The 72,089-nt window shown below is 40.6% G+C and overlaps 1 protein-coding gene across 1 annotated transcript; it reads left to right on the top strand.

Moving 5' to 3' along the window:
• Positions 1 to 32,312: 32,312 nt before the first annotated feature.
• On the top strand, positions 32,313 to 64,607 carry LOC126069901 (testis-specific Y-encoded protein 3-like). Its single transcript, XM_049873546.1, has 6 exons — positions 32,313 to 32,906; positions 33,985 to 34,062; positions 34,198 to 34,309; positions 34,407 to 34,552; positions 34,653 to 34,763; positions 64,419 to 64,607. Exons 1-6 carry the CDS (start codon positions 32,313 to 32,315, stop codon positions 64,605 to 64,607), a joined length of 1,230 nt encoding a protein of 409 aa, XP_049729503.1.
• Positions 64,608 to 72,089: the final 7,482 nt, after the last annotated feature.

The following is a 72,089-nucleotide window of genomic DNA, read 5'->3' as shown; positions in this document are numbered from 1 at the left end:
ATTGCAAATACCTTTTTTCACCAACATAAACGGCGACTATACACATGGACCTCGCCAGATGGAAGGAACAGAAATCAAATTGTCTACATCTGTGGAAAGAGATGGTGGAAAAGCTTGATATCATCTGTCAGAACAAGGCCATGGGCCAACTGTGGAACAGACCAGCAATTGCTCATATGCAAGTTCAAGCTGAAGCAGAAGAAAATCAGAAAAATCCATGAGAGCCAATATATGAACTTGAGTGTTGTTCCACCTGAATTTAGAGACAATCTGAAGAATAGATTTGATTCATTGAACTCTAGTTACCGAAGACCAGATGAGTTGTGGAATGACATCAAGGACATCATCCATGAAGAAAGCAAGAGGTCACTGAAAAGAGACAGGAAGAAAGAAAAGACCAAGACGGATGTCAGAGGAGAGTCTGAAACTTACTCTTGAGTGTCGAGCAGCTAAATCAGAAGGAAGAATTGATGAAGTAAAAGAACTGAACAGAAGATTTTCAAGGGTGTCTCAAGGAGACAAAGTAAAGTATTATAATGACATATGCAAAGAGCTGGAGATGGAAAACCAAAAGGGAAGAACACGATTGGTGTTTCTCAAGCTGAAAGAGCAGAAGAAAAAATTCAAACCTTGAGTTGCAATAGTCAAGGATTCCATGGCGAAAATGTTAAAAGACGCAGGAAGCATCAAAAGAAGATGGAAGGAATACACAGGGTCATTATACCAAAAAGAATTAGTCAATGTCCAGCCATTTCGAGAGGTGGCACATGATCAGGAACTGATGGTGCTGAAGGAAGAAGTCCAACTGCTCTGATGACACTGGTGAAGAATAAGGCTCCAGGAATTGATGGAATATCAATTGAGATGTTTCAACAAACAGATGCATCACTGGAGGTGCTCACTCATCCATCTATGCTAAGAAATGTGGAAGACAGCTTCCTGGCCAACTGACTTGAAGAGATCCACATTTATGCCTATTCCGAAGAAAGGCTATCAAACTGAACGTAGAAATTATAGAACAATATCATTAATATCACATGCAAGCAAAATTTTGCTGAAGATCATCAACAGGGAACTGCCAGAAATTCAGGCCGGTTTCAGGAGAACACTTGGAACCAGGGATATCATTGCTGATCTCAGGTGGATCCTGGCTGAAAGGAGAAAATACCAGAAGGATGATTACCTGTGTTTCATTGACTATGCAAAGGCATTCGACTGTGTGGATCATAACAAACTAGGGACAACATTGCAAAGAATGGGAATTCCAGAACACTTGTGCTCAGGAAGAGCTTTTACATACACCAAGAAGCGATTGTTCAGACAGAACAAGGGGATCCTGATTGGTTTAATATCAGGAAAGATGTGCGTGAGGGTTGTATGCTTTCACCATGCCTATTTAATCTGTACGCTGAGCAGATATTACGAGAAGCTGTACCATATGAAGAAGAAGGGGACATCAGGATTGGAGGAAGACTCATTAACAACCTGCGTCATGCAGATGACACAACCTTGCTTGCTGAAAGTGAAGAGGACTTGAAGCACTTACAAATGAAAATCAAAGACCACAGGCTTCACTGTGGATTGCACCTCAATATAAAGAAAACAAAAATCGTCACAACTGGACCATTGAGCAACATCATGATAAATGGAGAAAAGACTGAAGTTGTCAAGGATTTCATTTTACTTGGATCCATGATCCACAGCCATGGAAGCAGCAGTCAAGAAATCAAAAGATGCATTGCATTGGGTAAATCTGCTGCAAAGGACCTCTTCAAAGTGTTGAAGAGCAAAGTCATCACCCTGAAGACTAAGGTGAGCCTGAGCCACGCCATGCTATTTTCAATTGCATCATATGCATGTGAGAGCTGGACAATTTTCCTAGATTCGTTCATTGTACACTGATTATTCATGTACATTGTTATTATTAATGGATGTTTTCGGGGTTTCTTCCCATTTTGAATTGCATCACATGAGTAAATGAAGGCCCCCAAAGCTTTTCTTCATCTTGTCAGTAAGGTTGACTCTACTTTGAGGAGGAAGCTCTTCCCCAGTCCTAGTCTGAGTGCCTTCCAACCTGATGGGCTCATTTTCTGACACTATATCAGACAATGTCCCTTTGCCCTTAATATAGTTTTCACTGGCTAATCTTTTGAGAAGTAGACCACTAGGTCCTTTATCCTAGTTTGTCTTAGTCAGGAAGCTCAGGTGAAACCTGTTCACCATGGGTGACCCTGCTGGTATTTGAAATACCAGTGGCAGAGCTTCTAGTATTACAGCAACATGGATGACAATATAATATGAGAAAATAACACACGTGTGGGAATCATTGCCAATGTTGTTATTAGGTGCCCTCGAGTTGCTTCTGACTCAGAGGGACCCTATGCACAACAGCAAGAAACACTACCCAGTCTTACACCATCCTCACAATCATTGTTATATGTTAGCCCATTCCTGCAGACACTGAGTCAGTCCATCCTGCTGAGGGTCTTCCTATTTTTCACTGGTCCTCTGTTTTACCAAGCACGATGCCCTTGTCAAGGGACTGATCCCTCCTGATAACATATCCAACATACGTGAGACGTAGTCTCACCATCCTCCCTTCTAAGGAGCATTCTGTTTGTACTTCTTCCAAGACAGGTTTGCTCTTTTGGCAGTCCATGGTATTTTCCATATTATTCATCAGCTCCACAATTCAAAATTGTCAATTCTTCTTTGGTCTTCCTTATTCATCATCCAGCTTCCTTATGCATATGAGGTGAATGAAAACACCATGGCTTAGGTCAGGTGCACCTTGGTCTTCGTGGTAACATCTTTGCTTTTCAACACATTAAACTGGTGTTTTGCAGTAAATTTGCTCACTGCATGCACCATTTGATGTTTGACTGCTGCTTCCATGGGTGTTGATTGTGGATCCAAGTAAAATGAAATCCTTGATAAGTTCAATCTTTTCTCCATTTATCAGTTTGTTGTTTATTGGTCCAGTTGGAAGGATTTTTTCTTCATGTTGAGGTATAACCCATACTGAAGTCTATGATCTTTGACCTTCACCAATAAGTGTTTCGAGTTGTCTTCACTTTCAGCAAAATTGTGTCATCTGCATATCACAAGTTATTAATGAATCTGCATTGAATGCATATAGTGGAAAAATACAATCCTGACACACACTTTTCCTGACTTTATACCACACAGTATTCCCTTGTTCTTTTGAATGACTGTGTCTTGATCTGTGTACAGGTTCTTCATGAGCACGATAAAGTGCTCTGAAGTTCGTAATGTTACCCATAATTTTTTTTATGATCTACACAGTTGGATGTTTTTGCCTAGTTACTACAACACAGGCAAATATCTTTCTGGTATTCTCTGCTTTCAGCCAGAATCCATCTGACATCAGCAATGATATCCTGGTTCCACATCCACTTTTGGTCCTGGCTTGAATTTCTGGAAGTTCTGTGTCAAAATCCTACCGCAGCCTGTTTTGAACTATCTTTAGCAAAGATCTTAATGATGTTGTTCTATAATTTCAGAATTCAGTTGGATCTTATTTCTTGGGAATAGGCATAAATATGGATTACTTCCAGTCAGTCGACCACGTAGCTGTCTTCCAAATTTCTTGGCATTGAGGGGTGAACACTTCCAGTGCTGCATCCATTTGTTGAAACATACCAATTGGTATTCTGTCAATTCCTGGAAGCTTCTTTTTTGCCAATGCCTTCAGTGCAGCTTGGACACCCTTCTTCAGAACCATCAGATGCTAATCGTATGATACTTCCTGAAATGGTTGAATATCAACCAATTCTATTTGGTATAGTGACTCTGTGTATTCCTACCATCTTCTATTAATGCTTCCTTCATAGCTCAGTATTGTCTCCACAGAATGCTTCACTATTGCATCTCGAGGCCGAAAAGTTTTCTGCAGTTCATTCAGCTTGAGAAATGTCAGGTGTGTTTCTCTCTTTTGGTGTTTTACCTCCAGGCCTTTGAACATGTCATTATATACTTTACTTTGTCTTCTCCAGGCGCCCTTTGAAATCTCCCTTTCAGTTATTTTACTTCATCATTTCTTCCTGTTGATTTAGCTACTCCGTGTTCAACAGCAAGTTTCAGAGTTTCTTCTGACATCCATTTTGGTCTTTTATTTCTTTTCTGTCTTTTTAATGACTTATTGTTTCTTCATGTACAATATCGTTGATGTCATTCCACAGTTCCTCTGTCTTCATTCAGTATCATTCAACGTGTCAAATCTACTCTTGAGATTGTCTCTAAATTTATTTGAAATATGCTGAAGGTCCGACTTTATCTCAGGTGGACTTGTTCTAATTTTCTTCAGTGTTAATTTGTTCACGAGCACTTGATGGTCTGTTCCACAGTTGGCCCCTGGAGTTCTTCTGACTCATGATACTGAGCGTTTCCACCATCTCTTTCGACAGATAGAGTCAATTTAATTACTGTGTATTCCACCTGGTGAGGTCTCCATTTATGAAGTCGAGAAAAGGTATTTGAGATGAAGCACTATTGGTCTTAGCAAATTCTGTCATGCGATCTCCATCATTGTTTCTATCACCAACGCCATATTTGCCAACTACCTATCCTTTTCTTTGTCTCCAACTTTCACGTTCCAATCACCAGTAATTATCAAATATCCTGATTGAATGTCTGATCAATTTCAGACTGCAGAAGCTGGTAGAAATGTTCAGTTTCTTCATTGTTGGCCCTACTGGTTTGTGCATAAATTGGAATAACAGTCATATGAACTGATTTGCCTTGTAGGTGTATGGACATTTTCCTATTACTGACACCATTGTCCTTCAGGATAGATCTTGAAATGTCCTTTTTGACGATGAACGCAACACCATTCCCTTGCAATTTGTTGTTCCCAACATAGTCGACCATATGATTTTCCAATTCGAAATCACTAATACCAGCCCATTTCAGCTCACTAATGCTAGAAAAGCAATGTTTACACTTTTCATTTCATTTTTTACAATTTCCAATTTTCCTAGAATCATTCCTCATACACTCCACATTCCAATCATTAATGGAGTTTTGGAGCTGTTTCTTCTCATTTTCAGTTGTGACACATCAGCAAATGAAGGCCTTGAAAGCTTGACTTCATCCACATAAATGAGGTTGACTCAACTTTGAGTAGACAACTTTCTCCCTGTTGTATTTTGAGTGCCTTCAAACCTGAGAATCTCACTTTCCAGCACTATATCAGACAATAGTAATCTGCTATTCAGAAGTTTTTATGCGTGTGTGCATTAAAAGAAAGTTTACAAATCATGTCAATCTCTCATACAAAAATTTATGTACACATTGCTATGTAATCCTAGCTGCTCTCCCCCAATGAGACAGCACACTCTTCCAGCCTGTATGCCCTGTGTCCATTCAGCCAGCTTCTGTCCCCCATTGCCTTCTCATATCCCCTCCTGACAAGAACTGCCCACATAGTCTTATGTGTCAACTTGAGCCAAAAAACTCACTCTTCACTGATATCATTTTTCTTTCTTATAGTCTAAAGAATCGGCTTTGGGATGAGTTCCTTCCTTGCGCTAACAGAAGGTCTGGGGAACATGACCTCTGGGGTCCCTCTAGTTCCAGTCAGACCATTAAGTCTGGTCTTTTTACAATAATCTGAGGTCTGCATCACACTGTTCGCTTGCTCCATCAGGGATTCTCTGTTGTGTTCCCTGTGAGAGCCATCATCGGTGGTATTGGGGCACCATCTAGATCTTCTAGTCTCATGCTGATGGAGTCTCTGATTTACGTGGCTCTTCCTGTCTCTTGGGCTCTAATTACCCAGTGCCTTTGATGTTCTTCATTTTCTTTTCCTCCAGGTGGGTTGAGAACAATCGATGATGCATCTTAGGTGGTGGCTTGCTCGTGTTGAAGACCGCAGACCCCACTCACCAAAGTCGGATGCAGAATGTTTTCTTAATACAGTTTGCTATGCCAGTTGACCAAATGAAACCATGGTCCCCAGACCCTCACCCCTACTACTCTGGCCTTTGAAGCATTTGGTATATTCAGAAAACTTGTTTCCTTTTGGAAAAGTCCAGTTGTGGTGACCTCTCCTGTATTGTGTGTTCTGTTTCCCTTCACCAAAATACTGCTAGTCTACTATCTAATTAGTAAATTCCACCCCCCACCCTGTAACCATCAAGGAATATTTTCCTCTCCATTTAAATTACATCCTGAGTTCTTAAAATAGTGGTATCATGCAAAATTTGTCCTTTTACAACTGACTAATTTCACTCAGCACAATGCCTTCCATATTTCTCCACATTATGAAATTTTTCATAAATTCATCATTGTTTTTTATGATTGTGTAATACTCCACTGCGTGAATATACCGTAATTTAATTATTCATTCATCTATTGATAGGTACCTTGGAGTTTCCATCTTTTTGCTATTGTAAACAGTGCTGCAATGAACACGCGTGTGCATATACCTGTTTGTGTGAAGGCTCTTATTTCTTTAGGATAAATTCTGAGAAGTGGAATCGTTGGATCATACGCTAGATCTATTTCTAGCTTTTTAAGGAAGTGCCAAAATAATTTCCAAAGTATTTGTACTATTCTACATTCCCACCAGCAGTGTATAAGTGTTCTAGGCTCTCCATAACCTCTCCAACGTTTATTATCCTGTTGTTTCTTTTTGGCCAGCATTTTTGGAATGAGATGGTATCTCATTATAGTTTTGATTTGTTTTTCTCTAGTGGCTAATGATGGAGAGCATTTCCTCATGTATCTCTTAGCTGCCTGATTGTCCTCTTTGGTGAAGGGCCTGTCCATATCACTTGCCCATTTTTTAACTGGATTATTTGTCAGCAATCCTTTTAAATTGTACATGCAGAAACTATTGAATTGCTGTATATTTGCTGTGCATATTCTCAACAGCAGCATAATGACGTAAAAAGAAAAACAAGGTTTGGAGAAGTTACAGAATGAAAGAATAAAGCAACTCTCAGCACCAAGTAGGTCAAATGCTTACGAAGGCAAAGACTCTGTTTCCCAGAGCCAACACTAAAAGTACTCAAACTCAGCAATGTCAAAGGAACGTATAAGAACAACAACAGAAAAATGCTAATTCACAGTGGCAAAATTGATAGAAACTCTGAGTAATTACAGATATTGAACTTACTAGAAAAATAAAAGAACTCTTAAATATGCTCAAATATGGACAAAGAACTAAAGAAATACAGAAAAAAATCTATGTATGTACAAAAACAGAATAGTAGTAAAGTGATTGAAAATATAAAAGGGAGCTTTTGGTAGCTAAAAAGTAAAATTACTAAAGTGTAAACTTTAATAGGGAGTCTGAACAGACAATTTGAGCAGGAAGATAAAGCAATCGATACACTTTTAATGACAGAAAAATTAAAATTTCCCACTCATAGAAAAGAAAGTTAAAGCAAGTAGGAAGAATGCAATGCAGTGGCTCTGGGTTTGGCCAAAGAGTGGACGGTCTGTAGACTGAACCCACCGTCTGCTCTGCAAGAGTAGGACTGCAGTCTGCTTCCATAAAGACTTACATCTTTGGAAATCCTATGGGGCTGTTATACTCTGTCCTATATGTTCAGAATGAGTAGGAATTAACTTCATAGCGACTATTTTTTGTTTGTTTGTTTAAATGTCCTATGGATCAACATCAAGTGTACCAAAATATGACTTATAGGAGATAGGCCATTAAAGGAACAAAAGAAAATTCGAAGAAATAATGACCAAAAACATCACATTTAAAGGAAGAAAAGAATACACATATTTAAGAAACTCAACACACTTTAAGAAACCTCAAAAGGCAACCGTACTGAAACTCATTATATTCAAATTGTGAAAACTCAGAGGGGGAGTTTTGAGTGCAGCATGGGAGAAGCAACTTGTCATGCAGAAGAGAGTCTCAATAAGATTAAAAACTGAATTTATCCCAGGGCCCACGGAGGTAAACAGTACAAGTGCATTTTGAGATGGTATATGTTTTGTCAAGTGTATTTTTACCACAGACAAAACAAACAAAATTTAAAAACTTGGAAATGAACAGTCAGCAAGATGACAAAAGAAAATCAACACCAACAAATATGAGGAAAGGACAATATATAAAGAAAATCTACTCAGCACATAACATCAAGTGGGAAAAAGAAACTGTCAACAACACACGAAAAAAGACATGAAAATGATAGCACTAAATTCATACCTATCCATAATTACCCTGAATGTAAACGGACTAAATGCACCAATAAAGAGACAGAGAGTGGCAGAATGGATTAAAAAACAAGATCTGTCCATATGCTGCCTACAAGAGACACACATTAGACTTAGAGACACAACCAAACAAAAACTCAAAGGATGAAAAAAAATATATCAAGCAAACAACAATCAAAAAAGAGCAGGAGTGGCAATAGTAATTTCTGACAAAATGACTTTAAACTTAAATCCATCATAAAGGATAAGGAAGGACTCTATACAATGGTTAAAGGGACAATACACCAAGAACGTATAACCATATTAAATATTTATGCACCCAATGACAGGGCTGCAAGATACATAAACTCTATCAGTATTGAAAAGTAAGATAGACAGCTCCACAATAATAGTAGACTTCAACACACCACCTTCAGTGAAGGCCAGAACATCCAGAAAGAAGCTCAATAAAGACGTCAAAGATCTAAATGCCACAGTCAACCACCTTGACCTCGTAGACATATACAGAACACTCCACCCAATAGCAACCAAGTATACTTTCTTTTCTAGTTCACATGGAACATTCTCTAGAATAGACCACATATTAGGTCATAAAGCAAGCCGTAGCAGAATCCAAACACTGAAATATTACAAAGCATCTCCTCTGACCGTAAGGCCATAAAAGTGGAAATCAATAACAGGAAAAGCAGGAAAAAGGAATCAAACACTTGGAAACTGAACAATACCCTGCTCAAAAAAGACTGGATCATGGAAGACATTAAGGACGGAATAAAGAAATTCGGAGAATCCAATAAGAATGAAAACACGTCCTATCAGAACCTTTGAGATACAGAAAAAGCGGTCCTCAGAGGTCACTTTATGTCAATAAATGCACATATCCAAAAAGAAGAAGAGGCCAAAATCAAAGAATTATTCCTACAACTTGAGAAAATAGAAAGAGAACAACAAAAGAAACCCACAGGCACCAGAAGAAGACAAATGAAAATTAGAACAGAATAAATGAAATAGAAAACAGAAAAACAACTGACAGAATTAACAAGGCCAAAACTTGGTTCTTTGAAAAAAATCAACAAAATTGATAAACCACTGGCCAAACTGAAAAAACAAAAACAAAACAGGAGAGGAAGCAAATAACTCAAATAAGAAATGAGATGGGTGATATTACAACTGACCCAAATGAAATTTAAAGAATCATATCAGATTGGTATGAAAAACTATACTCAAACAAATTTGAAAACCTAGAAAAAATGAATTCCTAGAAACACACTACCTACCTAAACTAACACAAACAGAGGTAGAACAACTAAATTGACCCATAACAAAAGAAGAGATTGAAAAGGTAATCAAAAAATTCCCAACAAAAAAAAGCCCTGGTCCAGTTGGCTTTACTGCAGAGTTCTACCAATCTTTCAGAGAAGAGTTAACACCACTACTACTAAAGGAATTTCAGAGCATAGAAAAGGACAGAAAACTACCCAACTCATTCTGTGAAGCCACCATATCCCTGATACCAAAACCAGGTAAAGGCACCACAAGAAAAGAAAATTATAGACCTACGTCCCTCATAAATATACATGCAAAAATCCTCAACAAGGAGGCGGGGCCAAGATGGCTGACTAGGTAGCCATGTTGACTTTGGATCCCTCTTGCAACAAAGACTCGGAAAAACAAGTCAATCGATCACATACACGACAACCTATGAACCGTGACCATCAAACACAGGTTTAAAGAGTTGACCTGAGTGACAGAGACTGAGAACGAACAACCACGGGGAAGCAACGACTGCTTTCAGAGCCTGGAGCCAGTGTCCCAGTCAGAAAACCTTGGCGCTGGACTTTGGACTGGGCACAGGGAAGCTGAGCACTGCATCCTGAGACGGCGCAAACACGGGTCACAGCCCTAGCCCCCAGAAGTGACCATGGGGGAACCCCAGCCAGTGCACACAGGCAGCGCAGCAAAGTGGCTGACAGGAGAAGAAGTCACCGGGAGGCAGCGACTGATTGTGGAGCCTGGAGTGCGGCGTCCCAGCCATGGAACCTTGGTGCTGGGCTTTGGATGGGGAGCGGAGGAACTGACCAAGGCTTCTGAGACAGCACAAGCGCAGGACACGGGCCTGACCCTCAGGGACAATCTCGATGCAGCCAACGCACACAGGCTACACACGCCTCGGGAATCTCAGATAAAACAGTCATCACCAAACAAGATAAGTAACTTTGTCTATATTCTGGTGTGCTACTCTCACCTATTTATCTGATCCCTCCCCTCCCTTCCCAGGTGGCTTCATTAACATTGGAATTTCCTGAGGCAGAGAGTGAAGTGCTCTGCAGTTTTTCTTTTCTTTTCTTTTTTTTTTTCGTCTTTTCCTAAACCATTTTCCTGGCCTGAGAGAAGCAGCTACAAAAAACCCGGGGACCAAAAATCCTTCCCTAATTGGACTGAAAATACTGAATCAGCTCCAGTCAAGCATATGAGATCCACTGTCTTTGGCTTTCATCTCTACAGGGAACAAGGTGACTATTATAATGCAAAGGCAATTCTGACAGGGATATGACTGTAATTGTCTTAGCTGATTACTGGAAAGACAAGTTTCACAGGTCTGATATCTCTGTGTATTGAACAGAGCCCTTACAGAACCACAACGGGAAACTGAGGGCTGAAGCTCCCCCAGACCACCTAGCCTCCTGCCATAGGGGTCTAAGGAGGGTGACACCTACCAATCTGTAGAGGTACTTGCATTGGGGGCCTAAGGTACAGCTGCTGAGCCCACCCACCAAAGTGCTTTAGGAGAAGAGACACACCTACCTCACTGGCATTTAGGGGAAGCCTGTCAGCATCCTGCCCCCCCTGGAGTGTGACCGACTGCTGCTACTACAATCTGGTGCATACAAGTATCACCACTACTGCTCTAGGTAGATAGGTGACAGTCTGCACCACACACATGGTGACCCAAAATCAGATTCTACTCAAGAATAGTGAATGGACTCAGGCTTATATATCTGGTAACAACCCAAACCAGCTGGTAATAGGACATAAGTGATTCAAGGGCTGCAACAATCAAGACAGCACAAGCTAGTAGCCCATCTACATATGTTGAAAGAAAACAAAACAAGAGAAGACTCAGTGAGCAAATACAAAATAAATCACTACAATACCTTATAGATGGCTCGGAGACCGCAGTCGATATCAAACCACATAAAGAAGCAGACCATGATTGCTTCTACAACTCCCCAAACCCAAAATCAAAATCTTTCCCAAATGAAGATACAATCCTGGAATTGCCAGATGCAAAACATAAAAAACTAATTTACAGAATGCTTCAAGACATCAGGGATGACCTCATGAATGAAATAAGGCAAACTACAGAAAAAGCCAAGGAACACACTGATAAAGCAGTTGAAGAACCTAAACAGATTATTCAAGAACATAGTGGAAAAATTAATAAGCTGCAAGAATCCATAGAGAGGCTGCATTCAGAAATCCAAAAGATTAACAGTGAAATTACAGAATTAGACAACTCAATAGAAGGCAGAGGAGCAGAATCGAGCAATTGGAATGCAGAGTGGGGGAGATGGAGGATAAGGCAATTGACACCAAAAGAGTTGAAGAAAAATCAGATAAAAGAATTTTAAAAAATGAAGAAACCCTAAGAATCATGTGGCACTCTATCAAGAATGACTTTCATGTGATTGGAGTCCCAGAATGGGGAGGGATAGAAGAAAATACAGAGAGAATAGTCGAAGATCTGATGGCAGAAATCTTCCCTGACATCATGAAAGATGAAAGGATATCTATCCAAGATGCTCATCGAACCCCATTTAAGATTGATCCAAAAAGAAAAACACCGAGACATATTATCATCAAACTTGCCAAAACCAAAGATAAAGAGAAAATTTTAAAAGCAGCCAGGGATAAAAGAAAGGTCTCCTACAAAGGAGAATCAATCAGTTCAGATTACTCAGCAGAAACCATGCAGTCAAGAAGGCAATGAGATGACATATATAGAGCATTGAAGGAGAAAAACTGCCAGCAAAGGACCATATATCCAGCAAAACTCTCTCTCAAATATGAAGGTGAAATTAAAACATTTACAGATAAACACAAGCTTAGAGAATTTGCAAAAAACAAACCAAAGCTACAAGAAATACTAAAGGAAATTGGTTAGGAAATCAATAATATCAGATACCAACCCAACACAAGGTCACAGAACAGAATATCCTGATATCAACTCAAATAGGGAAATCACAAAAACAAATTAAGATTAATTTTAAAAAGAAAAAAATGCTCAAAACAGGGAATCATTGAAGTCAGTATGTAAAAGATCACAATAATCAAAAAGAGGGACTAAATACAGGAGGCCTAGAACTGCCATATGGAGAGGGAAACAAGGCGACATAGGACAATACAAGTTAGGTTTTTACTTAGAAAAATAGGGGTGAATATTAAGGTAACCACAAAGAGATATAATAATTCCATAACTCGAAATAAAAACCAAGAAAAACATAATGACTCAGCAAACATAAATTCAACTACTATGAAAATGAGGAACACACAATTTACAAAGAAAATATCTCAGCACAAAAAAGTGGAAAAATGAAATTGTCAACAACACACAGAAGGCATCAAATGACAGCATTTATAGATAAGTAATTATAGATAAGTAATGACATACTTAGATAGAGTGTGTCATTACTTATCTATAATTACGCTGAATGTAAATGGACTAAATGCACCAAAAAAGAGACAGAAAGTCTCACACTGGGTAAAGAAACACAATCTGTCTATATGCTGCCTACAAGAGACACACCTTAGACTTAGAGACACAAACTAAAACTCAAAGGTTGGAAAAAAAATATGTCAAGCAAACAACAATCAAAAAAGAGCAGGAATAGCAACATTAATGTCTGACAAAATAGACTTTAAAGTTAAATCCACCACAAAGGATAAAGAAGGACACTACATAATGATTAAAGGGACAATTGACCTGGAAGATATAACCATATTAAATACTTACGCATCCAACGACAGGGCTGCAAGATACATAAAACAAACGTGAACAGAATGGAAAAGTGAGATAGACACATCCACAATTATGGTAGGAGACTTCAACACACCACTTTTGGAGAAGGACAGGACTTCCAGTAAGAAGCTCAACAGAGATACGGAAGACCTAATTGCTAAAATCAACCAACCTGTCCTCATAGACTTGTACACAACACTCCACCCAATAGCTGCAAAGTATACTTTTTTTTCTAGCACACATGGAACATTCTCTAGAATAGGCCACATATTAAGTCATAAAACAAACCTTTGCAGAATCCAAAACATCGAAATATTACAAAGCATCTTCTCAGACCACAAGGCCATAAAAGTGGAAATCAATAACAGAAAAATTAGGGAAAAGAAATCAAATACTTGGAAACTGAACAATACCCTCCTGAAAAAAGACTGGGTTATAGAAGACATTAAGGAGGGAATAAAGAAATTCATAGAATGCAATGAGAACGAAAACACTTCCTATCAAAACCTCTGCGACACAGCAAAAGCAGTGCTCGGAGGTCAATTTATATCAATAAATGCACACGTATATAAAGAAGAAAGAGCCAGAATCAGAGAACTGTCCCTACAATGTGAACAAATACAAAGCGAGCAACAAAAGAATCTTTCTGTCACCAGAAGAAAAAAATAATAAAAATTAGAGCTGAACTAAATGAATTAGAGAACAGAAAAACAATTGAAAGAATTAACAAAGCCAAAAGCTGATTCTTTGAAAAAATTAACAAAATTAATAAACCATCGGCCAGACTGACTAAAGAAATACAGGAAAGGAAACAAATAACCCTAATAAGAAACGAGAAGGACCACATCACAACAGAGCCAAATGAAATTAAAAGAATCATTTCAGATTACTACGAAAAATTGTACTCTAACAAATTTGAAAACCTAGAAGAAACGGATAAATTCTTGGAAAAATACTACCTACCTAAACTAACACATTCAGAAGTAGAACAACTAAATAGACCCATAACAAAAAAAAGAGATTAAAACGGTAATCAAAAAACTTCCAACAAAAAAAAGTCCGGGCCCAGACGGCTTCACTGCAGAGTTCTACCAAACCTTCAGAGAAGAATTAACACCATTACTACTGAAGGTATTTCAAAGCATAGAAAAAGACGGAAGGAATACTACCCAACTCATTCTATGAAGCTACCATCTCCCTGATACCAAAACCAGGTAAAGACATTACAAAAAAGGAAAATTATAGACCTATATCCCTCATGAACCATAGATGCAAAAATCCTCAACAAAATTCTAGCCAATAGAATCCAACAACACATCGAAAAAATAATTCACCCTGATCAAGTGGGATTTATACCAGGTATGCAAGGCTAGTTTAATATCAGAAAAACCATTAATGTAATCCATCACATAAATAAAACAAAAGATAAAAACCACATGATCTTATCAATAGATGCAGAAAAGGCATTTGACAAAGTTCAACACCCATTTATGATAAAAACTCTCACCAAAATAGGAATTGAAGGAAAATTCCTCAACATAATAAAGGGCATCTATACAAAGCCAACAGCCAACATCACTCTAAATGGAGACAGCCTGAAAGCATTTCCCTTGAGAATGGGAACCAGACAAGGATGCCCTTTATCACCGCTCTTATTCAACATTGTGCTAGACGTCGTAGCCAGAGCAATTCCGCTAGACAAAGAAATAAAGGGCATCCGGATTGGCAAGGAGGAAGTAAAATTATCTCTATTTGCAGATGACATGATCTTATACACAGAAAACCCTAAGAATTCCTCCAGAAAACTACTGAAACTAATAGAAGAGTTTGGCAGAGTCTCAGGTTATAAAATAAACATACAAAAATCACTTGGATTCCTCTACATCAACAAAAAGAACACCGAAGCGGAAATAACCAAATCAATACCATTCACAGTAGCCCCCAAGAAGATAAAATACTTAGGAATATATCTTACCAAGGATGTAAAAGACCTATACAAAGAAAACTATAAAACTCTGCTACAAGAAATTCAAAAGGACATACTTAAGTGGAAAAACATACCCTGCTCATGGATAGGAAGACTTAACATAGTAAAAATGTCTATTCTACCAAAAGCCATCTATACATATAATGCACTTCCAATCCAAATACCAATGTCATATTTTAAGGGGATAGAGAAACAAATCACTAATTTCATATGGAAGGGAAAGAAGCCTCGGATAAGCAAAGCATTACTGAAAAAGAAGAAAGTGGGAGGCCTCACTCTACCTGATTTCAGAACCTATTATACAGCTACAGTAGTCAAAATAGACTGGTACTGGTACAACAACAGGCACATAGACCAATGGAACAGAATTGAGAACCCAGATATAAATCCATCCGTGTATGAGCAGCTGATATTTGACAAAGGACCAGTGTCAGTCAATTGGGGAAATGATAGTCTTTTTAACAAATGATGCTGGCATAACTGGATATCCATTTGCAAAAAAATGAAACAGGACCCATACCTCACACCATACACAAAAACTAACTCCAAGTGGATCAAAGACCTAAACATAAAGACTAAAACGATAAAGATCATGGAAGAAAAAATAGGGACAACCTTAGGAGCCCTAATACAAGGCATAAACAGAATACAAAACATTACCAAAAATGATGAAGAGAAACCCGATAACTGGCAGCTCCTAAAAATCAAACACCTATGCTCATCTAAAGACTTCACCAAAAGAGTAAAAAGACCACCTACAGACTGGGAAAGAATATTCAGCTATGACATCTCAGACCAGCGCCTGATCTCTAAAATCTACATGATTCTGTCAAAACTCAACCACAAAAAGACAAACAACCCAATCAAGAAGTGGGCAAAGGATATGAACACACATTTCACTAAAGAAGATATTCAGGCAGCCAACAGACACATGAGAAAATGCTCCCGATCATTAGCCATTAGAGAAATGCAAATTAAAACTATGATGAGATTCCATCTCACACCAGCAAGGCTGGCATTAATCCAAAAAACACAAACTAATAAATGTTGGAGAGGCTGCGGAGAGATTGGAACTCTTATACACTGCTGGTGGGAATGTAAAATGGTACAACCACTTTGGAAATCTATCTGGCGTTATCTTAAACAGCTAGAAATAGAACTACCATACAACCCAGAAATCCCACTCCTGGGAATATATCCTAGAGATACAAGAGCCTTCACACAAACAGATATATGCACACCCATGTTTATTGCAGCTCTGTTTACAATAGCAAAAAGCTGGAAGCAACCAAGGTGTCCGTCAACGGATGAATAGGTAAATTGTGGTATATTCACACGATAGAATACTACGCATCGATAAAGAACAGTGATGAATCTCTGAAACATTTCATAACATGGAGGAATCTGGAAGGCATTATGCTGAGCGAAATGAGTCAGAGGCAAAAGGACAAATATTGTATAAGACCACTATTGTAAGATCTTGAGAAATAGAAAAAACGGAGAAGAACACATACTTTTGTGGTTACAAAGGGGGGAGGGAGGGAGGGAGGGAGAGGGTTTTTTATTGATCAATTAGTAGATAAGAACTGCTTTGGGTGAAGGGAAAGACAACACTCAATACAAGGAAGGTCAGTCTAATTGGACTGGACTAAAAGCAAAGAGGTTTCTGGGATAAAATGAAAGCTTCAAAGGTCAGCGGAGCAGGGGCTGGGGTCTGGGGAACTTGGTTTGAGGAGACTTCTAAGTCGATGGGCAAAACAATTCTATTATGAAAACATTCTGCATCCCACTTTGAAATGTGGCGTCTGGGGTCCTAAATGCCAACAAGCAGCCATCTAAGATACATCAGTTGGTTTCAACCCACCTGGAGCAAAGGCAAAGGAAGAACACCAAGGTCACACGACAACTAAGAACCCAAGAGACAGAAAGGGCCACATGAACCAGAGACCTACATTATCCTGAGACCAGAAGAACTAGTTGGTGCCCAGCCACAATCGATGTCTGCCCTGTCAGGGAGCACAACAGACAACTCCTGAGGGAGCAGGAGACCAATGGGATACAGATCCCAAATTCTCATAAAAAGACCATACTTAATGGTGTGACTGCGACTAGAGGAATCCCGGAGGCAATGCTCCCCAGACCTTCTGATGGCACAGGACAGGAACCATCCCCGAAACAACTCGTCAGGCATGAAAAGGACTGGTCAGCGGGTGGGAGAGAGATGCTGATGAAGAGTGAGCTAATTAAATCAGGTGGACAATGGAGAGTGTGTTGGCAACTCTTGACTGGAGGGGGGATGGGAAGATAGAGAGAGAGGGAAGACGGCAAAATTGGCACGAAACCAGAGACTGAAAGGGCTGACTCAATAGGGGGAGAGCAAGTGGGAGAAGGGAGTAAGATGTATGTAAACTTACATGTGACAGACTGATTGGAATGGTAAATGTTCACCTGAAGCTTAATAAAAATTAATTTAAAAAATAAATAAATAATAAAAAAAGAAAAAAGAAAAACAACCCATGAATTACTAAAAAAAAAAAAAAAAATACTAATGATCATCTAAAGACTGCGCCAAAAAAGTAAAAAGATTACTTACAGACTGGGAAAACAGTTTCGGCTATGACAATACTGATCAGAGTTTGAGCTCTAAATCCTGTTATACTGCAAAAACTAAACAACAAACAGATAAGTCAGTTAAAAAATGGACAAGTGGTGTGAACAGGCCCTTTGCCAAAGAAGACAATCAGGCAGCTAATAGAAACACGAGGAAATGATCATGATCATTAGCTATTAGAGAAATACAAATAAAAACTACAATGAGATACCATCTCACTGCAAAAATGCTGGCATTGTTCCAAAAAGAAACAACAAGATAATAAATGTTGGAGAGGTTGAGGGGAGACTGGAACACTTATATAGTGCTAGTGGGAATGTAAAAAGGTACAGCCACCTTGGAAATTGATTTGGCACTTCCTTGAAAAGCTAGAAATAGATCTACCATATGATCCAGCTATTCCACTTCTCAGAATATATCCTAGAAAAATAAAAAGCCTTCACACAAAGAGATATATGCACACTGTGTTCACTGCAGCACTGTATACAACAGCAAAAAGATGGAAGCACCCAAGGCACCTATCAACAGATGAATGGAGAATTAAATTATGGTATATTCATGCAGTGGAATCTTACACAATTGATAAAAACAATGACGAATCCATGAAACATTTCATACCATGGAGAAATCTGGAAGGCATTATGCTAAGTGAAATTAGTCACTTGCAAAAGGACAAATATTGCAGGATATCACTATTGTAACAACTCAGGGTGTAATTGAAACTCAGAGGAAAATATTCTTCAATGGTTAGAGCATGGAGCGGGGGGGGAGAGGCATTCACTGATTAGATAGTAGACAAGGAGTATTTTAGGTGAAGGGAAAGACAACATACAACATAGGAGAGGTCAGCAAAACTGGACTTATCTAAAAGCAAACAGGTTTCCTGAATACAACCAAATGCTTCAAAGGCCAGAGTGACAGGGGTAGGGGTCTGGGAACCACAGTTTCAGGGGACATCTAGGTCAATTGGCATAGCAAAATGTATTAAGAAAACATTCTGCATCCCACGGTCTGGGTCTTAAACACTAACAAGTCGTCACCTAAGATGCATCATCAATTGGTCTCAACCCACCTGGAGCAAAGGAGAATGAAGAACACCAAAGACACAGGGTAATTAAGAGCCCAAGAGAAAGGAAGAGGCACGTAAATTGAAGATTCCATCAGCCTGAGACAGGAAGAACTGGATGGTACCCTGCTACCACCGATGATGGCCCTGACAGGCAAGACAACAGAGAATTCCTGATGGAGCAGGAGAACAGTGGGATGCAGACCTCAAATTCTTGTAAAAATACCAGACTTAAAGGCCTGACTGAAACTAGAAGGACACTGGAGGTCATGGTCCTCAGACCTTCTATTAGCCCAAGATAGGACCATTCCCAAAGCCAAGTCTTCAGACTATAAGACAGAAAAATGATACCAGTGAAGAATGAGCTTTTTGGCTCAAGTAGACACGTAAGACTATGTGGGCAGTTCTTGTAGGGAAAGGATGTGAGAAGGCAATGGAGGACAGGAGCTGGCTGAATGGACACGGGCAGTACAGGCAGGAGGAATGTGCTGTCTCATTAGGGAAAGAGCAACTAGGAGTACATAGCAAGGTGTACATAAATTTTTGTATGAGAGATTGACTTGATTTGTAAACTTTCTTTTAATCCACACACACACGTTAAGCTTATGAATACCAGATTAATATCGTCTGATATAGTGCTGGAAGGTGAGATCCTCAGGTTGGAAGGCACTCAAAATATATCTGGGAGAGAGTTGACTCCTTAAAGTTGAGTGAACCCTACTGATGTGGACGGAGTCAAGCTTTCAAGGCCTTCATTTGCTGATATGCCAAGACTGAAAATGAGAAGAAACAGCTGCAAAAATTCATTAATGATTGGAGTGTGGAATGTATGAAGTATGATTCTAGGAAAACTGAACATTACCAAAAATGAAATGGGAAGCGTAAGCATTGCTATCGAAGCATTAGTGACCCGAAATGGACTGGTACTGGCAATTCTGAATTGGAAAATTATATGGTCGACTATGCTGGCAACAACAAATTGAAGAGGAATGGTGTTGCATTCATCGTCGAAAAGGACATTTCAAGATCTATCCTGAAGGGCAATGCTGTCAGTTATAGGACAATTTCCATACACCTACAAGGCAAGTCAGTTCATATGGCTGTTATTCCAATTTATGCACAAACCAGTAAGGCCAAAGATGAAGAAACTGAAGAATTCTACCAGCTTCTGCAGTCTGAAATTGATCAGACGTGCAATCAAGATGATTTGATAATTACTGGTGATTGGAATGTGAAAGTTGGCAACAAAGAAATGGATAGGTAGTTGGAAAATATGGTGTTGGTGATAGAAACGATGCCGGAGATTGCATGACAGGATTTGGTAAGACCAGTGAGTTCTTCATCCCAAATACCTTTTCTCAACAACATAAATGGCGACCTCACCAGGTGGAACACACAGTAATCAAATTGACTGCCTCTGCGGAAAGAGACACTGGAAAAGCTCGGTATCAGCAGTCAGAACAAGTCCAGAGGCCAACTGTGTAACAGACCTTCAATTGCTCATACACATGTTCAAGTTAACACTGAAGAAAATTAGAACAAGGCCACCTGAGCTAAAGTATGACTTTCATCATATTCCACCTAATTTTAGAGACACTCTCAAGAATAGATTTGACACGTTAAATTATAATGACTGAAGACAGAGAAACTGTGGAATGACATCAAGGATATCATACATGAAGAAACAAGAGGTCGTTAAAAAGACAGGAAAGAAAGAAAAGGCCAAAATGGATGTCAGAAGAGACTCTGAAACTTGCTGTTGAACACGGAGTAGCTAAATCAACAGGAAGAGATGATGAACTAAAATAACTGAACAGAAGATTTCAAAGGGTGGCTCTAGAAGACAAAGTAAAACATAATGACACGTTCAGAGGCCTGGAGGTAGAAAATCAAAAGGGAAAATACACCTGACATTTCTCAAGCTAAACGAACTGGAGAAAAAAAATTAGGCCTCGAGATGCAATAGTGAAGCATTCTGTGGAGACAATACTGAGCTATGAAGGAAGCATTAAAAGAAGATGGTAGGAATACACAGAGTCACTATACCAAATAGAATTAGTTGATATTCAACCATTCCAGGAAGTATTATTTGATTAGGATCTGATGGTTCTGAAGAAAGGTGTCCAAGCTGCACTGAAAGCATTGGCATAAAAAAGCTTCCAGTAATTGACATAATACCAGTTGATACGTTTCAACAAATGGATGCAGCACTGGAAGTGTTCACCCTCTATGCCAAGAAATTTAGAAGACAGCTACCTAGTTGACTGACTGGAAGTAATCCATATTTATGCCTATTCCCAAGAAATAAGACGCAACTGAGTTCTGAAATTATCAAATAACATCATTAGTTTCAGATGCAAGTAAAGTTTTGCTAAAGACCATTCAAAACAGGCTGCAGCAGGATTTCAACAGGGAACTGCCAGAAATTCAAGCCAGGATCAGAAGTGGATGTGGAACCAGGATATCGTTGCTGATGTCAGATGGATTCTGGCTGAAAGCAGAGAATACCAGAAAGATATTTACCTGTGTTTTATTAACTATGCAAAGACATTCAACTCTGTAGATCATAAACAATATGGATAACATTGCAAACTTCAGAACACTTTATTGTGCTCATGAGGAACTGTACACAAGGAGATACTGTGTGGCATAAAGTCAAGAAAACTGTGTGTCAGGATTGTATTTTTTCACCATATTCATTCAATGCATATGCTGAACAAAGAAGCCAAGAAGCTGGATGACATGAAAAAGAACAGTTCATCAAGATTGGAGGAAGATTCGTTAATAACCTGTGATATGCAGATGACACAATTTTGCTGAAAGTGAAGAGGATTCGAAACACTTATTGGTGAAGGTCAAAGACCATAGACTTCAGTATGGGTTATACCTCAACATAAAGAAAAAATACTTCCAGCTGGACCAACAAACAATATGATAAATGGAGAAAAGATTGAACTTATCAAGGATTTCATTTTACTTGGATTCATAATCAACAATCATGAAAGCAGCAATCAAATGGTGGATGCATTGAGCAAATCTACTGCAAAATTTCAATTTCATGTGTTGAAAAGCAAAGATATTACCACGAAGACCCAGGTGCACCTGACCTAAGCCATGGTGTTTTCATTCACCTCATATGCATGTGAAAGGTGGATGATGAATAAGGAAGACCAAAGAAGAATTGACAATTTTGAACTGTGGTGCTGATGAATAATATTGAAAATACCGTGGACTGCCAAAAGAACAAACCTGTCTTGGAAGTAGTACAACCACAATGCTCCTTAGAAGCGAGGATGGTGAGACTACATCTCACATACATTGGTTATGTTATCAGGAGGGATCAGTCCCTTGACAAGGCCATTGTGCTTGGTAAAACAGAGGGCCGGTGAAATATAGGAAGACCCTCAACAGGATGGACTGACTCAGTGGCTGCAGCAATGGGCTCAAGTATAACAATGATTGTGAGGCTGGTGTAAGACTGGGTAGTGTTCAGTGCCACTGTGCATAGGGTCCCTCTGAGTCAGAAGTAACTCGAGAGCACCTAATAACAACATTGGAAATGATTCCCACAAGTGTGTTATTTTCTCATACTGTATTGTCATCCATGTTGCTGTAATGCTAGAAGCTCTGCCACCGGTATTTCAAATACCAGCAGGGTCACCTATGGTGAACAGGTTTCACCTGAGCTTCCTGACTAAGACAAACTAGGATAAAGGACCTGGTGCTCTACTTCTCAAAAGATTAGCCAGTGAAAGCTGTATTAAGGGCAAAGGAACATTGTCTGATATAGTGCCAGAAAATGAGCCCCTCAGGTTGGAAGACACTCAGCATAGGACCGGGGAAGAGCTTCCTCCTCAAAGTAGAGTTAACCGTACTGACATGGATGAAGACAAGCTTTGGGGGCCTTCATTTACTCCTGTGACACAAGTCAAAATGAGAAGAAACCCCTGCAAACATCCATTCATAATAAGAAAGTACATTAATAATCAGTGTACAATGAATGACTCTAGGAAAATTGGAAGTTATCAAAAATGAAATGGAACACATTAACATCTATATCCTAGGCATTAGAGAGCTGAAATGGACTGGTAAAGGCCATTTTGAATTGACTATCGTATGATCTACTCTGCTGAGGATGACAAATTGAAGAGGAATGGCAATGCATTCATCATCAAAAAGAACATTTCAAGCTCTATTCTCAGGCACAACGCTGTCAATAATAGGAAAACATCCATAAACCTACAAGGAAGACAAGTTAATATGACTGTTTTTCAAATTGACACACCAACCACTAAGACAAAAGATAAATTGATCATTTGTACCAACTTCTGCAGTCTGAAATTGATCAAACATGCAATCAAGATGCATAAATAATTACTGGTGATTGGAATGCAGAGGTTGGAAACAAAGAAGTAGACACAGTAGTTGGAAAATATGGCCTTGGTGATATAAGAAATGCCAGGGACCACATGGCATGACAGAGCTTTGCATGACCAACGACTTCCTCATTACGAGTACATTTTTTCAACAACATTAACAGCATCTATACATGGAAACCTCACCAGATGAAATACACAGGAATCAAAATGACTAAGTTTGTGGAAAGAGACTATGAAAAACCTCAATTCAGTCATAAGAAACACAGGGATGACTCTGGGAAACACCATCGACTGCTCAAGAGCAAGTTTCAGAGTCTCCTCTGACATCCATCTTGGTCTTTTCTTTCTTCCTGTCTTTTCAGTGACCTCTTGCTTCCTTCATGGATGATGTCCTTGATGTCATTCCACAACTAGTCTGGTCTTCAGTCACTAGTGTTCAATGAGTCAAACCTATTCTTCAGATGGTCTCTAAATTCAGGTGGGATATACTGAAGGTCATATTTTGGCTCTCGTGGACTTGCTCTGATTTTCTTCAGTTTCAGCTGGAACTTGCATAGAGCAATTGATGGTCTGTTCCATAGTTGGCCTCTGGCATTCTTCTGACTGATGATATTGAGCTTTTCCATCCTCTCTTTCCACAGATGTAGTCAATTTGATTTCTGTGTGTTCCATCTGGTGAGGTCCATGTGTATTGTCACCGTTTATGTTGGTGAAAGATGGTATTTGCAATGAAGAAATTGTTGGTCTTGGAAAATTCTATCATTCAATCTCCAGCATTGTTTCTGTCACCAAGGCCATATTTTTCAACTACTGATCCTTCTTCTTTGTTTCCAAAGTTCACATTCTAATCGCCAGTAATTACCAATGCATCTTGATAGCATGTTCAGTCAATTTCAGACTGTAGCAGCTGATAAAAACCTCTATTTCTTCATGTTTGGCCTGAGTGGTTGGTGCGTAAATTCGAGTAAAAGTCATATTAACTGGTCTTCCTTGTAGGCGTATAATTATCCTATCACTGACATCGTTGTACTTCAGGATAGATCTTGAATCGTTCTTTTTGACGATGAATGCAACATCGTTCCTCTTCGAGATATCATTCTCAGCATAGTAGACTATATGATTGTCTGATTCAAAATGGCCAATACCAGTCCATTTCAGCTCACTAATACCTAGGATATCGATGTTTATGTGTTCCATTCCATTTTTGATGATTTCCAGTTTTCCTAGATTCATACTTCTACAACCCAGTTTCCAATTATTAATGGGTGTTTACAGCAGATTCTTCTCATTTTGAGTCTTGCCACATCAGCAAATGAAGGTCCCGAAAGCTTTACTCCATCCATGTCATTAAGGTCAATTCTAATGACATGGAGGAGGCAGCTCTTCCCCAGTCATCTTTTGAGTGCCTTTCAACCTGGGGGGCTCATCTTCCAGCACTATATCAGACAATGTTCTCCTGCTATTCATAAGGTTTTCACTGGTTAATGCTTTTCAGGAGTAGACTGGCGGGTCCTTCTTCCTAGTCTGTCTTAGCCTGGAAGCTCAGCTGAAACCTGTCCTCTAAGGGTGACCCTGCTGGTATCTGAATACTGGTGGCATAGCTTCCAGCATCACAGCAACACACAAGCCCCCACAGTACGACACACTGACAGACATGTGGGGGTGTGTATGTATGTACAGATACATATATATATACACACACACATAAATATACATGTCTTGGAATAAGTATAGCCACAATGCTCCTTAGAAGAGAGGATGGTCAGACTTTGTCCCAAGTACTTTGGACAAGTTATTAGGAAGGACTACTCCCTGGAGATGGAAATCCTGCTTGGTAAAGTAGTGGGGAAGCAAAAAAGAGGAAGCCCCTCAATGAGATGGATTAACACAGTGGCTACAACAATGGGCTCAAGTATAACAATGCAGGACTGGGCAGTGTTTCTTTCTGTTCTACATAGATTCCCTTTGAGTTAGAATCAACTCTACAGCACCTAACAAGAACAACAAAAACGTATATGTATATATGATATATGCGCTCTGGTAGTGCAATAGTTAAGCCCTTGGCTGCTAAGTGAAAGGTTAGCAGTCAGAGCCCACACAGGAGGCTCTGCGGGAGAACGACCTGGCAATCTGCTGCTGTAAAGACTACAGCCTAGGTTACCCTATGCGGCAGATCTACTAAGTCACATGGGATTGCTACGAGTCAGATGATCTAGATGGCACTCACAACAACAACGTGTGTGTGTGTATTTATGCATGGGGAGAAAAAAAAACACAAGCAAACTTCTTTGTTGTTAGTTGCTGTCTAGTCAGCTCTGACTCATGACACCCCTATGCACACTGGCCAGTCCTGCACCATCTTCATGATTGTTGGTCAGCTTGAGTCCATTGTTGTGGCCGCTGTGTATTCTGATTGTCTTCCAGCTCAAGGGGCTCATCATCCAGTACTGTAGAGGTCAGTGTTCTGTTGGGATCCACATGGTTTTCATTGGCTGATTTTCAGAAGTAAGTCACCAGGTCTTTCTTCCTAGTCTTAGTCCGGAAGCTGCACTGAAACCTGCCCACCATGGGTGACCGTGCTGGTATTTGAAAGGCCCATGGCATTGCTTCCAGCATCACAGCAGCATACAAGGCACTACAGTACAACGAACTGAAAAAAGAGACTAAAAATGGTAAAATATTAATAATTAGTGAATCTCCATGAAGGGTATACAGGTGTTCATGGTATTATTCTATTTTTCTCTAGGTTTGAATTTTTTTAATGGGCATTTGAGAGAGAAGTGAAAGAGGCCTGAAGCTAAAGGAGGAAAATATGAGTAAAAGTTAATAAGTACTTCCTGTAGCAACTTTCCCCATCCAGCCATCAACTATCCCTTGTGTTTTGCTTACCCCATTTGGTCTCTGTATTTTAATAGCATTGAAATTGCACTGAGAGACAACAGCTTATTTTTTTTCCTGTCTCAATGATGTGATATAGATTTTAAATCTCTGACAGTGGCTTTCAGTCCAGGAAATAACTAAATTTATGCAGAGCTAACTCCCATGAATTAGGTGGGCAATCCAAATGGTAGCATCACAGAGTAAGACAGAACAGGAAGTGAGCTGGAATATCGAATAAAGCCTGTGAGTTCAGGTCTAACTCAGAGAGCCACAATCATGGTGCCCCCATGTGTGTCAGAGTAGAACTGTTCTCCCTAGGGTTTTCAATGGCTGATTTTTCAGAAGTAGGCCACCAGTCCTTTCTTCAAAGCCACCTCTGGGTAGACTGCAATCTCTTGGGTTCAGTCCAAGCTTGTTAATTATTTCTACTACCTAGGGACTCGATACAGTTCAGAGGCGTGACATATATTAGCAAAGTGGGAAATACTGTCTTTGTTAAAATATAGGTACTTTAAAGCTATAAAACTGATTATTTTTTGTAGATAACGTGTTATCTTTTCCAAACAATTTCTACCAAAGGAGTTGAATAAATAGTTTGAGTGATGACCTGAACATTGTGGAATAACATTTGGATTTTTAGGTTAGATCCATCAATTTAAAAGCACTGTATTAAACAATGAAACAGTAACAGGTATTTATGCAGGATTACATTTGTATGTTCATATGCAGTTAGGCACACAGTGATAAAAGCATCAAATGATATTCTAAAAGCTGCAATAAAGCAGGATATGTTCACGAAAAGGAATGAGATAAAATAAATGAGGACAAATTCTGATTCAACACGTGTAAAATGAAAGAGTAATATCTAGCAGACGGATTCCGGCAGAAGATAGGATTTAAAATAGAAATAAACTGAATGCTTTGAAGTCCAGTGGAGCAAGGGTGGGGGTTTGGGGACTATGGCTTAAGGGGACTTCTAAGTCAATTGGCAAAATAAATTCTATTATGAAAACATTCTGCATCCCACTTTGAATTGTAGCATCTGGGGTCTTAAATGCTAACAAGTGGCCATCTAAGATGCATCAATTTGTCTCAACCCACCTGGATCAAAAGAGAATGAAGAACACCAAGGTCACGTGATAACTATGAGCCCAAGAGACAGAAAGGGCTACATGAACTAGAGACTTACATCATCCCGAGACCAGAAAAACTAGATGGTGCCCAGCCACAACCGATGACTGCCCTGACAGGGAGCACAATAGAGAACCCCTGAGGGAGCAGGAGATCAGTGGGATGCAGACCCCAAATTCTCACAAAAAGACCAGACTTAATGGTCTGACTGAGACTGGAGGAATCCCGGCAGTCATGGTCCCCAAACCTTCTGTTGGCCCAGGACAGGAACCATTCCCAAAGACAACTCATCAGACATGGAAGGGACTGGACAATAGGTTGGAGAGAGATGCTGATGAAGAGTGAGCTACGTGTATCAGGTGTACACTTGACACTGTGTTGGCATCTCCTGTCTGGAGGGGAGATGGGAGGGTAGAGAGAGTTAGAAGCTGGCAAAATGGTCACGAAAGGAGAGACTAGAAGGAGGGAGTGGGCTGACTCATTAGGGGGAGAGTAAATGGGAGTATGTAGTAAGGTGTATATAAGCTTATATGCGACAGGCTGACTAGATTTGTAAACTTTCACTTAAAGTACAACAAAAATTATTAAAAAAAAATTCAAACCAGTTAATGTCAAGCCCATTCCAACTCACGGCACCCCTGTATGTGTCTGAGTAGAACAGTGCTCCGTACGGTTTTCAATGGCTGATTTTTTAGAAGTAGTTCACCAGACCTTTCTTCCGAGATGCCCCTAGGGAACTCGAACCTCCAACCTTTTGGATAGCAGCCCCAAGCTTTGGACCATTCAGGGACTCCTCAATTCAAGTCAGCCCAAAAAACAAACAAACCAACCCACTGCCATGGAGTCAGTTCTGACTTATAGTGATCCCATGAGGTTTCCAAGGTTGTAAATCTTTAAGGAAGCAGGCTGTGACAACTTTCTGTCATGGAGCTGCTGATGGTTTTGAACCACAGAAATTTTGGTTAGCAGTTGAGCGCTTAACCACTGTGCGACCAGGATTTCAAAGTCAACAAAGAGGAATTTCTACTAAATAAAATACATCGTTGAAGGGGAAACCACACAGACATCCACCAGCAGATAAACGGATAAACAAAAGGTGGTCTAGCCATACAACAGAGTATTACCTGGCCATAAAAAGATCACAGTACTGAAACATACACAATGTAGAAGAACCTTGAAAACATAATATTAAAAGATGGAAGGCAATCACAGAATAGCACATATGGTCTTTTTCCACGTGTATGAAATGTTCAGACTAGGCAAATTTATAGAGACTGAAAGTAGTTTGTTACTGCTGGGTGCTGTGGAGTCAATTCTGACCCCATGTGTTACACAGCAGAAGTGCCCCAGGGGGTTCCCAGGCTGTAATCTTTATGGGAGCAGGTCACCAGGTCTTTCTTCCTCAGAGCTGCTGTGCGATTGGAACCCCCAACTTTTTGTTTAGCACCTAAGCACTTAAGTAGGGCTCCCAGAAAATAGATTAGTGTTTGCTTAGTGTTGGAACCTGGGAGTCGTGGGGTGATAACTAACTGGTAAAAGGATATGGGGTTTCTTTTTGGTGTGATGAAAATGTGCTGAAATTGATTGTGGTGATAGTTAAACAACACTGACTATACTGAAAAGCACTGAAATGCACACTTCATATTGGTAAATTGTGTGGCATGTGAATTACTTCTCAACAAAGTGGGTGCTAAAAATAAAATAGCATTGAAAGAAAATTTGGAGACAATACAGGCCATCAAGCTGGTTCTGACTGAAAATGACCCTATGAACACAGCAAAAAACAACGCCTGGGTGAGGCCAATCCTAAGAACCGTTGCTATGTTTGAGCCCATATTTGCAACTACAGTGTCAACACATCAGACTAAGGGTCTTCTGTTTTTTACTGTTTCTCTGTCTTAATAATCATGATGTCATTTTCCAGGGACTGGTCCCACCCCTAATCATGTCCAAAGTGCATGAGACAAACTCTCTACCCTTGCTTTCAAGGAACATTCAGTCTGTATTTCTTCCAAGACAGATTTGTTCAATCTTCTAGCCCTCCACAGAATATTCTATATTCTTTGGCGACTCTGTACTGCAAAGTTATCGATTCTTCTTCCACCTTCTTTATTCATTGTACAGCATTCTCATGTGTATGAGCAAGTGAAAACATCATGGCTTGGTTCAGGTGCACCTCAGCCCTCAAAAATGACGTCTTTCCTTTTCAAAATTTTAAGAGGACTTTTGCAGCAGATGTGCCCAAAGCAATAAGCCACTTGATTTCTTGACTGCCGCTTCCATGGGTGTTGACTGTGGTTTCAAATCAGAAACACATCCATCAAGGTTGTATCCTGTCATGATATGTATTTAATCTGTATGTTGACTAAACTGAGAGGATGGACTATGTGAACAAGAATGTGTCATCAGGATTGAAGGAAGACCCATTAACAGCCTGCAATAGTGGGAGAGCACATCCCGGCTTGATGAAAGCAAAGATGACTGGAAGCACTTACTGATGAAAATCAGAACTACAGCTTTTAGTATGAGCTACACATGAACTTAAGGAAAACAAAAATTCTCACAACTGGATTAATAAGTAACAACATAATAAATGGACAAAACAGAATTATCATAGCAAGCAGCAATAACACACCTAAGTATAAACTCTAAAGAAATGAACTGAAACACTAAAACAGGTATTTGTACACCAATGTTTATAGACGCATGATTCATGAGAGCCAAAGGGTGGAAACATTTAAGTGTCCATCAACAGATGAACTGATAAACAAAATATGACACTTACATACAATGGAATATGAGTCAGCCATCAAAAAACGGAGTTATACTGCATGTTATGACATGGATGAGTTACGAAAACATTATGTAAGTAAAAGAAGCCACAGAAAACCTGGCAACTGTTTTACACTTCATTTATACCAGGTATCTAGAATAGGCCAATGAGCTATTGTTTATTGGGAACAGAGTGGCTATTTGAGATGAGGAAAACATCCTGGAAATACATATTTGTAATTGTTAATCAAATACATATTCGTAATTGTTAATCACAGTATTATGAGTGTACTTAACATCGGTTAATTGTAAACTAAAAACAAAAAAGTTGAAGCGGTAAAAATTATGTTATGTATATTTTACCAGAATAAAATTAAAACAAAACAAAAACACATAGAAAGTTTGCTGAGCACTCTAGCCAACAACTCCAGTGTCTGATTAATTTAGTTTTGAATAAGGTTTTTCCATAATGCATCCATAAAGAGTTTGTTCTCATTACCCACTCTCCTTTGCTTTAAGTATTTATATGCTTTACATAAACTTTTTATCTCTACATTTGCCATACTAGAGTGTCCAGGATTGTGCAGATGACCTTCATGCTTGGCTATTAACAAAAAGTTTGGGGGATCACTTAGAAGCACCTTGGAAGAAAGGTCTGGCACTCTACTTCTAAAAAAAGCTGCCATTCAAAACTCTATGGAGCAGGTCTACTCTGACACACATGAGGTCACCACGAGTCAAAAGTGACTGGGAGGTAATTTTTTTCCTTTAAGTGGGTGGGCAAATGGCTTGAGAATGTGCAAAAGGACATCATGAGTATGACACGAGGGATCAAAGTGTTACGCGCAGTTACTTTGCCTTCCCCTTGGCTGTTTCTCTGTTCAGTGAAAGTCAGAGAGAATGGCAGAGGTTGGGAAGGAATCTGTGCAACTAGGTATGCCTACATCCAGCTTTCGAAAATATAGAGATTAAGCAGGAACCTGAGGAACATGACTTTACAGTCTTCCTATTACTCGGCAATAAAAAAAAAATGGGAAGACAAAAAGAAAGATAAATGAACTCGGACAAGAAAAGAAAATGAAAAGGGCAGACAGAGAAAACGAACAAGCATTCTAAATGCTAATGTGGAAACCCAAGTCCTTCTAAGGGTTCTGACTGAAAGGTAATAAAGTGGTCCCTCTGGCTAGTTTTGCTGAGGATAATTAGCAGGGTGTGTTGATCCAGACTTCAAAATACTGGGCTTGCTGTGTCAGATCTAAGAAATATGACTGAGCTTCTCTAAGGTTTAAGGATTGAATCGACGGGACTTCAGGGGGTTTGGTTTGGGTTCTCAGCCACCCTTACTGCCACCATTTCTGTTTAACAAGCAGGCTGATGGCGGAGGGGCTTCACGGTCGCCGTAGGTGGTCTTGAGGCTCCAAAGGGAACACGATGGGGAGAGCTTGGAAAGAGGATGCTTCCAGCCACAGCCATCAACGCGAGATTGCCTGCGAGCAATTCTCCTGGAGATCAGATGTGACGGGAGGGTTTCTGGCTGCGTGGAGTAAGGAAACGCATGGTGCGGGCCCCCCGCCATGGGGCACCGATTTCAGCCACGTCATGAGTTGTCCCCAACTGATGAGCCACGCACAAAACCTGTTGCCCTCCATGGATTTTCACTCATAGCGAACCTAGAGGACAGAGTAGAAATGCCCCATAGAGTTTCCAAGGAGCGCCTGGTGGGTTTGAACTGCCGCCCCTTTGGTGAGCAACTGCTGCACTTAGACACTACGCCACCAGGGTATCCCACTGAGGACTAAGAGACAAATGAGTACCTCTGGAGGTAGGCACAGTAGAAAGGCGCCACCGTGTGCCTGTAGGTGCACCCTGGACCTCCTGCAGCGCTAATGACCAGGGTCCAGCCACGTTCCAGCTGGAAGGCCAAGATGGCCCCCTCTGTCCTGTGCAGGGCGCCCTCTGCAGGCTGGCCCTGATAGTGCAGAGGCTGCCCTGGGTCTGAGCGAGGCAAGGGGCGGGGTAGGAGTAGGAGCCGTCTCCGCCCCTGGCCGTCACTGATTGGTTGCCTTTGGTGACGTCACCAGTGGCGCGACAAGGTCCGTTCCCGCCAAGTAAGGAGAGTCTCTCCAGAGAGACCTGCTGGCACCCAACGTCGCTCTCCACGAGCAGAGAATTCTCAGAAGAGGGAACGACCAGGGCCAAGTGCGTCTACTGTCCCCGGGAGGTCTCCTCCCCCAGCCCCCTGACACCTGCCCCAGCGGCCACCAGACCCCATGGCGAGTGAGGCGCGGCCTGGGGAAGGCAGGGCTGCCCGGGGAGGTTGGGAGGACAGCGGCCTGCGAAGTGGCCCTTTAAAAAGACGGTACCCGGGGTGTCCCGGGGAGCAGCCCCCGGAGAGCTGTAGCGCCAAGATGGGGCAGGCCGCAGCGGGTGCGCGGTCGCAGGCGCAGGACGAGACGCCTGAGGAGGCCGCCATCTTATGTGAGGTGCTGGTAGAGGAGAGCGGGGCCTGGGGGGGGAGAGCGGAGGCGCAGAAGCAGGAGGTGGTTGTGGTGGAGGACGTAATTGAGGAGGTGGAGGTCGTGACCGTGGGGGACGAGGAAGAACAGGAACAGGCGGAGGAGCAGGAGCAGCGCGAACAGCCCCAGGCCGAGCAGGCCCAGTCTTCGCCTGGACCCTTCAGCACCCAGCGCTTCCTGGAGGCCTTGGAGGCTCTGGAGGCCCTTCAAATGGAGATAGGGCCTATGAACGCCAAGGCCAACAGGGACTACTTTCGCCTGAGGAGTAAGCTGGTGCAGAGTTGCAAGCCGCACCTGGACCGCAGAAGCGCAATCATCCAGGGCATCCCAGGGTTCTGGGTCAAAGCAGTATCCTTTCAGTGGGAGCTCCGACGGGTGGGAGGTGAATGAGGGAAGAGGGTTAAAAGAGCAGAAAGGTGGGCGGGGAGGGTGCTTGGTGTCCAGAGGGGACACAGGTAGTGGAATAGAGCCAGGGCAGCATCTACACTAAGAGAACCCTGAGGCGGGGACTGCAGGTAAATCTTTTGGCCCTGTCCTGAGCAGGGCAAACCTTCCCGGGGACTAGGACCAGAGGCCACAGGGAGCATAAGAATACCTTTGAGGACCTGAATGTCCATGCCAACCAGTCACTAAAAAACAAAAACAAAAAAACTGTCGGGGAGTCGATTCTTACACATAGGAGCCCTAGAGGACAGAGTAGAGCTGCCCCATAAAGCTTTCAAGGAGCGCCTGGTGGATTGGAACTGCCAGCCCTTTGGTTAGCAGCCCTAGCCCTTAACCACCCCACCGCCAAGTTTTGTAGTCAGCCACTACCAGTTTCTCATCTCCAAAAGGTGAAGTTCTTCTTACTCAGGTTTTCTTTGCTGAGCAGCTGTTGTTGTTTACACGACCGTAGCACCCCACCCCAGAACACACCAGCCAGCTCCAGCCTCTGCATCCACAGCCCCCTCTCCACAGCCACCACATATGTGCCCTCTCATTGCCTCATAGGAATCTGTCAGAGCTTCATACAGAGCCAAGCACCCATGGATAGTGTCTGGGGCTCATCTAGGACACATGGTATCAAGGGTTTGCCCCCAGCATCCTGACATTACCAGAGGCAGCCACAGCAGAGCCAGGACACCCCACATGCAAACGATAGCAGTGTCAGGCTAGATCACAGCACATAGACAGGTATCAGGAGTCTCAGGAGACAGACTATGTGTGAGCCTGCAGATAGCTTCACATGAGCACAAAGGCCAGGGCAACTCTAGGCCCCAAGATGCATATGATGGTGGACTGCTGTTGAAGGGGAGTGTGGGTGGGTGTGGCAATGACACGAGGTCTGGGAGACTGCCTGCCTCGGCCACTGGTTGCTGGCCAGGTGTGTGCATCTGTTGTGACCTCTTCTGTGCCTGGCCTTGGAAAGCTCCTTGACCCCCTACAGATTGCGAACCACCCCCAGATGTCAGCCTTGATCAGTGAGAAAGATGAAGACATGCTCAGCTACCTGATTAATTTAGAGGTTAGACCCAGAGCTCAACTGGGGAAGGGGAACTAGAAAGGATTCATCCATAGAAACAGGCATGGGCTAGTCTCCCCAGAAGGGGAACTCATCTAAAAAAGACATCTCCCTTCCTCGTCTACTTATTTTTCCCAGGTGGAGAATTTCATCCATCCCAATAATGGCTGCAAAATCACATTTTTCTTTCGGAGGAACCCCTATTTTCGGAATGAAGTGATCATTAAGGGATATGACGTTACCATCACTGGTAAGAATTGGCTCCCTTGATGAATGGAGAGAGTGTCAGAGGTGTTTTGTAGGCCAACATGATCTAGGCCTTTCCCTCCATTCCTGTATTTCCCCAGGATATACGGCATTTTATTCCACTCCGATCCAGTGGTTCCAGAATTATGAATGTGAGGCTCACAGCCGCAGGCATCACAACACCAGTGTTAACTTCTTCAACTGGTTCTCTCTTCCGGACTTCTCAGGGTATAACAGGATTACTGAGGTACGTCTCTGTAGATAAGGTGAGAAATGGCCTCCATGTGTTCCCAGCTACTTTGGAAATGAGTGCTGACCCTGCAAGATCTTTCTCTTTGCACTACCAGATCATCATTGAGGACCTATGGATTAATCCCCTGAAGTACTACCTGAGGGAGGACAGAACAATGATAGGAATGGGGAGAGACCAGGTGAGGACCGTGGTACGGGCCATTGATGTGAGTGTTGTCTGGGGACCTAGGCGCATCTTCTAGAGACAGTCTGAGACAGGAACATTGGAGAAATGTAGTGCGAAATAGGCTATAGCTAGGGAAACTTAATCTCAGAAGTATAACTGCCCGTGGACACTCAGAATTAAGGATGCATTATTGAAACTTAACCACAGGAAGGAGTATGTCTCCTCATGGCGTCGCTCAGACAGGAATAAGGATGCATTATTAACGTGTCTCTGGACTATCATATCATGGGTATAAAAGCACACTCACCCCCCCACCTCTGAAAGTCTGGCTCATGCTCAGGTCTTTCTAGCATCCTCCCACAGATATCCATAGATCTTTATCAATGAGTCATCCTTAGAATTTACGTTTCCATGAGGCAGTTGTGCAAGATTGTGGAGGATCGTTTTGAATTTATGTGGGAGGATATGTAATAGATCACAAATACAGAAAGGACAGTCCATGAGGAGTTAACACAGTATATAATATATTTCAGTGAATATATGTTGTGTGTGTGTATGTGTGTGTGTGTGCGTATGTGTCATCAAGGCCAATCCCAGCACTTGGCATGAACATGATGCTACATCAAACTTCACCTAAAGGAGGAAAAAAAAGAAAAATCCAAGAAGCCACTTTAGATTTGGAAATGAATAATCAGCATGGATCCTGTGAACAGGAGAGAAATGAAGAAGCAGTTGGATGGTAGAAGATAAAAAGACGTTGATAAACCTTGAAGGATATTGAATAATAAACAATTCCAAGTGTCTTTCTGTGTCTAAGTGTGAGTCCACGTGCTAGGTAGATGGTGACTTGAAGGAATAAAACAACTCCTGACATTGGACTTTTGAAATCACTGCTCAGGAGGTCTCAGTATATAGAGGGAGCCAGGACTATAAAGCTAGAGGGAAGGGATTCAACAAGCTTTAGGATACGAAATAAGGACACAATTCTTTCCACAGGACAGTACCAGGGAGTAGGCGGAGAAAGAGATAGCAGTTTATTGGGGCCTTAAGGTTTTTTATTGAAAAAGTGTAGGATGGGCTTAAAGAGCAGGCTCTGGCAGTCTGGTAACATTTCAGTGGTACCTCTTGGGTATATTCACGCACATTAAGGTGACAACAGGAAATTTTAAACTTCAGTTCATTGTTGAAAAAATGTTCTCCAAATTTAATGCAGAATCCTCTGGAGAGACTAATAACTAGTGTATTACTGCCCGTGTTCCAAGAAGCAGTTGGAAATTTTAGGGATAAATTCTAAGTAGGGACTAGAGGAAGGGAGAGAGGGGTAGGAGGAGGTGGTAAAGCTGGGTCTTTTATGATATCATTTAATAGGGGTGAATGACAGCCATGGCCATTGCCATATTCAAATGGTTGTAAGGCAATCACATAACCCCTCCACATCAGGGACCCTGGACTACACACAGACAAGGACATAGGAGAGCAGGAACCAGAGGGCTTACCTAAGGGAGCGGGGCAACTGACCTTTGTGTCTGGGGAAATTCTTTTCTAAGCCAGAAAAAGTCATGCTTTCTCCATTTTCTCCTTAGAAAACAAAGTTCTCTCTAACAAAAGCCAGGCAGCCATCCCTTACAAGCAAGATACCTCCACTATCTCTGAACTGAATAATGCAGTCTCCATTTGTTGTTGTTAGGTGCCCATGAATCGGTTCCTGCTTGGAGGGACCCCAGACTACAGAGTAGGACCGCTCCATAGTGTTTCCAAGGAGTGGCAGGTGCATTCAAACTACTGACCTTTTGGTTAGCAGCCCAAGGCTTAACTACTCCCCCAGTGGGACTCCAAAGTTTGTTACGCCCCACATATTCTCCACCACACCCACTTTACACTTAAACATAGAGTTTGTTTCTTTTTTTGTCCTATTGTTTTTCTAAGGTTCAACATCATACAGTGTGTGGTATTCTCATCTGATAGTGGGACTGTCCTATAAATAATTGTGCAAACACCCAGAGCCACTGTACTACCTCAGAAGTGGAAGGTAGTCCATTTTGACAGATGCATACAGCCATTCTGGTCACGATACACCTTGTTGTCAGATCCTACTCAAGATCACTCAGGACTTTTGGTGGATAACCACCAGCCCCATGCATTGCTTTTGATCTGGGAGAACAAACAGCTTTTTGGATCACCCTCTGAGACTGGATCCTGCACAATTCCAGGTAAGTTCGAGGAGTCCTGATACTAGCCAGATGGTGACCAGAGAGTTGGGCGTGACACCAAGGACTTCAGGAATATGCCACAATGCAGCCAATGCTATAAGTGGTTACTTGGGCTCCCTTATGAGCTTTTTAACAGACAATGGCACAGAGACTCAAACAAGACTGATAGATTTGTTGGTGCACACACTGGGGTTTCCCAGGAACTCCCATTTGCAGGCCAACAAGCAGAAGGGTTACACAATGGAGTCTATTATGGGCCTGCTTTAACCTTCCCTGGCAATAGAAAGAGCAAGAGAGGCAAACAGAGTCAGGCAAGAAAAAAATGAGAGATACACAGAGGGACACAGAGAAGGAACAAGTGTGCGAAATGACCAGCTTACTGTGGGACCCGAATTCTCTACCAATGATTTGGTCAGAGGACACCAAAGCTCCTCCTTGGGCTACTTTTGCTGAGGAGCGGTAGCATGGCCTATTGACTGAATCCTCTGAATTGCTGCAGTTAGGTTGTCAGATCAGGTGAGTCACTGGGACCAAAGTCCTGTCAGGTTTGAAATTTCTTCGATTCCTTCCTTCTCTCCTTTTTCTTGTTTTCTTTTGTTGCCACTCCCACCCCAAGACCTGCACTTTGCCTGTCTCTTTTTGTCTCACTCTTTTTCTTTATCCCACGCATTCTTTCTTCCTTGTCTCCCCAATGCCTCGCCGTCTGTTTCATTTCCGTGTCTCACTTCCTTCTTTCCTTGCTACCATTTCTGCTTAAGGTTCAGTCTGTTGGAGCCAGGGGCTTCAGGGTGGCCTTAGGTGGGCCCACGGAGAAGTGTGTGGGAAAAGTAGGGAGAGAAGGAGGCTAACTTCAGTGCCCCAAGGGACGTGAGGAAGAACCGTGGTTGTGGGGTGGTAGGGGTGGGTGTGGCAATGATAGGAGGTGTGGGAGACTGTCTATCCCAGCCACTGGTTGTTGGCCAGGTGGGCTTTGACGGCTGCTAGCCCTTCTCTGCCTGGCCTCTGAAAGCTCCTCGACCCCATGCAGATTATGAACCACCAAGATGTCAGCCCTGATCAGTGAGGAAGAGGAAGACAGGCTTGGCTACATGATCGATTTGGAGGCCAGGCCAGAGGTCAGGTGGGGAGGCGAGTGGGAAAGGATTCATTCAAGAAAACAGGCAAGGGCAGGGCTCCCTGAAAGGCAGGTCTCCTAAAAAGATGTTTTTTGCTGTTCCCACCTACTCCTTTCTCCCTGGTGGAAAAGCTCATCCATCCTAATAACCAATGCAAAAGCCACATTTCTCTTTCAGAGCAACCCCTATTTTCAGAATGAAGTCATCATTAAGAGTATGGCCTCAACATCACTGGTAAGAAGTGGCTTCCTTGATGGGTAGGGGAGAGTGTCACCATGACCCAGCCCCTTCCCTACATTCTCCTTTTTCTCCCAGGTGTACACCATCTAATTCCACTCTAACCCGGTAGTTTCAGGACTGTCAACATGAGGCTCAGAGCTGCAGGCATCATGACAGCAGCCTTCACTTCTTCTACTGGTTTTCTAGTCTGAACTTCTCAAGGTATATCAGGATTGCTGAGGTGGGCCTCTGTAGGTAGGGTCAGACATGGCTTTGGTATGTTCCTGGCTGCTTTAGAAATGAGGGCTGAATCTGGTGTAATCTGTCCTGTTTCTAATATCAGATCATCAGTGAGGACTTATGCATTAATTCCCTAAAGTACCACCTGAGGGAGGAAGGAAGCAGGACAGGTACTGGAGAGAATATGTGATGAGCAGGTGAGAATTTCATTCTGTTGTGCATGGAGTTGCCCTGAGGTGGGAGGGACACGAAGCCATCTATTGATCACAACATAAAAATTGGAGATTGAGTCCCTAATCAAAAACTGATCCACAAAGAAGAGCCCATGACCATAGGGCTTCATGGATGGATTCTACCAAACATTTAAAGAATTAGCACAAATTCTTCTAAGATGTTTCAGAAAACTGAAGAATTGGGATCCCTTGTCACCTTATTCCATGAGGCCAGCATTCCTCTGAAAAAAGAGCATAGAAAGACATTGCTAGTAAGTCAGGGACCAGTTTGTTTTATGCTTATGTAAATATAAAGTTATTTTGTACTAAACTTTGAATCAGTTTTAAGTGCAAATGTTTTAATGATTTCCTTTCAGAATGTATATTACTGGTGCAGAGAAATACACTGGACTTAGCTCATTTTGATATTGTGTCCTACAATTTTAACTTATTTACTGTCTCTGATGCTTTTTGTTGTTTTTTTTTTTGTGGATTTTGTAGAATTTTTTTTATCATAAGTTTATGTTATATGTGGAAGGAGATCGTTTTGCTTTTTCACTTCTGATTTGATGCCATCTGTATCTTGCTAAATTTCTCTGGCTAGAGCTCTGGGCGTACTGTTGAATACAAATGGCACAAGCAGGCGTCCTACTTTTGTTCTTGGCAGTAGTGGGGTGCTCCTAGTATTTCTGTATTGAATGCGATGCTAGTTTGGGGTTTTTAATAAATTTACTTTTGAGGTTAAGTATGCTTCTATTTCTAGTTCAAGGGTTTTCCTCATGAAAGGCTGTTGGGTTGTGTCCAGTTTGCTTCTGCACTGAGATGATGTAAATTTGCTCTTCATTCTCTCAATGTGCTGTATTATGCGTATGAATTTTTATATATTCAGCCAGCTTGTATGATGGGAATACCTTCTGTCTGAACGTGGACTATGATCCTTGTAATTATCTGCTGGATTTTGCTAGCATTCTCCTCAGGATTTTTGCGTGCATGCCCATGAAACGTATTTCTCTGTAGTTGTTTTGTTGTTTCCCTACTGGCGTATTTTTCTAGCTTTGACATCAAAGTAATGTTAGACTCATAGAATGAGATAGAAAGTGTTCTCTAAGGTGGTGCTTTTGGGAGACCTTTACTTTGCTTCCTCTCTTGGTGTTTTACTGTCTTTATCGCAGTGCAAGTTTCTAATTTTGTAACTTTTTTCTGCATTTTTTCATTTTCCTTCTTTATGGATTCACTTCAAATTATGTTAACACCTTAAGTTTAGAAAACATTCATTGTACCTTCATACCAATTTAGTGTTAGTACTATACAGTTGTCCATCTTTTGGGCATGTTGTTATTGTCACACATTACATCTGAACATAATGCAAGTCTAATACCATATGTATAATAATAGTTTTGTACAATTTACCTTAAATTATATAGGAATCAAAAGAATCATTTCAAAGGAACTACAACAAAATGGTTTTATATCTTAATTCCACTTATTATGCATAATTTATCCATACATATGTGTATTACATGTGTGTACATAAGTATATTGTTATTGTTATAAATGTACTCATGTAATTATACTTCAATATTCTCATTTTATATCAGTTATAATCTTTTCCCCACTCACTTACTTTGTGCTGCCTTCGTCCACATATTACACATGTATTAACTTTGTATATAGCATAGGTTCAACAATGCATATCATTTCATATGATTTGTTTTAAAAGAAGAGGATTAAGCGAGTCGCACATGCATTTTTTAAATATGCATTTTTAAAGTGATCTTTGTATTGAGTTACGCTTTTACTCTTTCTCATGACAGATAAGCTGGAGACAAATTCTCTCCATCTTTCTTTACCTGAAAATTTTTTAATTTGCATTCATTTTTCAAATTATGCCTTTACCAGATAAAAGGGTCCTTGGTTGACATTTTTGTTTCCTTTCATAACTTCACAGATACTGTCCCTCTGCCTTCTAGCCTCATGTCTTTCTCCTTAGAGATCATCTTTAATCCTACTGTGTTTCTGTTGTCAATGATGTATTTTTTCTTGCTGCTTTAGAGGTTTTCAGCTTGTATTTATCTTTTAGCATTTTTATTATGATACATTTATTTGTAGATCCCTGCATTTTACCTCCTGGGATATACTGGAGCTTCCTAGATGTACAGTTTTTTTTTTTTAATACATTTCTGTACTGTATAGAAATTATTCCTTTAATTCCTTCCTTTCTCCCTCCTTCCTTCCCATTGTCCTTCCCTCCCTCCCTCTTCTCACTCCTCTCCTTACGTTATTCTCATAACCCATTCAGTGATGTCCTTGATGGCGCCCCATATTTTTCTGAGACCTGGTTCATTTGTCTTCATTCTTTAGACACTGTACTTCAAATTCCATAACTTCTGTCCATCTAACTTTAAATTTTCTTGTTACTGGCAAATTGTACCCATTGCAATTGTGTAATTTCCATTTTAAAAAAGTAATTTATATCTCCTCATTAATATTCTTCGTTGACATGACATTCTCATTACACCTTTCTTTGGCTGTTCAGTCATGCTTTCCTGTAGTTCTGTGAAATTGTTCTCTGTTACAGTCAACTTTTGTTGGTTTCTCAGGCAGTTATTTTGCCTGCATTATTGCCGATATACGGGTCATACTTCTGTTTTCCTTTACATGTCTCATGATTTTCTTTCTTTTTTTCAATGAGGAGGAGCTATATGTTTTAGATAATGCTTTGTAGTAACTCTGGCTATTGTCCATTCCTCGCTGGCTTATTATTAATTGTTTGTATATTTGTTCAGTAACTGAATGGAATATTTTAGTGAAGTGTGTTCCTTACCTAAAGGTGTAAGACTCTGATGTTCCTCCTCAGGAAGCCATAAGTTTGGGTAGGTCCACAGTGACTGTGGAATGACACTTGTACTGGTAGGACTTTCTTTCACTCTTTTCCTGACAACACACCACACGCTTCAGTAAGCTCTGATTCATAGTGACCTCATATGTAAAGGAATGAAACTCCTCTTCCTGAACCATCCTCACAATAGTTGCTATATTTGAACCCATTGTTGTAGACACTGTTTTAATCAATCTCACTCAGAGTCTCCCTCTATTTTGCTGACCATCTACTTTCCCAAGTATGTTGTTCTTCTCCAGCAACTGGACCTTCCTTATGATGTGTCCAGAGTTACTGAGATGAAGTTTTGCCATGCTTGCTTCTTAGGAGAATTCTGGCTGCACCTCCTCTGATACTAATTTGTTCATTTTTCTAGAAGTCGATAGTATGTTCAACATTCTTTGCCAAACCCACAATTTGAATGCACCGGTTCCTTTTGGGTCCTCCTTTTTCATTGTTCACATTTTGTGTGTACATGAGGCAACTGAAAATAACATGGTTTGGGTCATTAGGCATCAATGTGACATTAAAGTGGCACCTATATTATTTCAGATTTAAAGAGGTTTTTTTTTTCTTTTTTTGCTTTCTCAGTGAGATACTTTGATCTTGAGTGCTGCTTAGATTGGCATTAATAGTTAATCCAAGTAGAAGGAAATCCTTGGCAAGTTCAGTTCCTTCTCTGTTTATCAGGATGTTGGTTATTGGCCCAGTTGTGAGGATTTTATTTTTCTTCATGTTCAAGTGTAATCCACACTGAAGGCTGAGGTCTTTTATGTCTGCCAGTAAATGCTTACTCATACATTTTTGACAAGCAAATTGAATCACCCGAACGTTTGTAATATGTTGATGAGTCTTCTTCCAATCCTCGTGCCACATTCTTCTTCATGTAGTACAGGTACTTTTATTATTTGCTGAGCATGCAGATTGAATAATTAAGGTGAAAGGAGGCAATTTTATCACACATGTTCTGTAGTTTTAAACCATGCAGTATCCTCATGTTCTGTTTGAACGGTGGCCTCTTGTTCCATGTGCAGGTCCCACATGAGTACAATTAAGAGTTCTGGAATTCCCATTCTCCACAATGTTAACCATATATATATATATATATTTTATGATCCACACAGCAAAATGTCCTTGCATAGTGGTTGGAACACAGGAATACCTTTTCTAATATTATCTGCATTTCTTAAGATCCATCAAACATCAGAAATCATATTCCTTGTTCCACGTCCTCTTTTGAATCCGTGTTGAACTTCTGGCAGTTCTTGGGCAAAGTACAGCTGAAGCTGTTTTGAATTATCCTCAGAAAATTTTGTCTAGGATGTAATAATAATGATATTGTTCAATAATTTTCTAATTGATCACCTTCCCTTAGAATGGAGACAAATATGGATCTATTTTACCTGGCTGGCCAGATAGCTATCTTTCAAATAGGTTGGCATAGACAAATAAAGGCTTCTTGCATTTTATTTGCTTGCTGAAATATATTAAATACTAATCCATCAATTCCTGAAGGCTTGTTTGTGTCAATTTCTTCCTTCAGTACCAGCAGTTTTTCCTCATATGCAACCTCCTGTTTGGTTAAACGTTGACTACTCCTCTTGGTACAGTGACTGTGTATTCCTGACATCATTTTTGTTGCTTCTTGTGCCATTCAGTTTTTACCCGTGGAATACTTTAATATTGCAACTCGAGTCTCCTTTTCTGTTTTTTCTTTTTAAGAAATGTGAAATGTGTTGCTTTTTTTTTTCCACTCTAGAACTTTGCATGTTTTGGAGCCCTGGTGGCTCAGCGGTAAAGACTCTACTGCTAACCCATTTCGAATCTACTAGCCACTCCTTGGAAACCATATGGAGCAGTTCTCATCTGTCCTATATGAGTAAGAATATACTCGACGGCAACAGGTTCGCACATTTCATTACACAGGAAAACCTGCAAAAGCCAGAACCTGGAAAAGACAGAAACTTTTAGAGAAGGAACACTCAAATATTTTCCACTAAGATGAACAGGAGAAAAGTGGTAAGACTGCACCTCAATGATAGAGTGGTCATAGCGGCCATCCTTTTCTCATTCCTGTTCTCAAGTGGGAGACTCTCATTCTTCTCTATTCAGTGTCATGCTGGCTGTTGGTTTTCTATAAATCACCTTATTCGTGCTCAAGAATTTCCGTTCTACACATACACTGTTGACAGTTTTTATTAGCAAAGGGTATTGTATCTTATCAAACACCTCTTCTTCATCTATTGAGATGATCATGTAGCTCCGTTACTTTGCTGTCATTGTGGTGTATTACACTGATAAATTATACAATGTTGAATTATCATTGTGTACCTGCAGTAAATCCAAATTGTTCATGTTGTATAATTCTTTTAATATGTTCCTGTTTTCTTCTCACCAGTATTTTATTCAGAATTTTTTTGTGTATATTCATGAGGGGTACTCGTCTATTTTTTTGTTTTGTTTTGTTGTTTCCTTGTCTGGCTTTGAAATCTGGGTAGTGATTCCTTTATAGAATGACGTGTGGAGTATTGCTATCTGTTCTATAGTTTAGAAGAGTTTGAGGAAGAAGGTGTTGCTTTTTCTATGAATATTTGCTAAAGTCCCCCAGTTAATTAATTTGTTCCCATGATTTCTTGTTGCTGGAAGGTTTTAGCTTCAATCTCTTTTCTCATGAGTTTGTTGAGATTTTCTACCTCTTTTTTGTTAGTTTAGGTAGGTTATGTGTTTCCAGGAATCAACCCATTTTATTTATGTTTTCAAATGTGTGGAAATACCACTTTTTATCGTGCTCCATTGTCCTTTTTTATTTCTGTTGTGTCCATTGTAATGTCTTTGGTTTCATTTCTCATTTTTATTATTTGCATCCTCTTACTTTTGTCAGTTTAGCTGAAGATTTGTAATTTTACTGATCTTTTCAAAGAATCAACTTTTGGCTTCATTGATTTTCTCTGTTGTTCTTCATTTCTCCATTTCTTTCTGATTTGATCTTTATTTATCTCAATTGAAATGTTTTTTTTTTTTTTTATCCCTGTCAAAAATTATTAGTGCCAGTGGGGTCAAGATAATGGAATAGGGAGATGCTGCCTGTGGTCCCACTTATAACAAAGACCTGAAAAAATAATTGAATTGAATATCTGTCACAATCTGGGAGCCCTGATCATCATAGATAAAGCTGAGGAGTCAGATTGAGCAACAGGGGGAAGAAGTGTCAGTCGTGATGTATCCAGAAACCTGCGGGCTAAGTCGCCAGGCATCTGCAGGCCAAATCAAACAGCAGCACTCGGGACTTGTTTCTCCATGTCAGGCAGCGGAGAGTCTGCAGAAGCCTCCAGAGCTGAGGGGAAGCAGCACTGGACCTTTGAGAGTTAAGTGCAAGTGTATAACCTACTATGTGGCATCAAAATAGCCCCACCCCCTTCAGGACTTTGACAGCAGAGAGGTACTAATTTCCACTCACCCACTCCCTCCCAGCTCTGCTCCTACACCAGATCAGGCAGTATTCAACAAATGCCACACCCCCTAAGCCAGAACTGAGGGCTACCCTCATCAAAACCAGTCTTGCAGCTTCAGAAAAAATATCGGCAAGCTTCCTAAACCTGGAACTCAGGACGGTCTTTGCCAAAACCAGTCTTGTGCTTCAAAAATAGATATAACCTGCCAAGCCAGGAACCCAGGGCAGGCACTGCCCCTTTGCCTAGGCACTGGCATAAGGTGACTCTGTGAACTTACAACACCTTTAAACCCTGCCTAGACCTGTGTATGATGATTCAACACTGCAAACCCTCATTAATGCCAAGCACCCTAAGCTGGGAACTCCAAACTATCGACCCCTAAACGAGCCTAAGGCTTTAAAAAATGCCATGCTTCCTAAGCCAGATACTCAGGCCAGTCACTGTCCCTATGCCTAGGCACTGGCATAAGGCATCCATAGACTTGTACCACCCTTCATCCCAGCCTAGACCTGCGTGGGCTGATTCAACAGTGTAGGCACTCATTAACACAGAACAACAGGGCGTGTACCTGAAGCCTATTTTTACTGCAGAAGTCAAGGGAGAGTTGCAGATTTATGACATTTGTCATCACCCTACCCATTAAAGAGGGTCCTCACCCACCCACATAAGAGTCCTGAGTGCTGGTGATATCACCCATTCCATTGAGCTATAAATGACAGGGGTCCAGGAAAAAGTGGTATCTCCCAGTCCTTATTGCCAACAGCACTGGGTACCCAAAGTCTGGTTGCACAACCCACCCACCTACACACTCTAGGGAACAAGGATGTGCCTTCCACCCAGGCACTCAGGAACAGCTGTCAGCCCTGAGCCTTGCTGAGCGTATGTGCCCCTACTGTAACCAGATGCCTGTTCCCACTCCAAACACCCTTACATATCTCTGCTCATCTAGAACTTTAGGTTAGAGCCTGCAACACGTACTTGGTGATTGATCACCTGGACACCTGAGCTGAATCTGCATAGGAAAAGTAAACAGACTCCTGAACTCACATACATAATGACAGGACCTGAAACCTTCAAAGACACCCATAACAAAAATAGCTCTCATGCCCAGCCACCTACTTGGACATATCTGACAAATCAAAAAGCTAGGACATAGTAAGCAAACATACAATAAAAAATAAATATAATAACTTATTGATGGCTCAGAGACTGGAGTCAATATCAAACCACATAAAAAGCCAGGTTAAGATGGCTCCAGAAAGTGATCAAACAAAGAATAAGCAAATCTTCCAGATCAAGAGAAAGTCTTGGAATTACCAGAGTTAGAATTCAAAAGATTACTATTCGGAGCTCTTCAAGAGATCAGGAAGGAAATCAGGCAAAACTCTGAACAACCCACGGAACGCACAGAAATAGCAATAGAGGAATTCAAGAAAGCAAGACAAGAGCAGAACAACAAATTTAACAGGCCACTAGAAACCATAGAGAGATAGCAACTAGAAATCCAAAAAATTAACAATGAAATTTCTGAATTGGACAACCCAAGAGGAGGCACAAAATTTCCCTGGTACTGTGAAAGACAAGAAGTTATCTATCCGAGAAATTTATTGGACCACACACAGAGTAGATCCCAAAAGAAAGTCACCAAATTATATTCTATTCAAACTTCCCAAAAACAAAGATAAGATAGATTATTAATAGTAGCTAGGGATAAAGAAAAAGTCACCTGCAAAGCTGAGTCAATAAGATAAAGGGCTGAATACTCAGAAGAAACAATGCAAGCAAGAAGGCAATGGGATGACATATAAAAATACTTCAAGGAAAAAGAAAAATTGTCAGCCAAGATTTTATGTACCCAGCAAAACTTTCTCTAAAATATGGTGTCAAAATTAGGGCATTTTCAAATAAACAGAAATTAAGGGAATTTGTGAAAACAAGCATTCCAAGAAACATTAAAAGGAGTTCTTTGGCTAGAGAACCAATAATATGAGACAATAACCCAAGATTAGAACACAGGACACAACAACCAGGTATCCACCCAGATAGGTTAGTTGCAAAAATAAGTCAAACTCAAAAGACTGAAAATAGGAAACAGTGACATCAATATGTAAGTGCTAACAACATTAAAACAAAAAAAGGGGGACTAAATAGTGTAGTCATAGAATTTCCATATGGAGAGAAATGTAAGGTGATATCAAGAAGTAAAAATGGGTTTAAAATTAGAAAAGTAGAGGTAAAGTTTGAAGTAATCACAAAGAAAAGTAACAAATATACTATTACAAATTTAAAAAAAGGAAAATGTAAAGAGTCAGCAAGCACAGAATAAACAATAGTGAACAAAATGAAAAGAAAATACATAAAGAAAACTGCCTCAGCACAGAATATTAACTGAAACAAAGAAACTGTCAACTCCACACACATACAGACACACACACACAAATCAAAATGATATCACTAAATTCGTATCTATCAATAATTACACTGAATGAAAATGGTTTAAATGCACCAATAAAGAGACAGAGTGGCAGAATGGATAAAAATCATGACTGTTCTATATGCTGCCTACAAGAGTCACACCTTAGACTCACAGACAAAAAAAAAAAAAAAAAAAAAGATGGAAAAAAATACGTATATCAAACACCAAAAAAGCAGGAGGGGCAATATTAATCTCTGACAAAACAGATTTTAACATAAAATCTACTACAAAAGACAAGGAAGGACCCTATATATTGCTCAAAGAGTCGCTACACTAGGAGGGCCTAACCATAATAAATATATATGCACCAATGATAGGGCGCCAAAATACGTAAAACAAAATGTAACACCATTGAAAAGAGAAACAGAAGCTCCACAATAATAGCAGGAGAATTCAACACACCACTTTTGAAGGACAAGATATCTAGAAAGAAACTCAGTAAAGACACATAAGATCTAAATGCCACAAGCGATCAGTTTGACCTGATAGATGTTTACAGAACACTCCACAAAACAGCAGCCAATTATACATTTTTTCCAATGCACATGGAACACTGTCCTGAGTAGGACACATTTCAGGCCACAAAGCAAACCTTAACAGAATCCAAAACATCAAAATATTACAAAGCATCTTTTCTGACCAAAAAGCCATAAAAGTAGAAATCAGTAACAGAAACAGCAAGGGGAAAAAAAACCAATCCATGGAAAATGAGCAACACCTAGCTCAAAAAATACTGGGTTGTAGAAGAAACCAAGGATGGAATAAAAAAATTTGTAAAATCAAATGAGAATGAAAACAAATCTTACCAGAACATTTGGGACACAGCAAAAGCACCACATAGAGGTGAATTTTTTGAGATAGGTGAAACCACAGCAGACTCAACTGAAATGAAAATACTCGGAAAAATTGTACTCCAGCAAATCTGAAAACCAAAAGGAAACAGACAAATTTTGGAAATACACATGTAACTAAATTAACACAAACCCGTGTAGAAAAACCAACTTAACCCAAAATAGGAGAGACTGAAGAGGTAATAAAATCCTCCACTACCTACCCCCTCATCTCCCCTTTCCCAGCCCCCCGGCAAAAAAAAAGCCCTGGCCCTCATGTGTGCACTGAAGAATTCTACCAAACTTTTACAAAAGAGTTAATACCAGTACTACTAAAGGTATTTCAGAACATGTAAACAGAAGAAACACTCCCAAACACATTCTATAAAGCCAGCATAACCCTGAAGCCAAAGCCAGGTAAAGACACCAGAAAAAAAGAAAATTACAGATCAATATCCCTCATAAGTATAGACACCAAAATCCTCAACAAAATTCTGGCCAATAGAATTCAACAACATATCAAAAAAATGAATCTTCATGACCGTGTGGGATTCATATCAGGTATGCAGGGTGGGCTCGACCTTAGAAAAACAATGTCATCCATCACATAAATAAAAGAACCATATGATCCTATGAAATAATGCAGAAAAGGCATTTGACAGTCTAACATACATTCCTGATTTAAAAAAAAAAAACTGTCAGCAAAATAGGAATTGAAGGGAAATTCCTTGACATAATAAAGGGCCCTTATACAAAGCCAACCACCAATATCAATCTAAATGGAGAGAGTCTAAAAACAGTCCTGCGAGAACATTAACCAGATGAGGATGCCCTTTATCAGCACTGTTATCCAACATTGTGCTGGAGGTCCTAGCCAGAGCAACAAGGCAAGAAAAAGAAATAAAGGACATCTACATTGGTAAGGAAGAAGTAAAAGTATCCCTATTCGCAGATGATATGATTTTATACACAGAAAACCTCAAAGAATCTATGAGAAAACTACTGGAACTAATAGAAGGTTTCAGCAAAGTATCAGGATTTAAGATAAACATAGGAAAATAAGTTGGATTTCTCTATAGCAACTAAGAAAACTTTTAAAAGAAAATCACCAAATGAATACCATTTACGATAGTCCCCTAAAAGATAAAGGACTTAGGAATAAACCTACCCAGAGCTGTAAACAAAGAAAACTACAAGACGCTACTGCAAGAAACCAAAGGAGACATACATCAGTGGAAAAACATACCATGCTTGTGGAGAGGAAGACTCAACATTCTGAAAATGTCCATTCTACCCAAAGCGATCTACAGATACAAGGCAATCAGGATCCACATTCTAATGGCATTTTTTATCAAGATGGAGAAACAAATCACTAACAGCATATGGAAAGAGAAGAGGACCCAGATAAGTAAAGCATTACTGAAGAAAAGGTTCAAAGTGGGAAGTCTTCCACTACCCAACTTTAGAACCTATTATACTTCCACAGTAATCAAAACAGTCTGGGACTGGTACAAGTACAGATACACAGACCAATGGAACACAATTGAGAACCCAGACGTAAATTCAGTCATCAATTAGTGGCTGATATTTGACAAAGGCCCAAAGTCTGTTAAATGGGAAAACATCTCTTTAACAAATGGTACTGGCATAATTGGATACCCATCTGAAAAAAAAAAAAAAAATGAAACAAGAGACATACCTTACACCACGTAAAAAACTAACTTAAAATGGATCAAAGACCTGAACATAAAATCTAAAATGGTAAAGATCGTTGAGGAAAAATTAGAATACTAGGAGCCCCAATACATGGCATAAATAGTATACAAACCATAACAATGCACAAACACCATATACACACACAATATTATACTAAAGAAAAATAAAATCATTATTCCACACAAAAACTTGTACATGGCTATGTTGTTCATAATAGATAAAAGGTAGAAACAACCCAAATATGTATAAATGTCTCATTGAATTAAAAAAAAGTGACAGTATGATGTAGTGATTCATGGCACAGCATGGATGAGCCTTGAAAATATCATGGTAAATTAAAGAAGCTAGTCACAAAAGACTGTATACCATATTACTACTTTTATTTTGAATATATAGAATAGGCAAACCTATAGGGAGAGAAGGTCCCCTGTAGTGCAAACAGTTTTCATTGTGCTCATGAGAAACCTTTACATAGATCAAGAGGCAGTAGTTGGGCAGAGCAAGGGGATAATGATTGGCTTAAAATCAAGAAAGGTGTGCGTCAGGGGTGTACCCTTTCACCATACCTATTCAATCTCTATGCTGAGCAAATAATCCGAGAAGCTGGAGTATATGAAGAATAACAGGGCATCAGGATTGGAGGAAGACTTATTAACAACCTGTGTCATGCAGATGGCACAACCTTGCTTGCTGAAAGTGAAGAGGACTTGAAGTGCTTACTAATGGAGATCAAAGTCCACAGCCTTCAGTATGGATTGCACATCGACATAAAGGAAACAAAAGTCCTCACAACTGGACCAATAAGCAACATCATGATAAACGGAGTTAAGAGTGAAGTTGTCAAGTATTTCCTTTTACTTGGATCCACAATCAACACACATGGAAGCAGCAGTCAAGAAATCAAAGGATGCATTGCGTTGGGTAAATCTGCTGCAAAGGACCTCTTTAAAGTGTTGAAAAGCAAAGATGTCACCTTGAAAGGTAAGGTGCACCTGACCCAAGCCATGGTATTTTCAATCACATCATACGCATATGAAATCTGGACAGTGAATAAGAAGACCGAAGAAGAATTGAAGTCTTTGAATTGTGGTATTGGAGAAGAATATTGAACATACCATGGACTGTCAAAAGGACGAACAAATCTGTCTTGGAAAAAGTAAAACGAGAATGCTCCTTAGAAGCAAGGATGGTGAGACTGCATCTTACCTACCTTGGACATGTTGTCAGGAGAGATCAGTCCCTGGAGAAGAACATCATGCTTGGCCACTAATAGGGTCAGCGGAAAAGAGGAAGGCCCTCCAGGAGGTGGATTGACATAGTGGCTGCAACAATGAGCTCAAGCATAGCAATGATGGTAAGGATGGCGCAGGACTGGGCAGTGCTTTGTTCTGTTGTACATAGGGTCGCTGTGAGTTGGAACAGAGTCGACAGCACCCAACAACAACAACTAAGCTAAAGGTTCTTGTTTCTAACCCATGCCTTGTCTCTGCAGAATAAAGACTTGGAAATCTGCTTCTATAAAGATTACAGCCAAGAAAACCTGACTCTGCACAGTTCTACTTTGAAATGCTCGTGATTGTCAGGAGTCAGAATCCACACAATAGGGACAGAAAGTGGTTAGTTTGAGCTGGGTGTGGGGATGGAACGATTGGTAGTTGAAGTGTACATGTTTCTTTTTAAGATGATAAAATGACTCTAAAATGGAACTGATAATATTTGTAGAGTCCTTGGGTGGTACAAATCTCTAATGTACTTGCTATCCAGAAGGTTAACAATTTGTGTTCACCCTAGACGTATGTTGGAAGAAAGGCCTTGTGATCTACTTCCAAAATATCAGCCACTGGGAGCCCTGTGGAGTCCTCTGACATACATGGGGTTGTGCTGAGTTGGAACGAGTGTTAGAGTACTGGTTTTGTCATGTCTGCAGACATCTGTGAATATACTTAAAAAAACTGAATTGTACTTTATACACGGAATGTATAAATTACATCTCAATAACGCTGCTAAAAATCAGTTGCACGTGTTTGTGTAGTTTTATTTCTAGTCCTCTGTGCTGTACTTTTGACCAGTGTACCCCGTCCTTCACAGATACCACACTATTTGAGTACTGTGGCTATTTAGGGAGCAACAATCGAGGATGGCACTGGACCAGGCAGTGTTTTGTTCTGTTGCACATAGGGTTGCTATGAGTGAGAACTGACACAATGGCACCTAACAGCAACAACATGTATATATATGTATGTGTGTTTGCTGTAAATGGCAACTCCATGTACAAATGAATGAAACAATGCTCAGTCCTGCGCCATCTTGGTGATCATTGGTATGCTCGAGTTCATTGTTACAGCCACTGTGTATTTTTGTATCGGAGAGCATTCTGCTGCGATCCACAGGATTTTCCATGGCTGTTTTTCAGAAGCAGACTGTCAGGCCTTTCTTCCTCGTCTGTCTGAGTCTGGAAGCTCCACCCAAACCTGTCCACCGTGGGTGACCCTGCTGGTATTTGAAATAGTGGTGGTGTAGGTTCCAGCGTCACAGCAACATGCCAGCCACGACAGTAAAGCAGACAGATGAGTTGTGCATATGCATACATACACATCCACAAAAATATACACCTACAAACACGTGTACACACAATAAGAATGTATGAAGAATATGAAAATAGTTCTTGGTATAAGACAGAGTTTTATTCTTCATTGCATATCTCTTCTTTGTTTTGAGTTCCCTCCCAATGTATGAGTATTACTTTTGTTTTTTCTAACTAAAAAGCAAATTAAAAAAAAATTAATGTCTTTTATACATAAAAGACATTCAAATCACTTTACTTCTATCATTATTCTCCTTTACATCTTTCTACTCAAAGTCACTCAATTTTGAGAGCCAAGCAAAGGCTGACAACTTTTGAAATTTTTACTGTCGTGAATAAATACAGATTACTTACTGGGCTATAAGCTAAAATTAATCTCAGTTTTGTCCTGAGTGCATTCATAATTTGAGATGTCTGCGACACATCGGAAGATGTACTGGGAATTCACTGAGCCTCAGGCTCACGTGCAGGGCTCTCAGTTACTGTTGTGCGCTGGATGTGCTGACGTCTAGGTCAATATAAGAGGAGTGCCCTTTGAGAGAATGCTAGTTAAGCTACCCTTTCCTGACGTTCTCGTTTATCTCTTCCTGTTCCCATTGATGATCTATTTTTGCTTTATCTTTCCCATCCCATGATCACCTCCATGAGCGTAGCCCGTAGCCAGACAGTTGTCCTTGTTGTCATCAGTCGCTGTCAAGTGGATTCCGACTCATGGCAACCCCACGTGTGCAGAATAGAGCTGAGCTGCTCCACAGGGATTTCAGGGTGTGACCTTTTGGGAGAAGATCCCCAGGCCTGCTTCCAAGACACCTCTGGGTGGGTTTGAATAGCCAAATTTGGGCTAATAGCTGATCACTGAGTTGTTTTCACAACCCATGGACTCCTATAGCCAATCTCCACCTAGTACTTTGGGGTATGAAATACTTAATAAACATTTGCCTAATGATTAAAAAGTAAACACATAAAACAGTATTCTTGGTAGTAATGATCGTTGTTGTTAGTTGCTGTTGAGTTGGCTCCAACTCATGGTGACCCCATGCAGAACGGAGTAAAACGTAGCCTTGTCCGGCGTTATATCACAGTCACTGGTGTGTTTGAGGTCATTGTTATAGCCACTGTGTATTTTGAGTGCCTTCCAATCTAGGGGGTTCATCTATATCAAACTATATTCTGTTATCATCCTTCAGATTTTCACTGGCCGGTTTTCATTAGCAGGTAACCAGGACTTCTTTCCTACCCTGTCCTAGTCTGGAAGTGTTGTTGAAATCTGTCTGTGATGCTGCCGGTATTTGAAGTACTTGCTGGCGTAGCTTCAAGAGTCACAACAACACTCAAACCACCAAAGAAGACAAACTGACAGATGGGTGGTGGAATAATGATTCCTGTTAAAAACCCATTGTCATCGAGTTGATCCTGACTTATAGCAACCCTATAGACAGAGTAGAACTGCCACCATAGGGTTTCCAAGGAGTGGCTGGTAGATTTGAGCTGCCGACCTTTTGGTTAGCAGCCATAGCTTGCCGCGAAGCTCTTGAATTGTATTGTTTTCTTTCCCTGACTCTATGTCAGACTCCACTGGAGCTCAAACCTAATAACCACTGGCTGTTTTCATTGTTGCAGGATTTTTAGACATCCTCGGGAATTTAGACAGTGACTGGTCATTTTCTTTAGATAAAACGTTTTCTTTTGATGTAATAACTCCAACAGAAACATTCTTTCAATTTTTCTAATAATGCAACATGTTTATTTGTGTATTATTTAAGTATTACTTATCAGTAAACCAGATTCCAGCTTAAATGATTCAGCACATTGATGAAATATTTAGAACCCTTCTGCTTGGAGATATGCACTTCTGTAGTCATCGGTGATGATCAAAAGCAAACTAAATTGCTTAATTTTCTAACGGAAAAAATTGGTGCTTTCATGACTATTAAGGAACTCTATCAATCTTAATTACTTACTCTACACTAATCAAGTCAGTTGCTAATACCTTAAATTGGAGAAAAAGAATGCATTTGGGAGACGACGTTTACTTTGTCCCAAACTGAACATCAAGACTGCACCCAAATTATATAATATCCATCAACATTGTTTGAATATCTGACAGCTTCAAGTTTGGTGGTGATATGCCAAGAATGCTTAATGCTAATATACAGCCTAAATATTTATGAAATACATATTAAAAGTATATACAACATAATTCTCGTTAACATGGTAAAGACACATTTTACTTCAACTCCTCTCTCAAAATAAGTGAAAGAAAACTTCACCTTCAATGTAAATAAGAAATGAAGCCAACTCCAGACCACTGTACCAAGCCCCTTCCTGTCTAAGCATGAAGCCTATCCAAGAAGGAGGCACTGTCAAATAACATGTCATTATTGTCCTTTAGTAGAACAAATGTTTCTTAGAGAAAAAAGTGTCATAGATCTGAAAAGGTACCCCATAATTAAGGTGCCACTGGATATATATAAAACCTGAATCCTGTCTCTTGATAAAGCCTGTCTATCATGACTATATTGTTTGGTGTACAGATAGATGTTAGACAGATATATGGATGGCTAGATAGATGGACAGATGGACAGACAAACTGAAGGAAGGATGGATGGATGGGTGATGGATGGGTGAAGGGTAGATAGTGGATGGACGGATGGACGGATGGATGGATGGACGGGTGGGCAGATGGACGGATGGATGGATGGATGGATGGGTGGATAGGTAGGTAGGTAAGAGTAACAGATGGCTGCTCTTGAGTTGACTCCAACTCAGTGAGAGTTATGTACAACAGAACTTTCTGGTCCTGAGTCATCCTCATGATCACTAGCATTTGCAAGTCCATCCTTGCAGCTGTTGTGACAATCCATCTCACCAAGGGCCTCCCTCACTCTTGCTGGCCCTCTGCTTCACCAAACACAATGCTGTCCTTCAGCCATTGATCCCTCCTGACAATGTGTCTAAAGCAAGCTAGTTGGTCAGTGTTCTGTTGTGATCCATCTGCTTTTCATTGGCTGATTTTCAGAAGTATCTTACCAGGCCTTTCTTCCTAGTCTGTCTTAGTCTGGAAACTCTGCTGAAACCTATCAACCATGGGTGACCCTGCTGGTATTTGGAATACCAGTGCTGTGGCTTTCAGCATCACAGCAACATGCAAGCCACGTACAGTACAACACATTGAACACATGGGTGCTGGATTTTGCATGTCAAAACCTGACTATAAACTTCCCTCCAACTCATTCCAGTAGACAGATGCTTAGAGCTGACTCAGGACACAGCCCTACTGAAGGGAATAAAAGTGACAAAAGCACTTGGATTTTTTTCCTTTTATTTCTGAACCCTCACTCCCATTATTTTTGTATGAAGTACAATCCTAACTCTATGGAGCTACCTGTTGCCAAGCAAGTTAAACTAATTTGGGAGGCAGTTGTCTCAAGATTACAAGTTTACTCACGGAACAACTATGAGTTAAGGCATTTTGCTGTAATCTATACCAACTCTTTGAATTCTTGAATTGGAAGAGATACATACTCCTCAGGGCAAAGGATAACTGATTTGACGAGACAGTTTAAAGTAAGGTGTTTCAAAGCTACAGAGCACATCTCAGCATTTCATCCTTTGTGCATTGCCAAATATCTCTTCAGGGATAAGTACATATAAAGAAGGAGCCACCAGAAAACTGTTGCTTAAAAACTGGAAAGGAAGCATGTGGGAGCAGGATGGGAAGAAGGATGTAACAAAAAAAGAAAATGAAGAATAAACTTCACATAAGGCAACCAAGTTTTCCCATAATTGATTCTTCATAGTGTGCAATAAATTTTCAATGCGTTGTCTCTCCTTCAAAATGAGTTTAAAGAAAATTTCTCCAGAAAAGAAAAAAGTGATTATAAAACAGCAAAACAAAATGTAAATTATTGGAAAGCTCCTGAGAGAATTGGAAGAGGGAAAATAAGGAATGAAAGTGTTGCAAATGACCTCAAATGGGATTAAAGTCAAGGCTTCAAACCAGTTCCAACCAGTTCAGTCATGGGTGACAAAGCAAAATCAGAACAGATCCAAATTTTCACAATTTGGGTGATCCCGAATGGTAACCAGAATGGGAAACATTATAGGCCCAAACCCTGGACTGAGAGACGTGGAAAGAGCCCTTTCAAGAGACTGATGCCTGTGATTGGATTATTGACAGGACTGTGAATAGCGGCACACATACAAAGCATCATGGTCAGCAGCCATCTTTGATCAGGGCACCGTTGTTTCCACCTCTCCTCAAAATCCTACAAGCAAGAGATTTGGTTGCTATGTGATGTATATGTTGCCCTTCTTTCTCTAAGAGGGAGATTAGATTTCTAGCAGTGCTTTAACCCATAATTTTTCCCATTGTAATAATTTTTCCGGTTCATTCAAATTTCAGAAATTGAGTCTGTTCCAGTCTCTCTTCCTATGATTGAACTGGGAACAACCAGTTTGAAGCCCTGATTAAAATGGTGAAAAAACTATGAAAAACATAATGGATAGGTTTGAAGAACTCAGAATGAAATGAAAAAAAAATGATAAAGATGTGTAGATGCAGGAAGATGGTACCAATGAAAGACAAAGCAGATAAAATGTTTGCATAATTGGTATCTCTGAAGATGAGAAAAGAAGGTCAATTCAAAGAGAGCACAGAAGAGAAATTTCTTGAGATAGAGCAAGATTTGAATCTAGTAATCAATACTTGGGTCTGGTTAAAATTATACACAATAGATGTCTTATCAAGACATACAAAACAAACCAAACCCATTGCCATCATGTTGATTCCAAATCATAGCAACCCTATAGAATAGAGTCGAGCTGCCGCATAGGACTTCCAAGGACCGGCTGGTGGAATTGAACTGCTGACCTGTTGTTTAGCACTCAAGATCTTAAACAGGGAGCCACCTGGGCTCCCACTGAGACACAGACAGAAGAACTGCTGCATTTGCACATCGTGTTGATGAAGAATATAAAACATACCGTGGACTGCCAGATGAACGAAAAAATCAGTTTCAGAAAGAAATACAACCAGCACGCTCTTTAGAAGTGAGATGGAGAGACTTCGGCTCAATTACTTTTGACATGTCATCAGGAAAGTCCAGTCACTGGAAAAGAACATCCTGGTTGGTAAAGTACAGGGTCAGCCAAAAAGAGGGAGACCCTCCATGAGATGGGGTAATACAGTAGCCTTCACGTTGGACTCCAACATACCAGTGATGATGAAGGTGGCACAGGAATGGGCAGCGTTTCATTCTATCATACGTGGGGTCACCATGAGTCGGAGCCAGCTCAGCAGGAACTAACAACAAAAACAACGGAATCATGTTATTGCCACCTAATGAAGCTTTCGCTGAATGTTCAGCTAGATACATGGAAAGCGACAAGACACTTTACTCACTCAGCTCAATTAGTGATATCACAATCTCAGTAGGAACTTGGAGGCCGTGAGACACCCCCACTTCCCTTGCCCAGAGAGCATGCAGTGACTACCTCTGGACAGATGTATTTCCAGCTGCTGTTCCAGGAGTCAAAGTTTACACCCTTAGACCCATTTGTTGGTGTTCCCCATTCACCACCCCTTGTCTTGCTGTAATGAGCTTGCCCTCACTGGGGCTCATCTCGCTTCCCTCAATATCACATTTTCAACCATATAAAAACCCCATTCTGAGTGGATTCCGACTCATAGAGACCCTGTAGGACAGAGTAAAACTGCCCCATGGAGTTTCCAAGCAGTGGCTGGTGGATTTGAACCATGGACCTTTTGGCTGGCAGCTTAACCACTGTGTCATCAGGGCTTCCCCTTGTGCCCTACGATCTTGCTTCTCAGGGTTTGCATGTGAGGTTTCCTAGCATGCAATCATTCTCACCTTATCCCTGAGACAGCTCTCCTCTTCCCCTTCTTCCTTCCCATAACTCATGTTCACCCTGAGCTTGTGTGGATGTTTCTCCCTTGCCTGTGTCCAGTGTGAGCAACCTTTGCAAGCTTCCATGGATGCTCCCTGCCCTTATGTCTACCACAGCATCGCCCTGCATTGTCGTAGCAGCTGGATTATTTCCCTGTTCCTCCTTGTCTTAGTCTCTGTGTGGTGCTGTAACAAAAATACCACATGTGGGAGGCTTTAACAAACAGAAATTTGTGTTCTTACAGTTTGGGAGGCTAGAAGCCCAAATTCAGGGCACCACCTCTAGGAGAAGGCTCTCTCTGTTGGTGCTGGCGTAGGTCCTTGCCTCTTTCAGCTTCTGTACCTAGTTCCTTGGGGATCTCCATGTGACATGTGTCTTTCCTCATCTGTGCTTGCTTGTTTGTGTACCACATCTACTGTTTTTAAGAGTGATTGGTTTAAGACACACCCTACACTGGTATGACCTTATTCATGTCACAATGAAAACTCTATTATCAGACGAGATTTCATTTACACGCATCAGGGTTAGAACTCACAACACATACTTTACTTTGTCTTCGTGAGTCACCCTTTCAAATCTCCTTTTCGGGTCTTTTTGTTTTCCCCCACTTGTCAGTTTGTCATTCTCTGGGGCTTGTGTGTTGCCATGATGCTGGAAGCTGTGCCACTGGTATTTAGATACCATCAAGGTCACCCATGGCAGATAGGTTTCAGATGAGCATAGAGACTAAGACAGACTAGGGAGAAGGACCCAACAGTCTAGTTATGAAAAGAATTAGCTAGTGAAAAACTTATGAATTGCAGCTGAAACATTGACTGATATAGTGCTGGAAGAAGAGCTGCTCAGGTTGGAAGACACTTAAATAAATGGATGAAGTCAAGCTTTTGGGACCTTCATTTGCTGATATGGCATGACTCAAAATGAGAAGAAACAGCTGCAAACATCCACTAATAATCGGAACTTGGAAAGTATGAAGTTGTGAATATAGGAAAATTGGAACTCTTCAAAAATGAAATGAAACATATAAATATTGATATCCTAGGCATTAGTGAGCTGAAATGGACTGGTATTGACCATGTTGAATTGGACAATTATATAGTCTACTATGCTGGGAATGACAACTTGAAGAGGAATGGTGTTGCATTCATCATCAAAAAGAAAGTTTCAAGATCTATCCTGAAGTACAACGCTGTCAGTGATAGGATAATATCCATATGCCTACAAGGAAGACCAGTTAATATGACTGTTATTCAAATTTATACACCAACCACTAGGGCCAAAGATGAAGAAATAAAAGATTTTTATCAGCTGCTGCACTCTGAAATTGATTGAACATAGAATCAGGATGCATTGATAATTACTGGCGATTGGAATGCAAAAATTGGAAGCAAAGAAGAAGGATCAGTAGTCAGAAAATATGGCCTTGGTGATAGAACTAATGCCAGAGATGGAATGATAGAATTTTGCAAGACCAATGACTTCTTCATTGCAAATACCTTCTTTCACCAACATAAACGGCGACTATACACATGGACCTCACCAGAAGGAACACACAGAAGTCCCGTTGACTACATCTGTGGAAAGAGACGATGGAAAACTCAATATCATCCTTCAGAACCAGGTCAGGGGCCAACTATGGAACAGACCATCAATTGCTCATGTTCAAGTTCAAGCTGAAACTGAAGAAAATCAGAGCAAGTCCACAAGAGCCAAAATATGACCTTGAGTATATACTACCTGAATTTAGAGACCATCTGAAGAATAGATTTGACTCATTGAACACTAGTGACTGAAGATCAGTCTAGTTGTGGAATGACATCAAGGACATCATACATGAAGAAAGCAAGAGGTCATTGAAAAGACAGGAAAGAAAGAAAAGACCAAGACGGATGTCAGAGGAGACTCTGAAACTTGCTCTGGAGTGTCGAGCAGCTAAAGCAAAAGGAAGAATTGATGAAGTAGCAGAACTGAACAAATGATTTCAAAGGGCTTCTCCAGAAGACAAAACAAAGTATTACAATGACATGTGCAAAGAGCTGGAGATGGAAAACCAAAAGGGAAAACACGCTCAGCATTTCTCAAGCTGAAAGAACTGAAGAAAAAATTCAAGCCTCAAGTTGCAATAGTGAAGGATCCTATGGGGAAAATATTAAATGATGGAGGAAGCATCAAAAGAAGATGGAAGAAATACATAGGGTCATTATACCAAAAAGAATTAGTCGATGTTCAACGATTTCAAGAGGTAGCATATGGTCAGGGACTGATGGTACTGAAGGAAGAAGTCCACGCTGCTCTGAAGGCATTGGAGAAAAACAAGACTCCAGGAATTGATGGAATATCAATTGAGATGTTTCAACAAACAGATGCAGCACTGGAGTTGCTCACTCATCTATGCCAAGAAATATGGAAGACAGCTTCCTGGCCAACTGTTTGGAAGAGATCCATATTGATGACTATTCCCAAGAAAGGTGATCCTACCAAATGTGGAAATTATGAAACAATATTGTTAACATCACATGCAAGCTAAATCTTGCTGAAGATCCTTCAAAAGCAGCTGCAGCAGTATATCGACAGGTAACTACTGGAATTTTGGGCTGGATTCAGAAGAGGACGTGGAACCAGGGATATGATATCACTGTTGTCAGATGGATCCTGGGTGAAAGCAGAGAATACCAGAAGTATGCTTACCTGTGTTTCATTGACTATTCAAAGGCATTCGACTGTGTGAATCAGAACGAATTATGGATAACATTGCGAAGAATGGGAATTCCAGAACAATTCATTGTGCTCATAAGGAACCTGTACATAGATGAAGAGGCAGTTGTTTGGACAGAACAGAACAAGGGTATACTGAGTGGTTTAAAGTCAGTAAAGGTGTACGTCAGAGCTGTATCCTTTCGCCATACTTATTCAATCTCTATGCTAAGCAAATAATCCAAGAAGATGGACTATGTGAAGAATAACAGGGCATCACGATTGGAGGAAGAGTCTTTTACAACCTGTGATACGCAGATGAAACAACCTTGCTTGCTGAAAGTGAAGAGGACTTGAAACACTTACTAATGAAGATTAAAGACCACACCCTTTAGTATGGGTTGCGCCTCAACATAAAGAAAACAAAAATCCTCACAAGTGGACCAGTAAGCAACATCATGATAAATGGAGAAAAGATTGAAGTTGTCAAGGATTTCATTTATTTGGATCCACAATCAGTACTCATGGAAGCAGCACTCAAGAAATCAAAAACACATTGCACTGGGGAAATTTACATCAAAAGACCTCTTTAAAGTGTTGAAAAGCAAAGATGTCACCTTGAAGACTAAGTTGGGTTTGACCTAAGCCATGGTATTTTCGATCTCATCATATGCATGTGATAACCGGACAATGAATAAAGAAGACCAAAGAAGAATTGAAGCTTTTGAATTCTGGTGTTGGAAAAGAATATTGAATATACCATGGACTGCCAAAAAAATGAACAAATCTGTCTTGGAAGAAGTACAACCAGAATGAACCTTAGAAGCAAGGATGGCGAGACTGCGTCTTAGATACTTTGGACGTATTGTCAGGAGGGACCAATTTCTGAAGAAGAACATCATGCTTGGCAAAGTACAGGGTCAGTGAAAAAGAGGAAGACCCTCAATGAGGTGGATTGACACACTGGCTGCAACAGTGGGCTCAAGTATAATAACAACTGTAAGGATGGCACAGGACTGGGGAGTGTGTTTGGTTCTGTTGTGCATCTGGTCACTACGAGTTGGAACCGACTCCACCACACCTAAAACAGAACAGCAACAATGATGATTTGATCACCTCCATGATCAGATTTGATATCAAAGATAATCTAAGAATTTCTGTCACTTAGTAGATTAAGTTTTAATTGAACTGTCAGTGGTTCGCGTCTTCAGGGATGCTGTATGAGTGTAAGTAGTAGAGAAAAGTGTTTTAGAGTGCAGATGGTAATTACCAACTCTATTAGTGTGATGGTTAAAGTTGTGTTTCACCTTAGCTGGGCCATGACTCTCAGTGGTTTGGCAGTTATGATGTAGTTGGGCAGTCGTACGATGATGTGATCACCTCCATGATGAGATTTGATATCATGTGATCACATCCATGGTGGGATCTGCTGTGAGCAGCCGATCGGTTGGAAGAGAGTTTCCTTGGGAATGTGGCCTGCATCCAGTATAGGTAGATGTTCTGGCAAGTCTCAAGGTTTTCACTTGCTCTGGATCCTGCGTCTGACTCCTGTTGGTCTGATCTCTGGTTCTTGTGACTTCAGCTAGCAGCTTACCTGCTGTGTTGCCTGCTGGTCTTGGCATTCATCAGACTCTGCAGCCTGTGAGCCAGAGCTCTGCTCTCTGGCCTTTCAATCTTGAGTTTGCCAGCCCATGCAGCTATGTGAATCAGGAGAAGCCTGTATCCTGGCCATTAGACTTATAAGATTTGACCAATGAAAAACATTGTTTTATGAAGTCAGTGAACAATGAATGAAATGCTGTTTAAATGCTGTCAGAAGAAGAAGTAAGCCAAGACTAGAAGCTGGGACAGAGAGTGCTCGGTGTGAATAAGATGGTATGTCCGAGTGAGAGGTGTACCATACAGACAGAAGACTAAATTTGGGGAGTACTGGCCCAGGGGTTAACAGCTTAGCTGTTAACCAAAAGGTTGGGTGTTCAAATCCATCAGCCGCTCCTTGGAAACCATATGGGACAGTTCTACTGTGTCCTATAGGGTCTCTACAAGTTGGAATTGATGCCCGCAGGTGTGTGTGTGTATGTGTAAGTAGGCTAATTGCTATGAAGTCATTTCCAACTCATTGTGACCCCATGTGTTTCAGAGTAGAACCGCATTCCATATGGTTTTCGATAGCTGTTCTTTCAGAAGTAGATTGACAGGTCTTTCTTCCTAGGTGCCTTTGTGTGGATTTGAACCACCAATCTTCTGGTTAGCAGCTATCTCAGTTATCTAGTGCTGCTACAACAGAAATACTGCAAGTGAATGTCTCTAATAAAGAGAAATTTATGCTGTCATAATCCAGGAGGCTAGAAGTTTGAATTCAGGTCTAGGGGAGGGATTTCTCTCTCTGTTGCCATATCATAAAATAACCATTGCAAGGCCACCTAACTCTATATAACCCAGTCCCTAACTGAGGATGAAAAGAACAGCATTATTAAAATTATTCTTTATAAATATATTAGACTATGGAGGGCAAATAACATCTTGCAGAAGTTCTTAGACTGCCTTTCATGTATGAAACCTGAGCTCCAACCAGGAGGATATCTGTGGTAATCAAATAATAAATCTGGTGTTGCTCCAGAAATTTAGAGAAAGACAGTTGGCCTCCACCTTACACAGAAATGAATCCTGACATTTGGCTCAACTTCTGGTGAGGAATTAACCTTGGAAGTCATCTAGGATGTAAACTCAGGTTTTATTTGACTACAGGGTGACTGCTTCCTAGTCATCATCACCACCATCATCACCACCATCAACATCACTACCACCATCATCATTCCCACTACCATCATCATCATCAAAATCATCACCATCACCATCATTATCACCATCATCATCACCTTCATCACCATCACAGTTATCACCACCATCATTATCACTATCATCACCATCATCATCTTCATCACTATCACCATTATCACCATCATCACCATCACCATCATCATTACTGCCATCATCATGAGCTTCATCACCATCGCCATTATCACAACCATCACCATCATCATCACAATCATCATCATCACCATCTTCATCCTCACCACCACCATCACCTTCATCACCATTGCCATTATCACCACCATCACTATCACTATCATTACCATCATCATCATCATCTTCAAGATTATTACCATTATCACCACCATCACCATCACCGCCATCATCATGACCTTCATCACCATCACCATTATCACAGCCATCACCATCATCTCCACCATCACCATCAACATCCTCATCACCAACATCATTGTCATCAACACGTCCACCATCATTCGTCTGATCTTTACTGTTGAGAATGTGATTTCTTGTTAGATGTAAATGGCATGGCTGATTTCTGTTTTCAAGAGCAGTAGGTAAAATGTGTGGGAAACTTGAGACTGATTAACAGTGAACAAAAGTTAAGTGCGTGCATAATTACAATATATAAACACCCAGGAATTTATAAGGGAAAGTGCCTTAGCTCTGAAGAAAAATGAAAGATGTTAGGAGCAAACTTCTTGGAGAAGTGAGACAGTAAAATGCATTTTGGCTTCTTTTAGACATGTTGGCAGAAAAGAACAATCACTAGAAAAAATATCATGTTGGTTGAGGGTCAGCAGAAACAAAGGAAGCCCTCTATGAGATGGACTGACACAATATCCACAAAAACGAGCCCAAACAACGATGGGCTCAAACATACAGACAGTCATGAAAATGACATAGGATTGGGCATTTTGTTCTCTTTGTTATATATAAGGTCGCTGTGAGTCTGAGCTGGTTTCATAAATTTTCTTTATTTAAATGTATTGGCTATGGACATGTTATCGGGAGGGATCAGTCCCCTGAGAAGTACATCTTGCTTGGTAAAGTTGAGGGTCAGCAAAAAAGAGGAAGACCCTCAACGAGATGGATTGACACAGTGGTTATAAAATGGGTTCAAGGGTACAACGATTGTGAGGAGGGCACAGGATTGGGCAGTGTTTCATTCTGTTGTACTTAGGGTCACTTTGAGTCAAAACTTAATCAAAAGTACCTAACAACAATAGTGGTAGAATCAAATTTTTTTTAAGTGCCATAACATGGATATACCATGTAAAATGAAACAGCAACATCTAACTAGAGTACAAAAAATGAAAATCTGAAGAAGATGAAAAGGATATGTGAATCCCTAAAGACAATTCCAGAATTAACTTCCTTTTTAAAACATAATGAATAAGAAGAGATTTCTTCCATTGAACACTCTAGTTTAGTGGGTGCAGATCATTGTACTAGCACCAAGAGTTCTGAAATTACGAATACCGATATGAATTTGACAGAATTTATTCCAAATTCTGCTTCCATTCCATGAGGTAGTAAAAAATTAATAATCGTGTAGAAAGTGAAATAATATTAGGATCTGAAATTGTTGCACCTGCAGACCTCGTAAATAACAGAAACACAGATCCTACTTTGGGGAATAACTTTTCTTCTAATGATGTAAATTATCGAATCAAAAGAAGGCCAAGTGATTGTCATATTCACAGTGAACCATTTGGAAATTCATGTCAAAATTTTCTGGATGGTAAACAAACAAAATTCTGTAGCCAGCAGATATTTCTAGGGTGCAAAGCTATTGGTGGAAATTATGAGAGGGAGTGGCTACCATCTTCTCCATCAGTGGGCTCTGCATATTGTTTTGATTGACAGCTATTCAGTCCTAAATTATTTAATTCTTGGTTTGCTAAGGGTGGATTTAGGAACTAGCACAACTCAAATATGATGGATAAACATGAAAACAGTTCAATTCACAGAGATTGTATGTTGTCATATTTAAAATGGAGACCTGGTTTTGGCTTAACTTGTGAACTAGAAACACAAATTAATGAAGATTGTCAATACTGGACACTCATTTTGCAGTGCATTATTGCTGTCATTCTAACAATCACTGAATGCGGACTACTGTTTTGTGGAAGAAATGAAGTGTTTGGGTTACCACAAAATGGAAATTTTGGGGGTTTACTTGAACTTGTTGCTCAGTTTGAGCCACTTTTAGCAGGTCACATCTCAAAATATGATAACACAGGAAAGCAACCCATCGTATGTCTACAAAAACGTGTGAGAAATTAATAAACGTAAAAAGTGACAAAGTTTGATCAACTATTTTCAGCAAAATAAGTATAGCTCAATCCTTCAGCTTATCTGTAGATTCCACTGATGATCTTTCTCATATAGAGCAGCTAAGTATTGTGTTAAGATACATATCTACAACAGATGGAAAACCCTGTTGTGTGATTTGTCACAATTACTAGCTTAAAAATTCATACCAGTGAAGGAGTTAGCAAATCAAGTACTTCACTATGTATGCGGTTTACAAAATCAGTTTTTCTAAGTGCACAGGCCAGTCTTATGACTATGCTGTCACTATGTCAGGGTGTTATAAAGACATGAACAGAAAATTTTAGAACATAATGAATATGCCATTTTCTTGCCACATGCTGTTCATTCACTTAATCTTGTAGGACATAGCTCAGTTGATTGTTGTCCAGGAACAGTTGAGTTTTTTCTACTGTTCAGTTACTCTACACATTTTTTGCCACCTCTACTCACCATTGGGCAGTATTTAAAACGTATTTAGGCAATGACTGAGGATTGAAACATCTTTCTAATACTTGTTGCAATGCACATTTTGTAGCAACAAGTGCAATTCTGAAATCCTACACTAAGATTCTAGATGCCTTAGAAAGTATTGTCGAAGACCAGACACAAAAAAAAGGATTCCAAAAGAGAAGGAGAAAACATTGCCAACAAAATGCAAACAATGGAGTATGTATTTATGATGGTTATGTAGGATAATACATTGAAATACCATGGTTTGGATCAGGTGTACCTTAGTCCTCAAAGTGACGTCTTTGCTTTTTAACACTTTAAAGAGATCTTTTGCACCAGATTTGCCCAATGCAATGCGTCATTTGATTGTTTCATTTCTGGACTGCTGCCTCCATGGGTGTTGATGGTGGTGCTTCCCCAAAATATGTGTGAAATTGGCTAGGCTGTGGTTCCTAGTATTATGTGATTTTCCACCATTTTATCATCTGATGTGATTCTCCCATGTGTTGTAAATCCTACTTCTATGACGTTAATGAGAGAGGATTAGAGACAGTTACAATAATGAGGCTGGACTCAATCTACAAGATGAAGTTGTGTCTTGAGTCGATCTCCTTTGAGATCTAAAAGAGAAAAGTGAGCAGAGAGACAGGGGGACCTCATACCACCAAGAAAGCAGAGCTGGGAGCAGAGTGTGTCCTCTGGACCTGGGGTTCCTGTGATGAGATGCTCCTAGACCAGGAGAAGATTGATGAGAAGGACTTTCCCCCAGAGCCTACAGAGAGAGAAAACCTTCCTCTGGAGCTGATGCCTTGAATTTAAATTTATACTTTAATAGACTGTGAGAGAACAAACTTCTCTTTGTTAAAGCCATCTTCTTTTCGTATTTCTCTTATAGCGCTAGATAACTAAGGTAACCTCTAAAAACAAAAACCAAACCAGTTGCCCTGGAGTCGAGCCTGATTCATGGTGACTCCATGTGTGTCAGAATAGAACTGGGCTCTGTAGGGTTTTCAGTAGCTGGTTTTTCAGAAGTAGATTACCACTCCTTTTTCCTAGGTTCCTCTGGGTAGACTCAAATCTCCAGCCTTTGGTTTAGCATCGAACTTCCTTAGCTGCTTAAACCATCCAGGGACTGCATAGCCATCAGGAATCAACAAAAAAAAAAATCAAAACTCATTACTTTCCAGTGGATTCTGATTCATGGTGCCCCCATGTGTGTCAGAGTAGAACTGTGCTCCATACAGTTTTCAATGGCTGGTTTTTCAGCAGTAGATTGCCAAGCCGTTATTTCAGGGCATCTCTGAGTAGGCTTGAATTTCCCACCTTTGGGTTACCAGCTGAATGGTTAACCATTTGCTCCACCAAAGGACTCACTTCGAGCCACTAAGTGGGTGGTCATTTGTTATGACAGCAATAGAGAATGATAATACCCAGCATGCACAGTTTATGAAGCCCTTCTTGTTGTTCCCATCAGATCAATCCAAATCAAGGTGAAGAACTGGGCTTAAGAGGCATTTCAATGGCTGTGACCTTTTAGAGCAGATTGCCAGGTCTTCCATGCAAGGCACCTCTGGGTTGGTTTGAACCACCAACCTTTCAGCCACTAGTCAAGAATTTCACTGTTTGCACCACCCGGGAACTCCTATGAAGCCCTTGACATAACGAATTAATTGGTAAACTATGGAGGGAGCTGAGATTCTCTTCTTTCAATGCTGGAAATGTCAACATTTACTCCTGGAAATTTAAGCAGGGAGGAAGGTTATGAAAGGCCAATTTAGAGAACCAACCTGGAGTTATTCCAAATGGTTTTTATTGCCCTTGTAAGCAACTCTTCTGGATAAAATACTACTTTTGTCAAAGATCCAACTCAAAACCAGCCAGGGTGGTGTCCAAGGACAATTTCCAGACCTAATTTACCCACAGAGCCTTCATCTTAGAGAATGTTATAAATCTCCCCCATCCCCAAAGGTCCAAGGTTCTAGTGGAAGTCCTTTGTGCTTACCGTTGCTATTGTAATTCACAGTATCACTTCCAGAAAATTAGCTGAACCTCTACAGACTGGAGGGTTGATTTTTACTCCGCCCTGGGGTTGCCTTGTGCTTCTCTCAGCCCATCCTCTTCTGCCTGCTCAGGCTCAGCAAGTTAACACCTCATCAATATTTAAATTTCATTATATTTTTCTGCTTTCGATGTCCACAGAATCCTTCAGCCCCAGGAAAATGTGCTCAACTTTTGGTTCACTGCTAAGCTGTTGTTATTGGGTGCTTTGGAGTCGACTCCAACTCACAGGAACCCCATTTGACAGAATACAACTGCCCCATAGGGTTTCCTAGGCTGTCATTTTACCTTTGGACATGTTATCCAGAGAGGCCAGTGCCTGGAGGAGGATATTTTTGATAAGGTAGAGGGTCAGTGAAAGAGAGGAAGGCTCTCAATGAGATGGGCTAACATAGTGGCTGCAACAACGGGCTCAACCATAACAACGATTGTGAGGATGGCGCAGGACCGGGCAGTGTTTCTTTCTGTTGCAGATAGGGTCACTATGAGTTGGAAGTTCCTTGATGGCACCAAATAACAACTGTCTTCACAGGAGCAGATAGCTAGGCTTTTCTCCCTTAGAGCCACAGGGTGAGTTTGAACTACCAACCTTTCTGTTAGCAGCCGAGTGTCTAACCCTTATTCCAGTAGAGGTCTTTCACTGCTAACCAAAAAGAAACCAAACCCATTGCCATCGAGTCAGTTCCAACTCATAGCAACCCTGAGGAACAGAGTAGAAATGCCCCATAGAGTTTCCAAGGAGCACCTGGTGGATTCGAACTGCTGATCTTTTGATTAGCAGCTGCAGGTCTTAACCAGTACGCCACCAGGTTTTCCAAAAATAGTAATTATATAAGCTTTTCGCTACTGACATTCAACAGCACGATTTATCATCAATCTGCTATTTAATTTGTATTAATACTTCTTCATTCTACAAACGTTGACTTAGCACCCACCATATTCTGGGATGCACTAGAAGACTGTATGGAAATAAAGAGGAAGGGGTAACAGTGTAGTAGGGTAGCTAGGGTTTCCAAAGGCACAGTGCATGCTACCTGGAATACAGGCGTGCCATCCACAATGTGCTACATCTTCTGGGGATGGTCAGAAAGGTGTCCTGGAAGGGAGATCATGCAATGGGTGTAGAGAAGAGAGCAGGAGGTTCCCAAGAACATGCCAAGGGGAAGAACAAAAGCACTCAGAAAGAATAACAAAGGAAATGCTGGAAGGTTCGTCAATAGGTAGTATAGTTTGAAGAAGGTTGTGTATAGAGAACAGTCCACTATGCATCTGTCAGTCTGTCCTACTGTAGTGGCTTGGGTGTTACTGAGATGCTGGAAGCTGTGCCACTAGTATTTCAAAAACCAGCAGGGCCACCCATGGTGGATAGATTTTGATAGAGCTTCCAGACTAAGACAGACTAAGAAGAAAGGCCTGGCCATCTACTTCTGAAAATGAGCCAGTGAAAACCATATAGATCAACACAGAAAATTGTCCAATTTGCTTGCCTTGGACACGTCATCAGGAGGGGTCAATTGTTGGAGAAGGACATCATGTTTGGTGAAGTAAAGGGCCAGCAAGGGCAGGAGAGACTACATTTTGTTTTTCCATTCATCTGTTGATGAACATGTAGGTGGTTTTCGTGTTTTGGCTATTATGAAAAGTGCTGTAATGAACATTGTTGTACAGGGTTCCGTTTGCATTCCTGTTTTCACTTCTTCGGGGTGTATACCTAGGACTGGGTTTGCTGGATCTCAGGGTCATGTTTGTTTTACTTTTTGAGGCATGGCCAAAACTGTTCTGCACGGCAGCTGTAGCATTTTATACTCCCGCCAGCAAAGGAGGAAGGCCTGTTTGCTTTAGGATCTGCTAGAGCCATCCACACAGGGAAAGCAAGATTCAAAGACTATGAAAATGTCTGACCAACAAGGAAATTTATATGTGCAAGTGAGGAGTATATATTTGTGTGTGTCAGTGCATAGAGAGAGGGAGAAAGAGAGACCGAGGTTGGGGTTTACTCATGGTGGAAAAATTAAACATGATCTGCCAGGTCATTTTAATTCTAAGTGAGCAAATTGAATTTCCTGTAGAAAAATTCTACAGCCAAAATGAAGAAAAGCATATCACCTGCTGCAGACGTGTTTTGTGAGATTTTCTGTTATCATGGGCTTCACAGTTACAGGCCATGTTCCTGAGAGGTGAAATAAAAATGTTGCCATTAGGAATGGCATACCTAGGGGACTTTTTGAGAAAACAGGAAAGTAAATGTCTGTAAAAGGAAAAAAGAGACAGTTCTTGTACAGACTTAAATATAACCGTGGCCCCCGCCTCCCTGGCCACCCGAGAGGGCCGCTTGCTCACTGTATTCCTGTGGTTGTAGACAGAACATTCTCTCACCTTCTCTTCCCACCTTGCTCAGAAGAACAATGATCAGAATAGACCCTACGTTCTCAAGATGCTTTTATCAATGCAATTCTTTGTTTCTAAAGAAAATTTTCATCAAATAACAATAGAATTATGTTAATTTTTTATGTATAAGTTTGGATTAAAGTTTCCTTCTGGCACAACCTAAAGGTTTGTGGTTCAAGCCCACCCAGCAGTGCTGTGGAATAAAGTCCGGGCACTCTGCTTCCAAGAAGATTACAGCCAAGAAAACACTGTGGGGCAGCTCTACTCTGCAACACATGGGCTTGCTAAGAGTCAGAATCAACTGGCAACTGTTTTTGTTTTTGTTGTTTTAGGTGGAATTCCTGGGTGATACAACAGGGTATACATTTGTGTGTATGTATATTATATGTACATGTATATATATACACGAATATGTATAAGGAGCCCTGGTGGCACAGTGGTTAAAGCACTCAACTGCTAACTGAAAGGTCAGTAGTTTGAAAGCACCAGCAGCTCCTTGGGAGAAAGGCATGGCAGTCTGCTTCGGTAAAGATTTACATCCTTGGAAACCCTCTGAAGTCACTATGAGTTAGAATCGATTAAACACCAGTGTTTTTTTTTTCTTTTTTGTGTATGTATGTATACATACAAATCAATTTATGTATATGTATGTGTTGTTGTTAGGTGCCATTGTGTCAGTTCGAACTCACAGTGGCCCTGTGGGACAGAGTAGAAGTGCCCCATAGGGCTTCCAAGGAGTAGCTGGTGGATGTGAACCGCCCACCTTTTGGTTAGTAGCTGAAT

This window comes from Elephas maximus (assembly GCF_024166365.1).
Source record: "Elephas maximus indicus isolate mEleMax1 chromosome Y unlocalized genomic scaffold, mEleMax1 primary haplotype SUPER_Y_unloc_1, whole genome shotgun sequence".
In the NCBI taxonomy this organism is placed as follows: Eukaryota; Metazoa; Chordata; class Mammalia; order Proboscidea; family Elephantidae; genus Elephas; species Elephas maximus.
Note: the sequence above shows the minus strand (reverse complement) of the source record. Positions and strands in the feature narration are given on the sequence as shown.

Coding starts and splice junctions, on each gene's coding strand:
- LOC126069901 (XM_049873546.1), top strand. CDS start 32,313: ATGGCGAGTGAGGCGCGGCCTGGGGAAGGCAGGGCTGCCCGGGGAGGT. Junction 32,907..33,984: donor CAGGGTTCTGGGTCAAAGCA/GTATCCTTTCAG, acceptor GACCCCCTACAG/ATTGCGAACCACCCCCAGAT. Junction 34,553..34,652: donor GGTATAACAGGATTACTGAG/GTACGTCTCTGT, acceptor TTGCACTACCAG/ATCATCATTGAGGACCTATG.